Genomic DNA, 72,089 nt, shown 5'->3' on the forward strand with positions numbered 1-72,089 from the left:
GTACAGTAATTGCCATTGTTTTTTACATAGGAATATATTTTGCGATGTAAAACGGGGCTAAGTTAAAGCTTACCTGGCATAACCTCCAAGTTAAAAAGAAACACACATTTCACATCAATGTTTGATGTTGAATGCACATCCTTAAAATATATCGCTTCCTGTGAAAAATATTCTTTATCAATTAAATTAATTTTGGCCAATATTGTCCCTGAACCTGGAATGAATAATAAAAGGAGATAGTGATCTTTTTGAAAAACTTGGATTTCATGGCTATCAGAATTGCAGTCTATACAGACTAATGGCAAAATATTGCTCTGAAATGTAATGCTAGCATGTATCTCTGGTGACATCATGTTTCTGGTTTTTCCCTTTGCTTTGAGCACCTGCACCCAAATTCCCTATCGTAAAATCGGTTAAAGTTGGTATAATATAACAGATAATTATACTTAGGCTCAGAAGGAAAATACAGAGATTCAGATTACACGGCAGAAAATAAGAACTCCCATTAAACCTGAATCATTCAAAATAAAAGTTATCTTTTAAAGTCCTAAGGCATTCAGCTGCATTACCAAGAGACCCTTTTTGCATCTGAAAACACAACTTTAAATATGTAAGCTTTGCCTCACTGGAAAAAAATTCTGGGAAATGAATTACGATTTACACCCTGCAGCACTGCTATAAACAAGTAATTCAAGAAGCTTCACAGAAAAGTCAAACGCGTAATTCCAAAATAAATTGCACTGAAATGGAATTTAGCAAAATATGTTCCCTGACATGTAGCAGCAGACTGTAGGGCACGCACACACCCCAACACAGGTCTGCTGATAAATGTAAAGACTCCTAGTTCCCGGAGGGAGGATCTGCAACCTGTGACTATTAAAAAAAAGAGAAGAAATGAAAGCCAGTGTTAGGATGTGAAAAATTAAAATGTCCATGTTCAATCTCTAACCAAATCCTACATGGAAAATGCTGGCAAATTCCTGAAAACTTGAGTGCACTAGAAAAACAGGCTGTTAGACAGCTGTGGCATGGACATAGGAAGCTCTTAGGCAGACCTGCCATCTAGGGAACGCTCCCTGCCACTGACATCTGGCGCTACAGTTGGGGAAAGAGTAGTGCTCTTCCTAGGAGATATCTGTCTTGTATTTTTCCATAAAATGGCATACCTGTGAAAGTATTTATTTGCCAAACGATCCTAGAACAGCTGGGCAAATGAAATGGCAAATGAACTTCATCAAAGACCCCAGCATCTATTCTGGGGTAAGGAAGCCACTTTTTGACATTGTTTAGTCATTATGTCATTATGAGAAATTTTCCAAGTATTCCTTTGTAAAGCAACCTCCTGCTAAAGTCAGATCAGTTTAATGCTTTCCAGTAGTCATCTTTTCTGGAGGCCCCCTCCAACTTAAATGGAATGAAAGAAGAAAGCCAAGATATGCACAGGATGCCTCTATCTGAAAAAGTAGAAGCAGGTAGATAACTTTTATCTCGCTTCCAGAAACCGAGCCAAATTTTCAGTGCACATAAACAAACATAACTTCACTGAAGTCAGTGGAGGCTTGCCAGTAGAAAACCCACTAAGATGTCTGCTCCGCTGCAGTATCAAGCTGCTATCCTTGGATATAATTTGAATGTCTCAAGATTAAAAATAACAATAATAATAATAATGAAAGATGAAGGAATTGAATAAATGTCTGAGATAAAATCAGAACTCTGAAATTTTAAGTCTTCTCTGTTACCTTAATACAAACTATTTAATGAACATTGCATTTACCCTTAGAAGTTGCAGACAAGGTAACAAGTGATATTCTGTGCACACATGACTGTTACCAAAGCTACGATATTTCTCTGGATATTGCCCTGGATGAAGCTAAATGACTGATTCTCCAAAAGTAGGGATGAATTTCTCAGGATAGCATGGCTAATTTATCCCTAGTGAACTAAAATCACTGTGACATAGTTGAGCGTTACCTCAGATAAGTGAGGACTGATCCTGTGTCAAAGTAAAATCTATTACTCAGAGAAAATGCAGGCACATATATGAATCAAATTTAAATATCATTTATCAAGCATTCATATAAGTTGTCAAGATTACTACAGAGCAAACAGGTAAATATAAATACAGTCATAATATAAAGGAAAATTCTGTTGAGTTGTTTTTATATAATACTATTAGCATAAAAAGCTTAGAAACAAAGGGAAGAATTCATGCCAAGATTTTATATATAAAACATATGAGCACTAGTAGCTTTCAAATATTCAGGAGCCAAGTCCAGCAAGCTCTGAATCTCAGTAAAAAATGTCTACCCTAGACTTAAAGTAATAATATGCACTGGAAATCATGGTGGGAAAAAGAAATTTCAGGTTATATTACTATATATGCAGGACTCATGCATATATACTCATGCAAGACTCACAGCAGCTTCCATTAAAAAAAAAGTTGTTCTGATAGGACCATGAAAACAGCACAAGAAACAAAAAGTGTAATTACTCAGTCTGAATGGACTTGTAAGAATAGCAGTGCTTAACCTGAAATGTATTTTATATTATGGTACGTCCCGGTTTATCCAGGGCCTAGCACACTGAACTAATCATCTAAAGTAATAGTTATTGTAATTGCTGCCACTATTGCAATTTTAATAACTTTACTTAAAATAGAGTAAAACACTGTGGGAAAATACAAACCCATCTGTAATGGGCTAATATTGTCCACCATAATACTATCTGAGCAGCAATCGTTACAGTCCCTTTCATCTATTCGATATCTGCCTCTTTAAGATGCAGAAATAGATGCCTGGTGGTCTAGCTCACTAAGTCTCTCAATAACCTCCTCTGGCACAGGGAAGTTTGTGTGAGCAAATACTTGTGCCTTCAGGTTTTGAACACTTCCCCCCATACACATGGTTGATGGAGTCAAATTTCCAATGTATGCAAGAAGAGCTGGAGTGTGCAAGTTTGAGAAATGTGACCTGTTTTCTAGTTCTATCACAGTAGATTGCTGCTATTATTTTTCTATTAGCATGCAAGATTAATGCCCCTTTGATAATTTTAGAAGCATAGCCATTAAACTTTACACCTCCTTCAGCCTCTTCCTTGCAAAACAATCATCAGATTCAGGAATTAAACACTGAACCTTCCTCACTCTCCTTCCAGTTCAGTTTATACAAGATTCTTTTTATTAACATTTTTCACAGAACAAATTCTTCTCCGCTGAATAAAGATTTATATTGCGGTTTCCTAGAATAATCTTCAAGAAGGAAAAGGTATTTCCTCCCTCACAAATCCCCTCACTCCATGCTCACACACCAGCATGCTCTGAATAGGAAGAAGAAAAATTAGTGAGGATATGATTACTTTACTAGAGAAAGACTACTCTCCTCCCGCGCCAACAAGATATTATAGGTCAAGTCAAGTAAGGTCAAGTGAGTTCTTCTCATGTCCAGAATCCTTGATTTATTCTGTCAGCTGTTCACTGTCATGCAGCACGATGGGGTGAGCGTCAGTGCTGAGACAGTGCAAAGTGACTGGACATGTTGATTTAAACAAGGGTGGCTCATGTTCACTTGAAATGCACACTGAGTCCTGCTGGGTGATTATGGATGTCATGGGGAGTGTGGGATGAACAGTATATTAGCGCACATAATTTATGTACGGAGCTTCCTTTGCCTTTAAGAATCCAGCCCTTGTGATGGGGAAGTCCTTTGGGTTCCCCCGCACCCTATTAGTGGACAAGGAAAGGAAAGGAAAGGAACGCAAGGGAAGTGGCACCATAAAACCCACTGCTGCCCCTCTTAGTGAGCTCTTTGCTTTCCCCTTTGCTTCTCTGAGCATTCCATAAGAATATATTTGCCTTTGTAAATTTGATTTTGTTTCATAAAACACTCCCCCAAAATCAAAAAGTTTGCCCGCATAGGTTTATTGCTGCAAAGCGTGTAGATTCGCTAGGCATCTGGGAGAGAAAGTACTTCTCATATAGGCAAAATGAAATTTTCTCTCTTGTGCAAATACCAGCTAGTACTCAATATTAATCTCCTGAGCATGAAATTGGAGCCCCCAGCAGAAGACTTGCTCTCACAGATCTTTCAGAAGTAGCACATGTTCCCCAGGGCTCTGTGCAGCACAGGTTGAAAACCACTGTTTTAGACCTAAGTGCTATTTTAACAATTCACAAGATAAACTGTAAACATTATATTAGTAATATAGTGTAGTACTACTGTATTAGTGACACGTTGTTTGCATATTGTGACTTCAAAGAGGTTGAAACAACTGCATCAAGAGTGATGCAAATTCCCCTCATTCATCTTACTGGGCTCTATGCTTAGGCATTTAAAGCAAGTAAGCTGATCTGAGTAAATGCACTCCTACGGTGCAGCAACGTATACCCAGCATCTCTTGATCTGAGCAGATGCTTCTTAAGAAACTGCTACCTGAGCACAGAGAAATGCCAGCCATAGCAAAGACAGACAGACTACAGCTTGGGACAGCTGGGCACAGTTTTGACTTCAGGAAAAAGTTCAGCACCCTACCCAAGGTCATACAGCAAGACAGAAATACAGCGAGGCCCCGAAGTCATGAGTTCCTGTCTGGCAGCTACCTGCCAGCCCGTGAGGTATGGGTATTCCTAGCCCACACCAAATTATATTTCCAAGGGCTAGAGTTCAGCACTTCCATTGAAAAGGTAAAGTATATATGCAGATTTGTAACACTTTTATTATGCAAGCAAATGATGGCATCAGCCCTGCAACTATTTTTTTCTTTACTTTTATTGGCAGATTTTTATTTTTGGCAGTCCTTTTATTAGGAGTTAGGCGTATTTGTTTATGCTGATCTTTTTCACTCCTTTTTTATAAATACACATTTTCTGTGGGCAGAATGCACAGTAGAACAGTTGCTAAAAGAGAGCTGATGAATATCAGAACATCCTGCACTTTCTTAAAGCGCTGCTTTTTGATAGCCTCAGATTTTACAGGCAGGGTTTTCAACAGCTCAGGAGTCGAAGGCCTCACTTAGAGTGGTAGGTGCAGTCATTCATTGGATATGGAGTAGGAAGCACTACAGTTATATGCAATAATTGTAGCACTGCTCAAAGTTTCAATTTGTCATTGTAAGGGTATATGGGAACTAGGTGATGATATGTGCATGAATTTTTGTGCGTTACCTTATACAAAACCAGAATTTAATACAGAGTGCTTTAATAAGTCTGGTCACACTACAGTATAAAATACCTGGAAGCTAAGTTATCTAGAAGCCGCATAAAAAAACTTATATACAGTGGGCAAAATCGTGACTCTGATGAATTCAATGGCAAAACTTCCATTAACATCAGTGCAAACAGCTTTTCTCACTGTGAAAATACTATTAGGCAGAGTTTTAACGAAAGTGGAATGAAACAAACAACGTTTAGCTGTGGTATACTACTTTTTTTTTTCCAAATAAGACTGACCTGGGCCTGCTGAAAGCCTGTTATGTTTCCACTTTCCACAGAGTTCAGTGGCTCTGCAGCTAAACCGTTCAGCGCCTAAGTCTGCATGTTCACATGGCCTTCCCTGGGAGCCAAGGCGGAGTGCAAGGCTAGACTGACACTCCAATAAACACACCCAGCAAGCATCTGTTCTAGGAAGCAAAGGGAAGCGGAACAATGGCAAAATAATGGGAAACAGTGCTAAAAACTACTTTTTTTTAATGGACTTCGATACCACTGGAGCCAAAGGAGCAGAATACTGCCAGGTAGAGCAGATGGAACATCACTGCTGTGCTGCACCTCTGGAGCTCTGCAAGTACTTCCAGTGGTTTCTGTTCCTCACAGAATTCAACTTCAGATTCAGGGAAGAATTTTAGAGTTTCCTTTTACATTCAGGTCCTGAAAACTCCTACAATTCACTCTCTTTGGATATCAAAATTATTAAATAACACTATTGCAGCTTGGAACTTTGCCCAAGGCTTATCAAAAAGGTTGAGACTTTCCGCCAAGTCCTAATGTTGCCTTTCATGTGCGGCATGTGATTTCACTGCTGCTCTAATTTTTAGTTTTGATAGAGAAAATATTTGATGAGCAATATTTAGTGGCCTTCTCCATGGAAATTCCAGTTTCCAGACCTGCTTTTATTGGTTAGGCCTCCAAACAGCAAAACACTCAGGCACGCGCATAACTTTAAGCAACTGAGTAATCCCAGTGCTTTGGGCTGCAGTGCTGAAGCGAGTGGGAGTCTTGCCATTGAATTTTATAGGAGCATTATCGGACTGTAAGTGCTTTGCTGGTTCAAGGCCAATATTTTCTCAGACTTCAGAGGAAGCCAGATTGGGCCCGAACTCTACACAGCCTCTCCTAGAAAGACCAAAATAAAAACAAATGATACTAAGCAACAGGAATGCACATAGCATAGAGGGAAGTAATACTGAACACAAGACAGGCCGAGGAAGCCTTACTCATCGAAATACTGGTATTTGAGAGAACGATAGCAGGTTGTTTTCTTCACAGTATCCTTCATGCAGAGTTTTACAGGCAGATGGTTTGTTCAACTAGCAAACAAATCAGCACCCGCCTGCCTGAAATCCCAACAGTGAAAATAAACCAGCCGCAGAGCCAGGGCTGCAGGTTTTCTCCTGCTGAAGGGGGTTATGCCACACTGGTTAGAGAACAGGCTGTGTGAAATATTGTGTGCACTGACTAACCATTTCCCAAGTATTTCTCATGCCTACAGCAGCAGTGAGCAGGGTCAGCCCAGACAGAGGCAGAGCAGACACTGAGGTAGCAGACTGCCAGAGGTAGCAACATAACCAGGGCACTGCTGCTTCTTTGGTCTCTACCTGCATCCAGCCCAGGGTGAAGGTAGAGGTGAGAGCGTGAGGGACAGGATGTGCGGTGCTGGGCCCTCTTCCCAGGCACCAGCCACCCTCATTTCATTACCACAGCGACAGGAGCAGCAGTCCAGAAAAGTCCGCCCCTGCCCCGATAGGAACAACTTTTTTGGAGCAGCAGTGGTCAAGTCCTGCGCCAGCCTTGACCCAACACTTCCACAGTGTCATTTCAGGGAAGTCAATATATCCATACTACAGAACCATTTGGCTTAATATAGCTCTGTTCAAACTTTGCTTGGTGCTATAGTACTCCCCTCACACTACGGTATTCTCCCACATTAGAAACTAGGAAAACACCAATTTTGTCTCGTCTGTGCATCATACACACGCAGTCAGAGCTTGGTATATTCTGTGTATGACCCACTGTAACTTTTAATGTAGCAACTACCATGTGGAGGCATAACCCGTGGCCAGTGAGGTCAGCATAGCTCCTTTTAATTAGCTGAACCTTGTAAGAAAAGAGCCTCTGGGATCTGAAACCACTGACTGCTACACTTGTATCTTAATTTAGGAATAAAACAACCTTTTTTCAGGCTTTTTCTAAAGGGATGAGTTGTTCTTGGTGTGGCTGCTTTAGACAATGCCTCTTCAGGTAAAAAATGTGCAGGTAGACGCTCTGGGTCTGATTCTGTTACTCCTTTAAGACCAATCCAGTTACATATGTTGCTATTCGCATTGAGGTCAGTAAGATTACACTTTCTGGGTAAGATTTATCCCCCTAAAGCTGCAAAATCCAGGCCCATCATTTTCTGCTATATTTGCTTCAGTGGGATAGCCTCTGCTGGGAGAACATTTATTTATTCGTCTCATTCCATTCAGCTCCACAACTAGCCAACTCTTTCAAGCATGTGTATCTTTTTATGAAATAAAATATGACTACCAAATGCCCTGTTGCTTCAAACCAATTAAAATCATTGCTCTGCAGAGCTTATGAACAACTCAGGCCCATGAAAAGCACATACCTTGAATTGCTAACCAGCTCTGGATAGATCAGAGAATGCATTTTAAATGACAATGTCACATGCAGCTTGTGAGTGAGTAAGAAGCTATGCCACTATGATGTCTCTGGAAATAAGCACTACTGTTTTCCCTAGACATTTGATGACCTTGTGTGTTGATCTCTGTCCGTTTTCCAGGTCTGTAAATAAGAGCACTTGGAAAAGCTTTTCTGTTCACACATTTGTAGTTACGAGGGAGAAGTCCTGAATGGAAGCATGGCATCCATCAGGCAAGTGCAGCAGGTGGCACAGGACAGATTGCATTAACCAGATCCTGCAACTGGGACTTCTACTGCATTTCATTATGGCAACAACTGAATATATATTCATCAAACAACATAAAATAGAAAAAAGTTGTTCCCATGCACAGTAGTAGGCTGGCAAGTTTCCAGTCAGCAGTCTGTTGGTAACATAGAGAGCTCACTTGCTGGGGTCACAAACTGCTGGGAATTTGCAATTACTTTTATCAGAATTATCTAGAAGCACCTCACTGACCCAGTAAGGAACCTTTTCTGGACATTTATATTCTCCCAGAAAAAAATCAGATTTGGTAGAAATAAACTTAGGCTGCTTAAAATAAACTGCTTCAGTAAAAGTGTTGTGAAGACATTATAAAGCTGATTTTTCCCCCTTTTTCACTTTCACAAGTGGCAATATTTTCTCTTTCTCTACTAATTTATATTTGTATTGTTGTATTCAGGGCTATCCATGCTGAATGACTAAGAAGCAAGTCATATTAGAAAGGGTCTTTCAGCAATTACAGTTTTTTTCATAATGTCCATGCCACTGTGATAGAAAAAAGGCCGTCAGCGTCTTTTCTGAATGCTGATCATCTGATTTACAGTTTTTCCAATCCTAGAGGTAGAAAAGCAGCTTCAGGAAAGCACAGCCAGCCTGTACTCCCACTTTAAGAAAAAAGAACCCCTACATGGAAAATGACATCTACAAGATCACATACGTGCTAAGCATGCTGCCAAAATGAGGAAACACTAAGTCCTTGACACCTTTAAGTATCAAGAAGACTAATATAATTATAGTGAGTGCATCACTATTTAAAAAAAAAACCTCCATCATTCTAACTACTTCCCAGCATCACCTTTATTACTTTCAGACACACAGAAAAGAAGAAAAAATAGAAGCAGAAATAAGTAAATGGCAGACAGCCATGATTACTGGCAAAGTTTCTGCTGCATCCTTCCTGTAATCTTTATAGAGAACATCACCCTGGACATTGTTCTCCTCTATATAATCAGTTATAACTCCTCAATCACACTTTCAAGGCAAGTTGCTGCCTACCCCAGCCTGTCTTGCAGCTCCCATCCAATGTTGAGTAATCAGCCAAAATGCAATAGAAAGGTCGCCTTTTGATGACCTAATTTCAAAATTCCATAATCCATTGCTAAATTTTCAAACAAATACCTCCCTATTTTTCCGACATTGGACCTCACACTTGGGAGCTCTCTGCAAGCAATCACAAAGTCGCTTCATTGTCCTCCTTTGGATTCCTCCTTAAAATTTACTTTTATTGTGATGTTCACCGAGAGCTGAAGACAGCAAAGCACTGAAATTGTGGCCTAGCCAGGTTTTCTCTGTCCAGCCACACCCCGGTTTTCTCTCCCATACTTTTGTGATAACCTCCTTAAGACACGAGGGCTTACATATGATGGTACACTACATCTAGGAAGGCAATATGAATAAATAAATAAAGGAGAAAAGGAGCTTACCACTCTCAGTCAAACTGGAAAATAAGGATAGTTCTTTCCTTCACAGCATCCATTCCTTAATACAATAGTGAAAGGTTTAGGTATATCGCATCATAGCCTATCAATGGCGCCTAGGTTCACAGAAATCTCCCTGACTACAAAAGCCCTTCCAAACTCCACATTAGGGAAGGAGAACCCTCATACAGGGGTGAGGGGAATGAATCCGAAAACCCACAGCTCTCCTACGTGCTAAGCAGGATAGCAAAAAGTTGGCATACTAAATGCCCCAGAGTTTCAATTAGTCAAAAGATCTTTTGATACTGGAGAACTAACCCTTCTCACCAGGACATAAGAAACCTTCCGTGGCTTCAATAGGAATTATTTGCCCTCAGAAGTTGAAGAAGAGGATCTTTGTCAGGAGCAAAATGAGAAATTACGAAGATAACTGACCCAAAACCTTAAAAATAATTCAGAAGGAGTGATAAAGAGAGAGTGTTCAAAAGGATCCTTACACAGAAATGTACAATATACCTGGTCAAAGCAGAGATTTCAGTAGAGTGTTCACACTGCAGAACTAAAGATTTCATTTCTGTAAACATCTTCCTGTTATTCTTGTTTAAAGTCTTCACTGGCTAACAGCATAGATTCCAGTCCTGTAATACAGCATGGAAAGACGACATAGTTGTAAGACAGAAAAATAGCACTGAAGAAAGCACAGAAGTTCAAGTAGGAGTCTAAATAGAAGTGGTTTTGCTCTGAATTTCCAGGCTGATAGGTTTAAATTTTTATCATTCTGTGGCATTACTAACACTTAAGAAATGTGGCATTTTATCCCATACTCAATAACAGGGGAGGAAGGAGGAGATTGCCAGTAACAACACTGAAGAAAGAACGTGTCTTTTCTCAAAACATCTAGTGTTTAGAGTTCATGTAGAATCTCTGGCCAAAGTCACTTGTGATACTGAGAGCTTGTGCATCAATGCCATTAGGTTTCTCCCTTCTCTTTTGGAAAGGTAGAGACTGATAGTCATTTTTAATCCCAGCCAAAGATATATTTTCCTATACAGTCTTTTGAGCTGCCAAACCATGAGCCAGACCTTTCTATAGCAACAAAGCACAGTAGGAGTCATCCCTTCTGGAAGCTTGGAAGGGCAGGAAGAGAGATATGCCAGTGTCTCTCTATTTATACCTTTAAAGCCTATGAGGAGACTGGCGGGGCATGAGGACCATGGCCAGCTCGGAATTCCTTGCAGAGCTAGTATTGCTAGCTGCTCTCAACCTAGATTTCTATGTCTAAGATGACTGCTACTCAGTGGAAATTACAATTACAACTCTTGTGCTTTAGCAATATTTCAGGACAAATACATTAAAATATACTGGAAGTTAATAGCTCTTGTGTTTTGTTAATAAAGACAGGCTGCATGGTATTTTTAATGACTTAAGTCACATAGAAATATTCCAATAATTGCAATATTTCAAAAAAAATTCAAATGTTCCATCCTGGAACAAGTAGAAACCCATGGAAGAAGCTACCAAGACTGTCCACGGATCTGAGAAACTGAAGGAGGACCAGCTGCGTGCAATAAAGGTGCATATTTTATAATAATAAAACCAATTTATTAGTCAAGGAAAAAATATTTTGATCAAGATCTGCAGCACAGCTGATAAATATTTCTCGGTACACCAACTTTTTCCCAAGTTAATCGAACATTTATGTGTAATGTTAATAATGCACATAAATACCAAAAATCAGATTTGTTTCTGAAATCCAAGAGGTAAGGGGAAAAAAAAAAAGTTCTCTAAAGAGAAGAGTAACCAATTTAAAATATGGAGCAGCATACTAGAAAATGAAAAAAATATTTAATGGCCAGGCAAGTCTGCTTGCAATTTGTTGAGATAAAGCAGAATTTGCTTTTATACCTTCCGAAATAGGGAAGTCTGTTAGGTAAATCACTAGAAGCACTGAAAAGCTTTTTTAAATCTATGTTTAGAGCACTTTTTAATTGTTCCCGTGGAAAAAATGTCCTTTCAGTCTAGATTCTGAGAAACTTTCAGCAGATTATTTCATTTCTCTTTCTCTTCTGAGCCCTTTTTTTTTTTTTAACTGAAAGTACTAAATTCACCTCTGGTGTATATATATACTAACCGGTATACATCAGGAATGAATTTGCTCTGTTCAGTCCTTATCAGTTAAAGTTTTGCAGCTTTGACTGTAGCAATGCCCTCATTGATTGATTTCAATGGTTTAAAGTGTTGCTCAATCTCAGAGAATTTTCCGCATTTTAACTGCCTCATTTGACACTATAAGCTGGTACAGGAATGCCCAGTTTTTCCTTCCCTTCTTCTTCAGCTTTAGCTTCTCTCCATTTTTCAGGCTCATGGATACTGAAATTGCTTTATACTTGCAGCTTAGCAGTATTATTCTAGATTCAGCTGTATGTTCTTTACTGGTACAACTTGATAATGCAGCCCAGAGTATTCAAATCTAATTTTGCACTGCCCCAGTTATGGGAATTTGACTCAAAGGGCTGCCCAAGAACTACACAGCATCTCCGAACTGCTCTGTCTCCATGCCACAAAGCACTCCCTGCTCTGCCCCCCAGTCCATCCTTCTAGTCTGTCCTCCACAAAGAGGAAGGACAACGGAACACTAGTTAAAGCTGTTTTTATGTCTTTGCATTAGGAAACTTCAGAGGATTTTGAATCAAACCTTCAACTGAAATTTTCTTCTGATTATTCATTACCAACATGCATTCTTCCTCTATGTGCTCATTTTTAGATATTCTCTGGCAAAGGCTCAATATCTCTGGTCTGTTGATTCATAAAGTTAGATTTCACATTTCATACCTGGTTCAGCTCTGCAGAGGTTTACCCAGGAACAAAACAATACTTTTTCTAAAGAGGACCTAAAGAGGTTGCAACTGCATGACTAGCTTGTCTCAGCCCCACGAACAGTCATTTTCCTCGTGAATAACAACGTAGGAGAGAGAGAAACTACTCTTCAAGTTTGGTTCTAATCATCCAACTGTTCCATGATCTGCCTTTAACAAGGCCAGAACTCGTTGCTTGAAATGCAAGGGGAATAACCCAACAGTAGACAGATGGAAGAGTGATCTGCTTCTGGAGAGGTCTTATTCCAGTCCATAATTGTTAGTAGAAATAATAAATAAGATGCTATTTATTACATGATGCAGCATTTTGTCAACCTAAAGCTTTTTTCTCCTCTGCTTCCTCTTAATTAGTACCTGGCCTTTTCCATCTGCTGAAGAGAGATACGATAGCAAGCACTAGATTATCTTCACCAGTATCTGATCCAGCTAACTGTTTCATGTCAGAATTGCCTAAAATGTGTTTCTCTGAAGGAAATGATAAATCACAGTCCTCATTTTTCAGTACACATTCCAAGGCAATGGTTTCCAAACTGTTTTGGACCTTGCCCCCACTGTCAACTCTCAGCATTACTTACACACCATCAGTCACCATTACTGTCAAACACGTAGCCAGACTCCTAGGAAAGGAGCATGGCTCTGTGTGCCAGCTGTACACCATGCCCTGCTGGCCACCACTTGGGACACTCTTCTCAGGAAGAACGGGCTGCTAAGAAACAGGGTTATATACACAGAGTCCACAGTACAGTCAGAACCGAATGGCCCCCACCAGGTACAAGTAAGATATGGGGCAGAAGCAAATTTCCCTCTGCCTGTCAGTCCCAGACAATGGCCAGGGATAACTGACAGCCCTGTGCTCGGAAGAGCTCAATGACCGCACTTTTCTCTGCATGCAGCTGAAAGGTTAATGACAAAATGCTTTTGCCTCTGGAGAGCACACAACTAAATACTGGAAATCGACTGGAAGGAGTCCATTGAGAAACCAATACATAGACTGAGGTGCCTTGAAACGACATGAAGGGAACATGTCTATATACCCTCCTCATAACCTCCCACGTGCATACAGAGGGGCTCAGGCAGCATGTGTACTTGTTACTCACCAGAAAGCTCCTGGAGGTGCTGACTCTCCCGGACTGCCCCTGACTCCACAAAGTTGTATCATCCCCATCACAACACTGGCCCTAAATACTTCTGTGAGCCTGTGTCCTGTTGCTGCACGCTCTCCTTTACAGGCTAGTCTTTCCGTGCACACGGCCGCCCCAGCAGCTCCAAGGATGTGAATAATGAAACCTTTGATTCATTTTAGAGAATGATAAAAGTGACCATGAATTGCTGAATACTTTCAGTCCCTCTTCAAGCGCTTGGTCCAGACCCTGTTGTCATTGAAATCTAGGAGTTTTGCATTTGAATAAATCTAGGAGTTTTGCATTTGAATTCTATGAAAGCAGAATTGAAGCCTACAGCCAGCTCGAGGAATTCAAATCCCCTCCTGACTAGGCATTTGAGAGAGGGAGGGCTGCTTCTGTGTCTGCCTCGTTGCTGAAACCTCAAATTTTGATGCTTCCAAACATTCCCCAACGGGTCATTTTCCAAATTTGAAAATTATGCTTTAGGAGAGGAGATCCAGGGAGTTGCTTCCAGCTGGCTGAAGATTTTAACTTTTTGGCCTACAGTTAGCAGAACATCTACCAGTTCATATGAAGCTGTAAGTGTGTCATCAGGATACCACATGCTTTGATAATTACTCTAGTGGGTATTAAAGTTAATCCTGTGCTGTATAGGTCACTTACAAAACACAATAACTGAACCAGAAATCCTTATATGAGACAGTCATAAAATCAGTGGCTAAAAGTGCCAGTGCGTCTCTGACACGTCCGGCATAAATTGGAACCCGAAATTCCTGCCTGGTGCAGCCTGTCAGGAATCCAACTGTCCTGTGATTATGAAATCTGAGGCATGGCAGAGCAGCTTATGTCAGATCTACTGCGTATCCATGAGTCTTAAACCAAGACTTGTGAATATAACCCATGCCCTTCCTGGCTTGTGAGAAGGGTCATGAGCAACTGGTGAAATTTCTGACCAAAATAGCCAGTGCATCACTCAAAGGACCCAGCTCTTCTTTCTTTAAAGACCAGACACCCATCCCAGACACACTGGTCCTACCCAGCTACATTCCCCAATGTGAATTCTCCCATTCTGGAGAAAGCCTATAGAAAAACTAATCATCTACCTTCTAGGCTATCTCAGCTTTGGCTCTAGCCAGGACACAGAGCTAAAGTCACCTTAACTGGCATGATGGAAAGGGAAAGGTACCCATCCTCATCTGCCTGCTACTCTTCTTAGTTACCTCCCTGCAGCAGCTGACACGGCATTGTGGTTTCACCTTAAACAAGTGGCAAAAATCCTGAGAAATATGTTAAGATACTTTCAGTCTTTCCTACCTGAATAACAATGGGAAACAGCATGTCCTTACAATACCCCACTTGGATCAGTATTTTTTTTATGGCTTTTCCAACCTCTTTGTATCACATTGTATTGAATAATAAATTTGGTACAGTCCAGGAGACAAGCTGGACTCAAATGCTGGATACTATGCAGCACTGGATATAATTACCAAAGGTCACCACCCACTGCCACCATGACTGTCTAGTGCTTGGCCAAGATTGGCTTAAAGGTGAAAGATAGCTGTAACCCACCAGCGATGCTTGAAGGCAGTTTTCTCCATCTTGAACCATTCACAGGCATAAAGGTACCATCTTTGCCTGAAGATTCCCAAGCAGTTCCACTGCTCTGGATTCACTGTGTCCTCTGAAAGTAGCATCCATAAATAACACTTCATATGTCCCTGGTTAGGTACAGAACCTTCTCATACTTTCAAACGGGAGCTTCAGCTCTTAAGAAGCATCAACCAGTTTGAACACTGTGAAGTAGCAACGTGGGGTACAGTAGTAGTAGTAGTATGGATTTATTATGAGAATATCAAACCTACACACACTAGAAATTGGCTCAAATCAAATCCAAGGTCTTAATCATTGTCTTCAAGGCATTCTTTTTGCCTCGGTCCAGGATATATGAAAAGGCTATGAGTTAAGGATGAGTGGGGTAAATTTTCTCAAAGACAAAAACTATAACTTTGGGTACCTCACTACTCACCACTCCACACATAAGACTCTCTGATCTTGTCATCTCTAACTTAAACATACAGAAACATCCACAGTTTTTGTTTTTTTAAAAACCATCCTAGCTAAAGATTCTTGATAGTAGTCATTTCTCCTCAAGCAAAAGGGGAAAGGAAATAACAAAAACATAACAGAACCTACGAAGAAAAGAATTCAGGCAGATTTTGAGATTCACTGGGTACTACAACATGGAACAGACCTAATCTTATGATAAGCTCTCCTAGAGCAGCTGGAGGAGGAAAAGACAAAGCTTAGGCTTTTTAGCAGAGCAAGAAGATGGAGAGGAGGAAGCAGGTGGGTTGGCAGCGGCTGAGGAAAGCGAAGGACGCAGTGGATTTTGGGAGCAAGGGAGCTGACAGGAGAGGTGCATCTGAGCTCTAGAAACGCTGGGGCCCATTAGTACAACTTGCTTTGGCACTGGATTAAGCTAGTCTTCTGAAGGCATCAGTGCTCATGTAGGAGCTAGTAGGGAATTACATGTATGATTTCCATCCTGGATTATTTACAGTGGCTGCTCGTGTACACCCAACCCTACCTAGCAAGGAAGGGATGTGTCATTCCAAAAGAGATCCACACAATATGATCCTAGGAAGACAAAGCTTTGCTCTTAATATCAAAATAACCAGTTTTATATATGGCTTTAACAATCAACAGGTTTTTTTCCTTCTATTTCATATGCAAAAAGGGACTGGAACAGTGTCAGGATTTTCTATCAACCTTTGCTTCTTCCTAGCAGTCCTTTTAGCTGTACTCTTTGCCAATTGTTATTTCCACTGGTCTTAATTATTTTAATTAGCTCATTATCCTATTTATTAGTCTTACAGTAGAGGTAATTCTCAGTGAGCTATGAGTTACACTGCCATTAAGACTAAATGGCTATTAATACTATTAATCTAAATGAGGGTTAAAAAACAGTCAAACTGAGGTTAAAAGCACAGCAAATAGACAAATTAGCAGGAACATTGAAATTAAATGACCATTTTGGTCAGATTGTCAAACTGACCTGGCAGTGAATTAATCTTCATAAATCCTTATATAGAAAGTTAAGAGGTAGGTATTTAGTTAATTACAAATCATATGAGCAAATTTTGCCTGTGGCAGTAAAATCAAATTTTAGCTAGGTCTACATTTTAATGCTGGAACCAAATTACTGTTTATGTCTAGATTACAATCTCAAGGCTGGTGAAGGCTTCCTCCCTATATTTCATATTGCTAATCTGCTTCCTTATACCTCCCAACAGAAACTATGGATTTCAACAAGGCAGTCTTTGAGGGGAATGTCTAGCAGCTTGCTCTCCCAGATATATGTGTATGTCTGTGTGTATACACATATACACATACATATACACACACATACATATCCATATATATATATATAGCTGGCAGCTTAATTTATCTGAAACCCTTCACAAAATGAAAAACACAGATTTCAGTCTGAGATTTAGGCCATATAATTTTAAGAGATTTACTTTCATTCCCTGGTGAGGTTTTTACAGGAATTCATAGGCACGGGGCATCATCCAGCCAGTTAACCATATTAGAGTTCCTAAAATTACTTGCAGATCCAAAAGATAAGACCTTTATTCCACCCTTTGGCCCTCAGCTGGCCTCCCTGCAGCCTGTCTGCTGGAGTCTCTGGTCAGTGTGAATCAAGTCCCAACCCAAGCGTACAATCCATAGCCTAGCAGGCTGTGAGGTATATGCCACTGAGCTAGAAACTTTCTTACATAATACCCGTTATTACAACAAATGTAATAATAACAATAAAAAGGAATGTGTGAGGCCAGCTCTGAACCCTGCTCTCTGGAACCGGTGATCAGAGCGTGCTTTTGGTGTTATGAACATCTGCTAGAGAATCTAAAAAGCCATAAACAGCCCAAAAGACTTCCGAAAGTGAGCAGAGCACAGAGGCGGAGCAGTATGCCAGGATCAGAACAGAGCTGGGTCCTTGCAAGCCTGGCACTGTCTGCCTGGGTCTCGTCCAGCAGAGGACCCTTCACCTCTCTGGCACGAGGCAGCCAGGAACAGACAACTGCTTCAGCAAAACATGTTAACTGACATACATTTTCCCTTTTCCAAGCCTTCCAGGAAGGTTTTAAAGGTAAGTTCTCATCCTTGGCATATTTGTTGTCTCCTTTCAGTGGAATACATCTGAAAAATTGACTGTAGAATCATCAAGAGGCCTTAAATGTGAAGGTACACAAAACAACTTGGTGTCCAACCTCACATTTCATTCTTTTGCTCTTTTTATAACCCATCTGATAACCAAGTCTCAGAAAACATTCATGTCCAGGAAGGAACATAAGAAAGGAACCAGGGAAGTTATCAGATGATACCAGAAAGCCCACTTTGACCTTAGTGGAACTGTATAGCTCTGTACTAGTTAGAGAAACATGCCAGTGTTGTCCTTCCCTATATGACCCCTAGCTATATCAAGGAAAGGATCATTCCTCTCTTAGCTCGGCCTGCTCTCGCCATAGAGTGGCTATATATGTCCTATCCCATTCAAACTTCATCCCAAGAGTCATACCAAGCTGTGATTCACATCCCTTTCCCAGGGCCTCCTCTAACAATTCTTGGCCATGCTTACCATGGGAAGCCTTTCAGTCTTCAGAGAGTGAAGGAAGTTTAGCTATCCTGGTGCTTTTAAATGGTATCTCTGACTGACTTTCAGAAACAATAGCAATTGTGGAAAAGCTTTTAAGGCTGAATGTCTTTCACTTCATGGGGCTAGAAAAAAAAAACCATAGTTTGTCAGCAATAAACACCAAGTGGAAAACAGATACTAAAACTGGTTGATTTGTTCCTCAAACTGATCTATATTCCCACTGAAAGGTGCATGCAACCCTTACGTTCAGCACTCTGCTAGTGAAACTTGTAGCTGATATTGCTTGTAACACCTGGCTTCTACATCAGTCCCACACAGCCAAACCACACCAGGAATTTCTATCACTTCTCAAATCAGAAAGCAAGTCTACCATTCTCAAGGCAAAAAAGGCAGAATCCTGAATTAGACACACAGCAAATCCACAGAGGACTGAGATCTCTTTCTCCAGCTTGTTTACAAATTGTGAAGCTTCAACAAACTTTCCCCATTTCAAATGAATTTCAAATGAATCCCCTGCAGCACAGACACATTTAAGTATGACACTACGATCTTTTCACGTTTTTTTTTAGGCAGGTCTAGAATATCATTATTGTATGCAGATTATCTCAGAAAAGTGAAATCAGTTTTAAAAGATAATACTACCTACTAGTGTCCCTCTTCTCTAACTCTTGCTCCATTCAGTTGACTTTTGGGTACAGACAGAACTGAGTCAGAAAAGAATCATTTTCTGTGGTAACCTGTGCTGGAGAAGTAAAAATGAAAATTACTACCACATAAATCAACATTTACTGGCCCTTGCTCCACATCAACAACCTCAACAAAGCATATGCAGGCAGAGGAAAAGCATTCTGGTTTTGAAGAATTCATAGTATAGGACTTCATAGGAGGGCTAGAGCATTAATCCCACAGCATGAAACCATCTACTCTGGTCAACCTTAATTTTATCCACGTTATTGTTTGGAGGAAAGAGGAAAAATACACAGCTCATCTGTCAGTAGGCCAGAGAGAGGTGCATACGCAGGAAGGACTCTTTTATGAGGCCAAGCAGCACATACTTTCTTGGTAATTCTGCTTTACTTACCTCCTTCTGCTCAAATGAAATGAAATGCTATGCAAATACTTCCTACATTACTATATACATAGCCAAAATATAACCTACTATATGGAGATATAATTTTAGACCTTGCACTAAGCATATATTAGAACATAGAGTTCTGTATATTTATATCATTTTCTTGATTCATAAATGACAAACTTTGGAAATGCTATTTTTAGTGATAAGAGAAGCAGACAAGCAACTTCATAGTGATCTGTAGAAGACAAGAACTTCAGATTTTCATATCATTTTCAAGATTTATCAAAGAATTATCTTTGCTTTATGTTCATAGTTAAGAGTTTGGAGACAGAACTGCAGTTGGTACAAGCCGCCCGGTAGTCAGGAGGACTGGTTTTATGTCAGTAGAAGATCTTATTTTTCTTTACTACCAGACGTAAGGAAGGAGTGGATGCAGGCTTTACCTCCATGGAGGATCTGTGCAGTCATGCAGTCCCAAGAAATGACACGGTATTGTGAGTGTCAGCACCTAGACCAAATGAGATCACCATCTCTTCATCATCTGAGCAGATGAGTCTTCAGCAATGTCGTACTTAGAAACACATAGCACCCCAGGCAGGGAGAGCATGAACGGAGGACTTACCAAGCTCCCACCAGTCTTATGCATACCTTCACTTTCCAAGCTATACTGGGCTGTACTCTTGGCTGAAGGAATTCGTTTGTGTCATTGTGGAGAGCATGCAGTTGTCCTTTGCCTTCTATCTCAGTCCTTGGAATTCTTTCTTTAGTCTTCTTTATCTATCATCTGTTTCTTCTCCTTTTTCTTGTTGATCTGACTGATGTGGTTATTACTAGAAAACTTCTTCATTCCATGATGGGAATTTGCCCAATTGTCCACATTGTTTACTTAGTGAATTGCAGTAGCCCAGAATAAAAGGATCAGATTCTGATATTGGCTAAGCTTATATAAATCTGGAATGACTGTACTGATTTGAGGACAATTTGCCTGGATTTACATTGGTATGAGTAAGACAAAAATCTGGCCTGGAGTTTCTGTTTCTTCATTCACTTCAGATTTCACCACTTATACAATCCTAGCTGCCAATAATTTGACTAAGTAAAACTGGAGACAGGCCTTTCTAAGGCAGACTCGCATTCCACAGTCTGTTACAGCTATAGGGCATCAGCTGTCCATCCCAGGAAGCTTCTGTTTACTGAAAAAACTTAAACTTCCAGCCTTCCATTTAATAAGTTAAATCTTTTACTAAAATGCTGTTAGAATTTTTAACAAGTTCTAAATGCATGAAAAACTTCAAAAGCAGCAAACTGATTCTAGTTCGGGCTCTGAATCTCATTTGTAGACTAACGGTGCTGTACACTGGTTGTGAATTATTGTAGTAGCCTCCCCTGTGAGGACCACTTACATACTCTGGAGTGATATAAAGTGGCCTTACTGCAAATCAGAATTGGGCGCTTTGTGCATAGCATTTCTTTTGCTGTTCATTGTTAGTAATTCTCTGCAGTGCAGTGATTTCGTTCTGCTGATAAGATGCATGTGGTTGTTCATTAGCTGCTGCTATTGAGATTGTTGTCCTCTGTCGACTCCGTACATCGAGATCTCAGAACATCCCATATTGAAAGCACTGTCGGGTGCACGCCTCCAGAGCCTTCCCTGACAGTTTGTCGCTGTACAGAATCCCCTCACTAAGGCAGCAGGAATTTTGCTGCAGCGATGACTGCAGACTTCAGGCGCTTTGGTGTTACGCGTCACTATCCGCAGGGAACTCGGTAACGCTGCACAATCGAATGCCACTGAAGCCGGCAGGAGCGAGATCAGGCCTTACGTCAACAGCGTTTTGGTAGCAGTGCTTTCATTCATCCCATTGTAGTACTGGCTTCCTGGGTGATAATTTCTTATAAGAAATTGATTTTTCTCTCTTGTGATATATTCAAACCACTTTGAAATCAGTGGAAAAACTAGGAACCTCCTGCAATTTTTAAGTCAATGGCACAGTCATCTTTTGAGTTCATATCGAGAAACTTATTGTAGCTAGTTATCTAGACCCAGATCCATCAACAGGATAATATCATTTTTAGATTGCTGCCTGAAGGCACATAACTGACATTTTATATATATAAAGTATTGGCGTTCCTCATATGCCAAAGTTTAAACCACAGAAAGAATCTTCTGGCAGATTATAACAGAAGCTCCCTGGAGGCAGCTGAAATGGTCTATTATCTGTGCGTGCCTGTGTTGACTAAAAGTTACACATCGGCTGCACTCCACTCTCTAGCGAGGGGAGGCACAATGCAAGCCTTATCCCTGTGGCGCTCCGGGCTCCCTCCAGCCCAACGCAGCCTCCACTCCAGGAGCTCCCACAGCATTGGGGCAGCTTTTCACATCTCTAAAGGGAAGCGCTGCTCTCCGGAAAACTGACCGAAAGTTGCACGGGAGCTGCCCGTATCCCCACGGCGTTCTCCACGCACACCACAGCCCTGCAAGGCTGCCGCGCAGCGCTGGGGCACTCGGTAAAAAGAAAGACGAGCGTGCAGAAGCGGGACGACGCTACACGTGATCAGTGAGGGAATGATGTTAAATGCTTCCTGCCTAGCAAACAGCGGAAAGCCTGTGATGAGAAGGCCTGTCAAATGGTGTGTGCAGAGAATGCCGAGAAATCTCTTTCTAACCTCTCACACTGGCTTTTTTTTTCTGAAATAGCCAAAGGCTGAGGAGGAGGGGAGTTTTCATCTGCACTAGTTTCTTTGGGCTGTTTGAATGGGCTACTCTCGGGGATTTAGTGTTTGTTTTTCAAATCCTCACTTTCTTACTTGTAAATCTGGGATGTAAATAGGGAAAGCTACCAAGAGAGCAGTGTTTACCCTTGTGTTGTTTTTACAGAAAGAGATTGAATGCCCGTTTGCAGTAGGAAGTTTTGTGATTTTAATTATGCAAAAGGTATTCAAGGTATTGTGTCATTTTAGTTTTTCGTTTAGAATCTCAAGCGATGAAAAAGAGTAGAAATTGACTGTTTAACTAAGCCTTTCTACCTAAGTTAAAAGGGCAACATTTTAAAACTCATGAATCTGTGTTATCAAGACAAGAATCTTGTTTATATTAAGTTTTCTCTGAACAACTTAGAAAATACAAATTACATTTGAAATGGATCTAAGTTACAGTTACATTGAATTTAAGCCTTTTTTTATGCCACAAGAACAGGGGTAAGGGATTTGGCATAAACGGCAATTAGGCTCATCTAATTAATACTGTCAGCGAAGACTTGCCAACACATAACTCATTCTTCTGTCCCTGGCTAGTGATCACACTCTACCACTGCAAGTAAAGTAGTTAAGGGTGTACAAACGTTGCCATACTCAACAGGTCAAAAATAAGTCCTTTATTACAAAGGGTTGTGTTTTGCCCCCTTTCTGTAGCATTTACCAAGTTTATAATACTTTGGGCTTCTTTGTGAAGAACATTCTTATTTCCAATTTAATGAGAAATTGGTGCTATAAGAGATTCCTATCGCATCTATCAGATTTCCACATTTTGGTCAAACACTACAGGAGAGCATGTTAACTTTTTGTATAGGTTCATATATTCATATGCAATAATGTACCTAATTAAGACAGCCAGCATTTTTTCCTGTTGTTCAGAGTTATGGTTCTGTTTTCGCCTTGCACCAGTGTTACATAGCTGCTGCCTTTCCTCCGCAAACATTAAGGTCATTTTGAGGGTAAGCTCAAGTGGTTGACCTATAATAAAGTAAACACATGTAGCTCAATCACATGAACTCAACACGTGCTCGTGTGAGGTTGCTTGACAGTCCGGAGTCTGTGAAAGCAAATGTGTAGCTGCAGCAGTGCAGGCCGCTCTGGAGGGGAATAGTTTACATGAACGCAAAGCAGAGTTTAGATGAATGTCCTCTGGTAGGGAGATGTTGCAGCCTTGGCCAAGATAACTCACCTCATGGAGCTGTTTCACATCCTCCAGGGTGGTGATAACTGCCACATGCTCGCCAGGCCACTCGACTCTGCCCTTCACCAGTCCATTGCCAACCTCCACTGTGACAGATCCCTTTAGCCACTGTGTGATGATAAACATGTGGTTATCACTGCATTATTAGCTGATGCTCTACTTCTCTCTATTTCAGGGACCACCCTTCACTGTCATCGGCTGTAGCCACTCTCAGCAGCACTGAGGTTGGGCACTTCAGGCTGACAAGAGGAAGAAGGAAAAATTCAAGTGGCTGATTAAAGCATCATCCACCTCCATGCACAGTTGCTCCCAGGGCCCAGGAGGGAGCACTCATATAATTTTCTCTTTCTTTCCAAACATATTGCTTTAGGAGAAAAGAAAACCCATACAAAAATTAGGAACTATGTTAGGAAGGACTATGATCCCCAATAACATTTTCTATAACCAGACTGGACCTCCTCCGCCTTGTGCAGATTGGCCCATCACTCCAGCCCCATCGTTCGGTCCCCATATCCGTTCCAGCTGCACAGCCCATACCTCCCTCCAGTGTCTTCCCACCATCTACCCCCTCTCAGCCATCTCCCTTCTCTCTCCTTCCAGCTAACCCCTTCCTAACTAAACTTTCACCACAAGAAGATAGCCAAAAATAAAACCAACCAACCAAGCACGCAACATGGTATTGGCAGCCATGGGATGGTTCTCTCCATCTCCCCTCTGTCTGTGTCCATCTGCGGTATTTGGCCACATTATAAAACTCTCAGCAGCCATCTCTTTCATAACTTTTTGTGCTTTTGACTGAAGAAAGTGGAAAAAAAAATCTTCCCCCCCCCCCCCAGGAAAGTTTCAAAAAGACAAAAGTCAAGTTGTGTCTGCTTTTAATTAAGAGAGAAGTTTTCAGGAACCAACTTCCTCTTTCATGGAGAGCAAACCAAGGGCATAAGTCATTGCATGCACAAATGTCATGGGATCTAGGCACTCCAAGTTTTGGCTGCAGCCAAGGATTTACTCCTCAAGATAGCTGCAAACGAAGGTGCAAATTTCTCACTGCAAAACTGAGTCCAGAGATATCCGTGTGCCAAAAATGGAACAACTGATCGAGTGAGGTTGAAACTTTGGTCCCATAATTTAACATTAGCATATACAGAGTGATGAGTGGACTTCTGGTAAACTTGGAAAAGGTAAATCATTTAGATTAAATAAACCCTGTGTGCAGAAAACAGCTCTTTTTAGCATCTAGTGTCATCAAAACATGCAATTGGTCATCTACAGAAGGGTTCTTCCAAAGTATATGGAGCTGATCAAAATGCAGATGCAAACACCTCCAGTATCAAAGTGGAACCTTATTTTTACTTTTTGTTTCTCCTTCCCTTTTGCTCATTTTCACAGTACTGTAAAATGATTGGTTATGATATCATATGATGCTCATAATGTAATATCTCACATCCACCAAAAGCTCCTATTTCTGCTCATAAAAGAATCTTAGCTTACACTTATTTTTAAAATGACTTTTTCTGGTAGGAAAATCTGAGACTATGAACCAATGATTAATCAATGGTTAATCCTCATGGCCAATACTGAGGTCTCCACAGGTAGCAGCTTCTCCAGCATGCATCCATTTTTAAGTCCAAAATTTAAGGTCTGGCAAGTAACTTCTAAAAACTAGTGCTTTTAAACTCTTTTAAAACACTAAAGAGTTTGTTTTTATGCTAAATACATCCTAACACCAGCTAGATTGTCTAGCTCAGCTTTTTCCTCTGTCTTCACATAGCACCTAGTATAAGGGAAGCCTGGTCCATGACTCCTATGCACTTCCTGCATGAAGAAACAATAAGGAACCTGCCTTCCAAGGCAGACTTGGGTACATCACCTTATCTCACGCCCTTCAGGTGGTGGTTATTCCTGCCGTCAACAGCAGCAGTGTGCTGACAATATTACTAAAACTTCTTTGTTCTCATGGTCAAATGAATAAACCAACTCACTGGATTGGGACCAGCCATATACCTCTCCTCGTAACAAGATCCATGCTGTATCTCCCATTGCATTAGCCAGTCTCTCATCTGCACTTCTGTGCGCACGTGTGTATAGGAAAAAAAACTCATTCTGGTACTTAAATATAGAATATTCAGGCAGTTAATATTGTCCCTGGAAACTTAACTATTGCATTTTCTACTAGTTTGGATTGGGTGAGAACTATAAAGGTCAGTTTGCATCAGGTTTTAAATTTAATGAGTAAAGCTTAAGTGCTCAAAAATACATTTTGAGGTTCCAAATGAGTACACTTTGTTTCAAAGCAGCAATGCTTTGAAACATGTAAGCGTGATAGTTACTGCCCTACAATCAAGAAAAGCGGAACGCAAGTGCTACCCTGAAAAGTTTTCAGCATTTTACCGCCTGCATGAAAGACGACATTCTTCTCAAAGGAATTGCCCTTAAAAATAGAAAAGCTATTTTTATGAAGCTGCTGGACTGCTTTATCTTGTCACCTGTACCCAGCAATGAAACATTTTTTTCCTTTAATAGATATGTTTCTTAAAACATCCTGATCATAGGTGACCTTTAGTTTTTAAGCAGAACACAACAGAACAGTTTAGTCCCGCTCTTCTTTAGGTCAGTGGGAAACCTGCCAGTGCTTCCAAGGCAGGGAGTTGCAGCCTGTGGCTTGCACAGGGCTCTGCCCTGCAAAGTGATTTCACCTTGCACCAAAGTATGTGGATGAGGGGGGCTCTCCGCCCCTCTGAGGATCTTTGCCAGGAGATGCTTTCCAAACCATACACAATACAATAGCTCAGCATGCAGCATCCAGCTGACAGATGAGAGCACTGTGGGAAAGAAGCTTTCAGTTTTGATTTAAAGAGTGAAAAGGGCAGGAGTATCTCTGGCATCTTTGGGCAGGGACTTTCAGAGATGAAGTAGCAGCTGCCCAGCCTGTGTAAATTTATGAACTGGTGAGACAAGCAGGCTGCTATCAGCTGGCCCTTTGGGGGGGAGAAGGTGTGATCAGATCACACAGAGAGAAGAGCTCAGGTTCAAACCCTGACGGGCTTTATCGAGTCAGTGGAAAGCAAATTACCTCAAAGGAAATACTGAAACCAAGTATAAGCAAAGAACCAGAATAGCATTCACTAGCGGCTGGATGCATGTGTACAAGAAATTATAGTAAATTTTATATGCAGGAAATGAGCATGAGAGGCCTCACAGTCAGAACTGATTGGAAACATTTTAGTAAAACAGTTTGTTGTCAGAGAAAGGTGTACTGGCAAAATAAAGAGTTTTTCATTAATTCATTTCATTCTCAGGAAATTCCAATTAAAAAGTCTAAATATACTTTTTGTTGTCAACTGTGAGAACCCTTTTACTTCCACTTTGAGTTTTATTTTACTCGCTAGGATGCTTACCTTATATGATGATGCTTTTGTGCACAACTGCTACTTAAATATCCTAATGTGATAACTAGGAGATGCAGACAATATTTAACCTTTAAGAATTATCAGACACTGAATATAATTTAAAGACATCTTCTTATTCTAATCAAGGAACTTACTATTTATATGGTAAGGAAGGAGCTTCTGCCAGCTCAATTTATTACAACATATCCAGAAAAGACAAATACACAATTAATTGTTTCAACTGGGAAGAGGTGTGGGTCCAGGAGATATAGTGATGATATTTCTATAAAGGTTGAAACCAAGAGTTCCTACCAAGAAAAACTAATGACTCAAACATTAAATCTTACTCCTACTTGCTCTACTTCTATGATAAAGATGTAGAAGAAACAACATTGAACAGGTAGGACAGGAAAGAAGGACCACAAGTCCCCCAGGCAGTTGCTTGGGAATACGATCAAGGATAAGTTTCTAGGTTCTCTAGTGCTTGACACAGAGTGGAAAAAGAATAAGAATTTTAAACAAAGTGATGGCACAAAGGCTTAAGAATAACATTTAATACCACATAAGCATATGAAATTTTCTTGGGTGAAGTATGAACAGATCTAAGAGCAGAAACCAAAGAGAAGAGACGCTAGACTGAGGAGAGACCCTGCAGGAGACCCTCAGGGCTACCTAGGGTGGAGGAAGGGGCTCAGGTGAGTGAAGACCATCACTCAAGATGCTACGAGGCTATCAGAGATCCCCACAGGCAGAGCAGGACACAAACCACCATCCTGACACGTGGGAGGCCCTAGACCATGGGTAATAAATGCAACACTCACAGCACATAGCAAACAGCTCCTCTGCATGCTGCCCCAGACAGCTCAGGCTGCCAGGGTCCAAAACTAGCCCTCAGGGACTCTCATTTTCCACATCTCAAAGGCCTCACGACAGAGCAGCTCAAACTTGTAGAAGTTTGAGTTTAGGTCTCTTCCTAAGAGAAACAACACCAGGAATGCAGCTGCTTACCATGTTTTTTGCAGTAGGATTTAATATTATCATTAATGACTGCAGATGACAATAAAAATTTGTCCATGAACAAACCTTCCAGATCATCTCCAAAAACTAATTAGCAATTTCAGGCAGGTCATTGCCTTTGCAATTATTCTCCTCCTTCACATACTAGCAGTGGCAAGAAAACTCTTCCTTGTATTGTACTGAAGTTTGCTAAAATTTCACGTGCCAAGTTAACTTTAAGTCTTTCAGGAAAACTGATATAGCTGCGATGAAGCCAAGGGGGCGGGCTACTCCCATGTGTTTCCCATTTCCTAGTCAGCATAAGCTGCAGCAGATACACAGAGAGCAGACAGAGAAATTACACAGAGCTTGTTTCAGCTTTGATGGTTATACAGCCAGTTATCAGGACTGCAGCTGTTGAAGGCTGAAGGCTCTTCTCTTTCCCATAGTCAGTCAATCGGGAGCTGACAGCCTAGGGAATCTTACCTGAGAGAGAAACCAGTTTGTTAAGATAGCGACACTTGCAACACCACTGTTAGCATTTGTCTTTCAAAATATTATCAGCTTAGCAAGATTTTATTAAACCTGGTGATACTTCAGTATTTCCTGCTGTGCACAGTGCCTGTGCGCTTGCATTTTCCCCTACACCTGTGCTGCATTTCCCGTAGTGCTAGGGAGCAACCCATCAGGTCAAGAAACCTTTCTTCTTAGGCTATGTCTTATTCTGCAAGCAGCTACCTGCAAACTTTCTGCCAAGGAAAGCTGGCAGAATCCAGGCCAGAGGAAACAACACAATGAAGACCCTTCTGTCTGTTGTACTCCTGGAAATTATGGCAGAAGCGATGTCTGTATGTTGCATACCCGCGTGCAATGTATGTGCACAGCAAGGGCTGGACAAGAGGTGCACTTGTCCCAGGGCACTGCTTGCAGGCAGTGGAGGAGAAAGATTAGGGTAAAAATGCCTGAGGAACGCAGCAGGGTGGGCAGTGGCAGTGTGCAAGCAAGCCATCATGGCAGCAGTGGCTCAGGGAGGGAAGTTCATTTTGTGGAGATGCATGATTTTATGTGACTCGTCACATCTGGTTTCCTCTAATGTCAATGCGGAGACAAAGAGCTGCTCCTCAGATCTTAGGTGGGCTAAATTGCTCTCTGGAGAGGCTTGTCCCCTCCATGAACTATAGAAAAAGCCTGTGGGAAACTGGCTTCTCGCTTGGGCAGCTGAGCTGACAGCAGAAAGTTTGGTGGAGGGGAGCTAACCCCCAGTGCCACCTCTGAATCTCTTTCAGTGGGGTCTTCACAAGTAAGGAAGGTCAAAGAAGATGATCCAAAACCATCAATCTCAAGGGTTGTGTATCTACTCCTCACTTCTATTCCCCCCTAATTAAAAAAAAAAAAAAATTAGACAGCCTCATTAAAAATTGGACCCACCTTGGTACATACAGAGGAATGTGATAAGAAATGTTGTGATTTCCATGAAGAGAACAGAAATGAAATCAGGTCATCAGGGAATTTCATACTGAACTGATGGAGATCTTTCACAGGGCATAGCAAATAGCCTGAAGAGGAGAATCTAGAAAGGGGCAGGTAAAACCTGATGGCCAGTGACCCAGAGCAGCTGGGAAGTGTTGCTCACAGTACCTGGAAGACAGCAAAGTGGGGCGAGCTTCTGTACGGAAAGGCAGCGAGCGCTGTTGTGGCCGTCACATGGCTGCACGAATAGTTGGACATGCATGAAGGAGTATTGGAGGAGGCAAATGCCACTGACTGAGACCTGGGCCAGAACAGGGTCTGATCCCGTATCCTTGGATGTCGAAAAGTAAAAAACTCCTTGGTTTCAGGAACAGATATTTTGATGTCTTGGGAATGTCTGTGAATTAAGGAATCCAATGATGTTTTAGTAGAATTGACTTCATGTTAAAAACTACCTTGATTAAAGCCTCCTTGGATTTTTCTCCACGTGCTGTATTGTTCTGACATCTGACCTCAGCTGCTGCAGCAAAGAATGGTGGGGTTTTTTTCTGGACAAAGGAAATGTTCTCACAATATAGGTTCATCTCCCTCTAAAAATGTGAATTTGGCTTTAAACAAACCAAGAAAAAATAACGGCTTTGAGTCCTTAAAACAACAGCTTTTAACAGCTCCCATCATGATTTCTCATGCTCTTCCTGAGGAGACCTGCCAGTTTTTCCATGGCTTATTTCTAAGTGTCCCACAAGAAAAATGCCAAGGGAAACATAATGAAGGAACACTGTGAGGAAACTCCCCTTTTACCCATTTCAAGAAAAGTGAATTCCTTGAGATCTTAGCTAATAATGCTATAATCTTAACTCTAGCACAAGAGTGAATTTCTTCTTTCAAAAACCATTCTTATTTCTAATTCTCACTTCCGTCCCCCCAACAAAATAAAAAAAAAAACAAAATTTCTCAAAAATCTAAGTGGTTCAGAAGGATAGAAGGTGAGATATTGTATGGAAAAAATGATATTGAGAAAGAATCTGAAAAGGAAAGAAGGAATGAGGTTGACTTGGCCCATGGCAACAATAATTCTCCATGGGAAGTAGCTTTTGCATAATTCTGTTGAAACTGTCACTCATCTTGCAGCACCACACTGACAATAGGAAGTAGTCTTTTGGGAAATTGTCCCATTGAAGCCAATGGAAATACTTCTGGAGTAAGAGCAGTAGAGAAAGTTCCCAATATGTTTTGTACTGATTTTCACAGATCTAAGACAATTAACACCAGATGCTTGGACACCTTTACAGCAAATTTACCCACAGTTATCTGTGAAGCCTTGTAATGTCGTATCATCTCACGATATACAATCTGATTTTTTTTTTAGAAGCTGTGTTGTAAATTGAAAAGTATTTCTTTCCAGCCTAAAATGACTACAAGGAAATGACAGATCACATCACTCCTGTGAATTTGGGATCCTTTCACATATTCATTTGTTTGCTCACCTCTACAATGCATCCTAAATGGCTGCACTCTATTTCAGTTTGCTGATTAATACCATCTATTTTTGCCCACACAAAAGCACTGGAAATGTAACTCCGTGCTGAGACATTTAAAGATCCAGGGACCGATTCAGCAAGAAGCTTGCATGCGTCTAAGTATGCTAATCATCCCTGGCTCAAAGTCAACGTTTCAGCGCTTTGCTGAATTGAGATGCAAAACGTAATCTTCAGAGGAACTTCCTTGAAGATCACATACATCATTGCACTTCATAGTCTTACCAGCTATGCAGAGCTCAAAGATGTACGCAAAAGTATGTAACAATACCCCACGCTTTTCCTTGCTATAGGAGATAGAGGTCTATGCATGTTCCACAAGATTGCACAAAAATCAAAGCAGAAGTGACTGGCTCCTACTGAGTGACTTTAAAAGGAACCTGATATAAATAAAATGTGTCAGTTTGCATTTTTGTCCCAGATTACAGCCCTGAGTCTTCAGAACTTCTTTCATAACTGCTCATGATGATTTTCAGATGGGTAAGTTCATAGCCCAATTAATCATTGATACACCTATTTTGCATCTGAGCTATTTCCTCTGAATTTGGAACAAGTCTTAAGTCTTCTGCTCTGTAAATGTATATTCATGAATGCCTCTTCCTGAACATGGAAGCCAAAGAAAAGTTTCTATTTCCAGTAATACTGAAGTTTTCCAAATGTAAACTAGCATGTTTAAGCATTACAAGCCTGATGCACATATCATAACTGATCTTCTTTGTTGATTTTGTTTTACAAAAAAAAAGTTACCATAATTCCACTTTCATAAATACTTGCAAGCAGAAAATTAATATAATTTAATCATCTCCTACACAATTAAGAACATACAAGCAAGGAGCAGAAGACTTACAGCCTAGCTGTTCTTGTCACCATTCCCAATTACTATGTGTCTCTGATCACCCTGTCAGAAATATCTGCCTAACCACACTGGCTAGGGATAACTGTTGCTATCTGACATTCCAGTGGTTTGCAAAGACAATGCAATTACAGCTGCAAGTCTGGCATGAGCAAACAGCCAAATGCTCTACTGAATGTATTTGCAGTCATTCATGTTGTTGAGGTACTTCTTCCCAGCCTTAAGTAACAAGCTAAAAGGGATGTTCAGCGGAAAGAGCCAGGCTTCTGCTATGTATCTTGTAAAATTTGATGATTTTTGTTGACAAACTTGGCCTGGCAGAAGTTCAGTTTAACAAGCTAATGAACACTTCTGAATGACCTTCCTTATGTCTTACGCTGACATCTGGCAGTAGAATGCAAATTCAGAACTATGGAAAGAATCCTGGGGAGAGAAAATCAGGGAGAAAGGAAGAATCTCAATGGAAAATCCCACCGGTTTTGCAAAATGTTGCTACTCGTTCCAGTTGTCCCTCTGCATGGCTCGCTCTTCTTGGCTGCTTTCAGCTCAGATTAGTGACCTTCAACCCTGACAAATATGTTGCCCTCATGCTTTTATGATCTCCTAATCTCTGAGAAGGTGACACATTCTGAGATTAGAGCAAATGCACCAGGATCCCAATGGGTGCATAATACAGATGCAGTGGTGATGAATATCAGTTAAAACAGTAGCAGCATATGACAGCTGTTTACAATTACTTAAAATTAGCAAGTTTTAAACACTCTGTTATCAGGCTCCTCTTTGAGGTATGCAACTAGAATAGGCCCTGGATCTACAATCCCTTACTCCTTTGAGTAGGCTGCTGCCATAGAATTACCCCCACGAAAGGTGTTAGTAGAAAAGCTTTGCATGATCTGCTACTATGGCCCTGAAAAATACCTCCCAAAGGATAAAGAAACCTGAATTATGGGGGAATCTGGCCAAAGGACACTGCCTAGATGAATATTTAAAAACTGACAATTTGTCTATGGCGCTCCCCATCCCCAATAATAAAAGTTAAACCTTAGCTATGAATATACAAGTTAAACTCAACAAGCGATTATCTAGGATAAGGTTCTGCAAATATCTAGGGTAAGTGCTGCCAAAGAGAAGAAAAGCTAAGGTTGCTTTTAAGCCCCATTTGCCACATCTCAAAGTGATCCATTTCAAGAATCAGGGTATCATCCCCGTACCCCAGCAAGAGAGGAGCCCCTACTTAAGGCTCGTTTCCATTGCACTAGGAGGTCTGACTAAAGCACGTGGAGACACGCCAACTGCACCCATACTCGGAAAATAAACACTGCCAACGGGTGCTGCCAGGCACAGCCACCGATACTATCGCACTGGGAGAACGGTCCTGGCATGCTCTGGCTTGCGCCGTCCTGGGCAATACCGACACAGGCTCTGGAGCTGCAGGGACCGGGAGCCGTCCCCACAGGGCAGTGCACATGCAGCCACCCTCTTTGGGAAGGAGCCACAAGGATGTGGTCAAACAGTTATACTTAGCCTCCAGGCTAGAGAACAGACCTTGGCACGCTCTCATAGTGATTCGAAAGACACAGGAACAAGGGCTAGCTTAAGTGCAGTGCAGATAGTCTCAGCTCCAACACAGGCTGGGCACCCAAATAAATCCTTAGGGGCTCCAACAAACTTGCATTCCCCAGGCGGAAACCTGTGCCATATTTTCACTTGATTTCACTTTGATTTCACTTTAATTTCACTTTGATTCTTATCTAAACTAAAGTCTCACCCCTTGCCTACCGTTTGATCCACCTTGATACACATATCCTGGTATGCAGGCATGTCAAGTTCGGCATTGAATCCCAGTGGCAAAACATAATGACCACCCATCATACAAACCTCAATCATCTTAAGTGAAAGAAAGAAAATAAATTCTCAAAACTGAATTTCATCACGATGGCCCCATCCTGCAAGGAGCTCCTGCAGGGTCCGAGGATGATTAAGGGCACTCAACATCATACAGGATCAGCCAACCACCTCCCAAAGAACAGCTGTAGCCCGAAAAACAACTGCTTCCCAAAGTGCACAACCGCTCTGTGCATTTCCTGTTACTGAGATAACTTCCAAAGGAACTGGCTTCAGCAGCAGCACAATCTCATCTTTTACTAATACCAAAGGAACGATTGCTTATTGCACAAACAATCATACTGTGAATAGGAAATAATGTTTCATATTTCAAAGGTAACTTAGAAATTACAATTCGGAGCGCTTGACATCTTAAGAGTTCTATACATCATGTTGACACATATAAACAAAAATGAGACCATACTGCATAATGTCAAGCAGCTTTTTAGCTTGTTTTAAAAGAGGCAACCTTTACAATGTAAAGACACGCTTTATTTAGGTCTGAATGGGTCATTTTTCTTTTTCTGCTTTTTTCTGTAAGCCATTCTTTTTTTTCCTTCATCAAACAGAGAGTTTTATCTCAAGCAGCTCCTTAACACTTATGCTTAAAACTTTATGATCTCTACAGAAAAATGTAATCTGTTCTCAAGTTTTTGTATTTTTTTAGCTTTTGATACAACTATGGAACATTTCCAGCAGCTACTTTAGTTTCCACAAAGTAACAGTACATAAGGCTTTCAGCAATGCTCCTTAACCAAGAGATTTGCAATGGTGATGGAGGGAGAGGCAGGTACATTGTTTTTGTGATTAAGAAGTAACAGGTTTACTCTCATTTTATTTCTATCATGCTATTAGTGCAGCTAAGACATCTGCATTACATTTTCTTTTGTTATGGCTCATGCAAGCTAAACAATGCATATGTTAAAAACTGGGCTTTCAGCAGTTCTGAATACTAAAGAAAAATAAATTCCTGCAGTATTACAGACACAGAATCTCTGTCTCGGCTTCATCTCTTCATGTTATTGTAAGGAAATTAGTGGCTTTGTACTGACATAAAACCTGTGCAAAGGAAAAATGCACTGAGCTCACTTCATCCAATGTCTGCAGTAAAAGTTTAGTTAGGAAGGTCTTTTAGTTAAAATACCAGGACTCCTGTCTTTCTGCATGTTAACTGGGTAACCAAGACATTAGTGTCAATGTGTCTAAGTCCCTTACCCCTGATACAGGCATGACGTTTATATCCTTTCTTCTAGCCTTGTCTACTCTGTTCAGGTTGTGCACTGCGAATGGCTTTTTGTGCTTACGGACGGCACTTAAAACAATTGCTCGTCTCAGAACTCCACATAAATAACCTTCCTCACAGAGATAGCACAATGTGAACAATATCCCCGAGCCAAACCAATCACTGTTTTTTGTAATGCCTTCTCCGGTCCACTTTCTGGCATGCAGATATATATAAACAGATGCCTCTATCAGATGTCTGTGTCTTTACTGTAAGGATACCATATACACAATTTCTTGTTAACAGATCTTTGTCATTGTTCCACCAATTTGTTGTCGTCCATAATAAAGCTATACTTCAGAAACGTTTATTCCAGGTGCCTATCACTGAATTGTCCGTACTGAAAAAAGTTAAGATGATTTTTAGGTGAATACTGATATACACTTTTTTTCAAATTTACAATGGGAGATAACATATTATGGGAGTATTTTACTCTGCTGTTTTTCTGAGAAATCTCAATTTTGCAAATAGATCTTTCCCCAAATGGCACAATTATGAAAATATACAGTCTGAAATTTTAAAAAGTCTAATAAAGTAATCCATTCAGACATTATTTCTGAGCAGCGAATCTGTTGCTCCTGTGGAGTGGGTCACACATGCCCTAGGACTGCCATCCCTTTCATCACAAATCCCCCATTTAGTGGAAGATAGATAGTTTTGAAATTTTCACTTCAGCACGCTCACAACTGCAGCGATGGAAAAGCCATGTTGCCCAATGAGTTGCAGCGGGGGAGGTTTGTGTTTGTCTCTCGGTCTTGTCATCGGACGGAAATTTAGAAGATGCCTCCTGCAGAAAATATTTGTTCTGACAGTCCGTCCAGATGACATTAGCAGATCCTTCCAAATTTCAGTTGAAGACAAACATGTCCTAAAAACTTTCACCACTCTCACCATGGTGGCACGGTGGGTCCTGACGCAGGGAATGTCCCTCTGTCCCATTACACCCGGCAAGGTGCGTGACCTCAGACCTACGGCCTGAGATCTCTTCCAGATCTGGATATTGGGGTGCCTCTGCACGTTTTACACATGCAAAAAAAACCAAGTGAGACTCCTGGGTGTCCGCACACCAGGCTCTGGACCCCGCACACAGGGTGTGCTGTGCCCTTTCTGCTTTCCACACTTGCGAGCCCCTCAGCGCTGGCCGGGCACTGAAGGGGTGCCCAGGCTGGGCAGCACCAGGGTGGGCAGGGGGAGCGGGTCTCACCGCCTCCCCACATCCCTGCCCTGCAGGGGCCCCGGGGATGGGGCAGAGAGGAAAAGAGAGAGGGGGGCAGGAAAAGAGGAAGGGGAAGCGGAAGGAGAAGGTGAAGAGGAAAGGGGAAGGGGAAAGGAAACGAGGAAGGGGAAAGGAAAGGAGAAGGAAAGGGGAAAGGGGAAGGGGAAGAGGAAAGGAAAAGGGGGAAGGGAAGGGGAAGGACAGGGGAAGGGCCATGCGGCCCAAGGAGCTGGCTCAGGAGAAGCGAAGCGAGGGAAGCGCTGGCGGTGCCGGTGCCCGTGCGGTCGGGACGGGCCCGCAGCCGCCCCCGAGGGGGTGCCGGGGCCGGGCAGCGGTCACCGGCGGGGCTGCCCGGGCAGCCGGGGCTGCTCGTGTACGCAACCGCAACTACACACACACACATACAACCCCCACCCAGGGGGCTGGAGGAAATCCGCAGGCAGGTTGTAACTTTTAGTGGCAGCTCGGCCGCCGGCCCACTCGTGCCCCGAGGGCCGGGGCCTCGCCCTCCCCTGGCAGCGCTGCGTGCGGGGAGGGCCGCGGTGCTCGGCGCGGTGCGGCGCGCGGCCGGCTCCTTGCCGGCACGGCCATCTCCGGCAGCGAGCTGCTCTCCTCGGGATTCCGCGGCGAGATCCCGGATCCCTTACCACCCCCCCTTACCCCCCCCCAAGTAACCCCAAACAAAAAAAAAAAAAAAAGGCCAGAGAAGAGCGGTTTATTGGCCGCCGCACAAGCCCTGCGCTCTTCCCCAACCTCCTTCCCGGGCTGCGCTCGCGTTAATTTCATAGCACCGGCGACATGAAGACCTCATACCTCCGGACAACTGGGTGAGTCATAAATACAAGGAGCAGGGCTGTAAGCCGAGACTGTTTACAGCGACTTTGCCGCGGCCTCCAGCGAGTAAAGCCGTCGCCCTCCCGGGCGCGCAGAGGCCGGCGGCGCGGCGGGGCCGCCGCGCAGCGCAGCGCAGCGCAGCGCGGAGATGCCGGCCGTGCCCTCGCGTCCCCCCCGCGGCGGGGCCGGGCCGGCGGCAGGGGGATCCCACCGCTCCCGGGCAAACGGCACCTGCCAGCGGCGAGGAAGGGGCAGCCACCCGCGGCCGCGGGGTGCCGGCCCGGCGCGACGTGCCGAGCCCCCGGCGCGCCGCAGCGAGCCCCGCCGGCGTCCGTCGGTCCGCGGCGGCGGGCGGGCGGCCCGCGGTGCCCCGGCCGCGGTGCGAGCGCGGAGGAGTCGGGGCTGGGGAGGGACGTGCCGCCCCCGGGGCGCGGTGTCGGGTTACCCGGGCCGGCTCCGCCGCCGCGGGGGCCCGCGGGAGCCGCGGCGCGCTGCGCCGCCGGCCGCGCAGCGCACGGTATGTCGGGCCGGTGACTTCAGCCGGGAGATATTTGGAGGCTCCGCGGGGTCCGGTGCGGGGGGCCAGCGTGTGTTTGGGTCTGAAAGCGAATCAGCGGAGGGCGCGTCACTGCCAAAGGGCCCTATAAATCCATCTGCGGCGCAGCGGCGCCCTGGCAAAGCCCCTGCGTCCGCGCGTCCGGCTCCGCGCTCCCCCTCCGCCCGCGGGTGCGGCGCCCCCCGCGCCTCGCCCCGCGCCGCCCCCGCCCGCCCGCCCGCCCGCCCGCGGAGCCCCGGCGGCGCCCGGGGAGCCGGCGCGCCCACGCCGAGCCGGGGCAGCCGGAGCGGGCGCTGCCCGGCCCCGGCCTCCCGCCGCCTCTGCCACGCTGCCCGCTGGGATCTAAGCCTTCGCCGCGACGGGACCCCCGATCTGGAGGAGGAAGCCTTGCTGCCGCCGCCGCTCCCGGCCCTGCAAACCTCAGCGCCGGCCTCTGATTCTCCCAGCGGGCTGAGGCGGGGGTTATTTTATTTTATTTTTCCCTGCCCTCCTCAGTTGGGTTTTTTTCGCCCCGCTGTTGCGTGCGTGTCCGAGCGGTGCGCGGCTCCCCGCTCCGCCTGGACCAGCTGGCGTTACAGGAGCCCTGATGTCTTCATCTGACTCCCCGCAGTTGTTGATGGAGTGTCTTTCTCAGATTTCCAGGCAGGGTCCCAAGAGCAGCACCCAGAGCCAGCTCTCGCTGCCAGGCGGCGCTCCCCGCGGCTCGGGCTGCTCCCGCCGCTGCTGAGCGCGGCTCCGGGGCCGGAGCGGGGAGAGACCCCCGCGGCGTCGCTCCTGCCGCGGCCACAGCACCTGCGGCGGCGGCGGCGGCGGCGGCGGCGGGGGAGGCCGCGGGGTTTGTGCTGGCGGCTCCCCTCTGCCTCCATCGAGACTTGTGAACTTGCGCCCCCCCCCTTCCCGAGCCTCCCCCCGCGCAAAGAGGGTCCCGGCGGTCGGCCCCCGACCTGGCCCACATGCATCTCCCGTCCGGCCACTCGGCTTCCTGGCGTTAATGTCCATCTCGGGTCCGACGAGACCAGCTCGGAGGTGAGGGCAAGGTCTGCGCGCTGGGCGAGGGGCCGCGCTGGGGCGGGAGGGCCGAGGCGGGCGCTCTCCGCGGAGCCACGCGGCCGCCCCGCAGCCCCCTGCCCGGCGGGGCCGCGCCGTCGCCCCCCGACCCGGGCCGAGGGGCCGCCGGCGCCCGGACGTGCCCGCGGCCCCGCTGCCACCGCCGCCGCCCGCGACGGCACCGGCAGCCCCGGAGCCCCGCAGGGAGAGCCGAAGCCGTCGCGCGTCCCCCCCGCGGCGGGGCTGCGCCCCCTCCACGGCAACCCCCGGGGCTGGAGGCCCGTCTCCCCCGCCGGGCCGGGCCGGGCCGGGCCGGGCGGCGAGCGGCAGCCGCCGCGGGGCGGGAGGCGCAGGGGCCGCCGACACCGGACACTGCCCTCTGTCGCCGGCCGGGCCGGGCCGGACCGAGCCGGGCCGGGGAGAGCTGTCATCCCCCGGCGGCGGGCATCGGGGTGCCTGCGCTGGCCCAGCCGCGGGTGGATGGGGAACTCGGGAAGCAAGGAGAGGAGCGGGGAAAGGAGATGAAAGGAGAAGCGAAGGGGAAGGAAAAAGGAAAGGGAAAGGAGAGGAAAAGGGAAAGGGGAAAGGGAAGTGAAAGGAGAGAGAAAAGGAAAGGAAAGAAATGGGCAGAAAAGGAAAAGGGAAAAGAAAAGGAAAGGGAAAACGGGAGAGGAAAAGCAGAGGAAAGGAAAAGGGGAAAGGAAAGGAAAAAGGAAAGGAAAGAAAAGGGAAAAGGAAAGAGAAGGGGAAAGGGAGAGGAGAGAACAGGAAAGAGGAAAAGGACAAGGGAAAAGGAGAGGGGAAAGGAAAAGGAAAGAGAAAAGGAAAGGGAAACAGAATGGGAAGGGGAAGGGAGAAGGACAGGAAGGGGGAACAGAGAGGAGAGAAAAAGGCAAGGGGAAGGGAAAAAGGAGAGGGAAAGGGAAAAGGAGAGGAAGGGGAAAGGAGAGGGAAGGGGAAAGGAGAGGGAAATGAAAAGGGGAAGGGAAGGAAGGGGAGAATAGAGTGAAATGAAAAGGTAAAGGGAAAGTTTGCCTGGAGCACTGCAAAGCTGCCTGGCCCTGCGCCCCGGGCTAACCTGGCCCACCCTACCCTGGCCCAGCCCCGGTGCACCCACCCTGGCACCCTGCCTGGGTGCCTAGGGAGGACGTGCACAGCATGGCTTGGCTGCCCAGCGTGGGGACATGGTCAGTCCCTAACTGACCTGGGAGTCAGCCCCCCGGGACCTGCCTGCCTGCAGCTCTAGCCCCCGGAGTGGCAAGCCCCAGCACGGAGGGGCCAGTGGCCCTTCGCCAAACTGAGGAGGCTGCAGAGGGCATGGTCCTGTGCCTCGTCTCTCACTGGGAACATCCCAGCTCCATCCCCTATGGGAGGCAATGGGGGGGCGGTCAGAAGGCAGGGAGGGATAAGCTAAGGCCAGATTGTTTCCCCAGACCTGGCCTGGGTGTCTCAGGGCTAGCAGGCTGGGGACAGAACTGGGGGGAGCGCACCAGCTCCCCCAGTCAGCCGGGATCTAACCCTGCTTCTCCTCTCTGCCAGGGGCCCGTGTTGGAAGGAGATCTAAGATGAAGTTATGGGATGTTGTGGCTGTCTGCGTGGTGCTGCTCAACACGGTCTCCACCTCACCCCTGCCCACCGGTAAGACGCCTCCCAAGGGGCCCCCTTCAGTGGTAGAGGGGCCTGAAGACGATCTCTCCCCCATCAGCCTGCCGCCTCCCTATGCTGTGCACAGTGACTGTAAGAAACATTCCCCTTCATAGCCACTGCTGTCTTGTCTTGCTAAACCTGCTCTCCTTTGTCCAGGCCTCAGGGTGAGGAAAGGATCCCCACTTTCACTCCCACTTGTCCCCCAGCCAGGGCCACTGGCTCTGCTCTGGCTGCAGCAGCTCCAAGTCAAGTCATCCGCCAAAGCGTGGGGCTGGCAATCGCAGAGGCAGTGCCTCTGCCTACCCCCCACCCCCAGCCCTATCTTCCAGGCAGTCATAAGATCCCTTTGGTTGAAAAACCCTGGAAGATGGGAAAGTTAATTGTACGCTAAGCAGCTAACAGGAGGATCAGGTACATATACCTAACAACTCAGGCACAAAAACTTCCTTCCCCACCCCGCTAACCTGCTCTCCGTGCTCGGACTTACCAGTACAATTATTTACTGTCTGTAGAGGGCAGAAGTCCTGATCAAGATTGGGCTCCATGGTATGAGGTGCTGTGCACATCCTGGAGTGCTGCTGCCCTTCGTTAAACCCTTCTTGAATCCTTATTCTGAAATTAGTGTGTCCGCATGGAAATTTACAGAAGAATAACAGCAGAGGGGTTAGGAACTTGGTGCAGAGAAATCCACATGAGCCAACTCACAGTAAGACAGCTTACAATCCAAATGACAGATAATAATGCCTCTCTAATAATAGGTCTCCAATAATAGCAGATACAGCATTTTCACAGTGGAATGTGATTGTTACGTTAACACTGGTGGCTTTTTTAAGTAGGAGTTAATATGACTCAATAAGTGCCAAATACTCACGTAAATTGTAGGGGTGCTCACTTAGCAAAGGCAAAGGTGCAGTTCTGAGGTTGCTCCCTTCACCTTTGCTCAGCCCTCCCTGTTTAGGTGTTGTAGGATGCAGAGAACATCCAATAATTGGGATTCGTTTTTATCTCCTTACGTGCCTGGAGGCATGTTCTTTGTGTGGCTGCTACATCTCCAGCCATGGGTAGCACCGCTCTGGTTTGTCCAGAGCAGCAGGGCAACGATGCGGCTTAGCGGCGACATGTGGGAGAATCTCCATGCTGCAGTTCCTCTTTGCGTCAGCTCTCCAGAATCCGTCTCCTCCTCTGTCCCCGCACACAGAGGTGCACATCTGTGTCCTTCTGTATTTAGTCTTTTCTATTTCCTTTTCTCCCTCTGATTTTCCCCCGTTGGAATCTTTCCTGGGCTGTCATCTCCTCTATTTCCAGCTGAGTCTCTGCTGATCTGACCTCCCCTGTCATCCTTTCAGCCCCTTATCACGGGGAAGTTGGCCCAAAGAGCTTCCTTCCAGGTCTCCAGCCTGCAAGGACTGCAGAGCCTTTACGACTCTGTGATCTTCCTCTCCAGAACGTGCTGCAGGGAGGGGAAGGTACTCGGGCATTGGACGATCCTACAAGACCCAAAGATGTGGGTTGCTGTGCCGCTCACCTTCGCACAGACTTGTTGCAACGCCAATTCTGTGGGAAGAAGAGAGTGTTAGGAAGAAAGCAGCGCTAGTCGATTTGTAACTCAGGCAAAAGCTGCAGGGCGGGAGAATATTAGTGCTCCGTGTTTCCAGGGCTGAAGTATTTCTACAATGTCAACTTTTATCTTAAAACTTACTTTTGGAAATGTGATTCCTCATGAGCTGCTTTCTCTGCAGCAACTCTAGGAGGCAGGTAGCAGTAGCAGTCTTGTCTGTTCCTAGCATCAGAAACTTCTCGTTGTTTCCTCCTTTTTTGTGGACTGAGCAAACAAGAAGTGGGAAGAAAGACAACCTGTGTTTTGCTTGGGCTACAGACAGCCTCTTCCAGAAATCTCTACTTCCAATGTGTAAACGCAATCTCTGCCAAGCAGAGATAGGTCATAGGCTATCATCTGGCATAGTCATTTCAAGGAAGGCTGATAATTTGGTCTTTGTCTCTTTACCGGGCAGATCACAAACAGATGAGCCTGCCTGCAAGGGGAAAATAAGCAGGACTGTTCTTCACAATAGAAGTGCAAGGAAACCCATGGAGTTTCTGTGATCTTTACACAACAGCAGTACAGTATCCATGCCCAAAAGTTAGAAACTCCTCTGTTAGCTAGACTGCCAAGTCTGATGAGTCAGGGGAGACTTGCAGAAGGGCAGCTGTATGAAATCAGGGAAATACTTTGATTCACTTTTGCGCTGTTTTAGTTTATTTTAAAACGTGTGGTGCCTGGACTGCATTCTGAAGACCCAGAGCCGACACAGCCGATCATATCTAGCCATGTCGCTGCTTTCCTCGCTGTGGCAGCACTTTGTTCCACAGTAGCCGCAGTCGGTGTATCTGACATATCTGTTTCTCTCCGTTTGGTGGCACACACCTGTCAACACATGAAAGAGGTAGAACAACGTACACAGCAGGAGTCATGTCTACACCATGTAGACCTCCTTCTCCTCCTCAGGGCTTCTTTTACAAGGAGTGGGCAATGTGCCATGAGCACGCATGCACGCTTACAGCACAGTCAGCTGGTCTGCTGGTGGACCTGCCATGCATGTATTGATTTCTCTAGGTATACTGATGGTTGACAGCTTCACCAAGTGTCTTTACAGGTGACAGTTCCCAAAGTGGTGGAAGCTTCATCATAGTTGGCCTGCGTTAGCAAATCTGCGTAGGGCAGCACGTGAGTGCTGAGCAGTGCTGAGTACTGCATGCTTTCCAAGAGGAATGCAGTGCTGTCCCTAGAGCGACCCACACATGGGCGGGGTGCAGAGTAGCTAGTGCATGCTAAGGTATGCACTACAGCTCTTCCCATATAGCACAGTTTTCTAATACTCTACCAGGAACGGTGGTTAGTAGGGTTGCGAGACCGAGTCCAGCCATATATGCTGCTGGAACACAGATCTGTGTTCCCAGGTCTTGGACGCATTTGTGTGTTCTTGTTCGATGGGATTGCTTTCTCTCCAGAGTGCCCTGAGGTCATCTGATGCTACTCCTTCTCCTTCAAGTTGGCTTGAAACCTGTCCTTGTTCCAGATTATAGGCAAGGTCTTCACCTCCCAGGCTGATCAGGTGTAATGTGTTGACCTTTGTTGTTCAGGTCAGTAATCAGAGATAGAAGAGAGTATTGACAATTGCAAGCTTCTGCATTTTTTACTGGAATGGAAATGGGTGACAGTAGCCTCCATAAATGCTGTGCATTTGAGATGAATCCTCTGTTTGTAGGTGTTGCAGGTAACAATGTTCATGGGACAGCTTATTTCACAGGAAGAAGAGTAGCTGTAGGGGTTTGTAAAATCAGAAAATCTTTTCTCTGTTATACTCATGCTACAGTCTGCTGGGGGAAGGACGTACTTAGCTATAATAGGAACCGCAATCAGAACAGTTACAAATCACATTGCGTACAAACTAAGCCAGCAATTTTGAAAGTGTGACAGTACAGATGGAGCCAAACACTAGGTTTGGCTTATATGAGCCTCCCAGTAAATACATTTTGTAACTAACTGCCTGACCCTGTGTAACCACAATCAACAGGTATATGAGAACTAGAGTACCATAAGATGGCAGGACATGATGATACACAGTCTTATGATCAACAGTGGGCACCTTGAGTAAGAGCTAGCAGTATGCATGTAAAAATAAATGAAAAATCTCACCATAGGCATTTCCCTCCTAAAAGAAGGAAAAGATGTTCTTTTGCATTGTAATGATGGCTGAGGTACTCCACAGCCGCTGGATGGTGATTTGCAGCTGGCACCCCTTTGGTATGGTGTACCATAACACAACATGTTATACGTGCATTATACCTCTGTAAACATTTTTCATACCCCTGTTAAAGGCTTATTCAATGATAAGTTACTGCTTTTAGCTGGAACATTATCCTTTAGCATGGAAAGTATCTAGAATAAACAGTTATATTATAGTACTCTTTTAAGGCAAAGTCAGTATTAAAGTATACTTCCACATGAACAGATTTCCTTCTCTACAGAGTTTATTAGACACATTTGGTGTTAAGAACCAGAACTCTTATAATTCTGTCTAGGTTTTCCTCCTCAAAGTGCAGACTGCACAGCAGACGCATTTTAGCCTAAAACATCCACGAGCTACAGAGGTAACCTGCCCATGCACAGGATCCCTCTTAGAGATATCCGACGTAGTGAACAGGAGCCACATTGCATCATCTGATCTGTGTTATGTATACGGTAAAACTAACTGGTGCATCCAGCCACTGCCAGACTGCATGTGCGTATTTCACTGCGGCAGCCTTTATAAAGTCTGTGTGCATGGGCATGCCCAGGTTTTATAGGCATTCAGAAATCCCAAAATGCAAAGTCCTGCTTTTGTCCCTGTCCAGATGCTGTTCTCTCCACAGTCTCAAATATGTCTACTGAATATACTCCCATGAAGGGTGTTTGGAGACCTAAGGTTGAAATGATTGATATGCAGGAGAATATAGTTTTATTCTCATTTTAAAAGCTATCCTTTGTTTGAAGTTATGTGTTTGACTCCTCCTAAGTTTAGGAACCTCAACAATTTTCCAGTGGAAGCAGGGATCCTGTTAGATGTTTTTCAGATGTGGGATGCTAGATAATGTATCTGAACGTGCTTTTCTTAGTCACCTTTCAGAGGCCTCTTAATTATAATTCAGAAATTCCCCTGCTCAGGGTCTGCAGACCACAAGCTGAAAACCCCTTCTTGGAAGACTGAGTATTTCAGCTGAGTAAATGACTGTTGATGAATGGATGAGGGACGCACTATTTCTCTGCTGGAATGGGATCCTCAAATTGATAGGTTGCAATGTCTTTGCAAATTATACTGTTCCTAATTAGCACTGCATAGAGTAGGTTTAAAATACATAGAGTTACAGAAGTTGAGAGGAGCCATTGGGGTCACGGAGTCCCAATCCCTATAACTACAGATAATCAGGAAGAGATGTCTAGTGCGAATATCCTGTCTTTATCCCCAGCACACACTACCACTAACTGCAACTTAAAACTTTCGGTATATAGGCCAAACCCCACAAAACTGCAATTGTTGAGGAACCTCATACTTCTGAAGTAATAAGTTAATGACAAGTAATAAATGAGGAATATTAAATATTCCAGTCATAGCAGTCTTCAGCGTCATCAGACATCTAAATAGGCTACTGACATATTAGTGCTGGTAGAATGGTTGGCACTGGAGAATGATCATTTTTAGCCAAAAACAGCTGTACTTTTGGAAGAAGTAATATTTGGTAAGGGGAACCAAAGGAACAGTTTCAATGAATCGTGGCAGCTAGGTCCTACTTACAAAGAGAAGGAAAATAGAATAAAATAGGTTTACATTAGGCAGATACAAACAAAGCATTGAGATACAAAATATAGATTACAATATGCCTGTCTTTAAGATCAAAGACTGAAAATGAATTATGTTTTATCAAACATTTCAAATATCGGGATTTTTTAAAGGAATAAAGCCCCATTGTATGACTCTGCAGGTATTTAACGTTTTGCCTTGGTCTGTATCTGACAGTAAAACACTTAAACTGAAACCAACAAATACTCTTCTTTGAAGCCAATGGGTCTTATACAAATGGTTAATGATTGTTGAATAGGAACAAGCTTAGAAAGAAACAAGCACTGAAATCAAAATACTTGTTTTTGTGCCTCTGAGCCAGGCTATGTTACAGCAGGTATGCTGAAACTTCTCAGATGGCAATGTTTTTTCAAGCAAGCTCATCATACCCCCCCGCCCCATAACTGACAAACTGCGTAAGGATATCTGGACTACCTCTGCTCCCATCCAGGAGCAGATAAGATTTCTTTGGTAAAACCAGCAGTTACTCGCTTAGGAAATTTATGCCGGGGACGTATGGATCCAGCTTAGCATCTGGGAAAGACGCAGAGCTCTTCAGAGCCTGCCTGTCTCTGCACAGCCACTGAGTGCTATCTCCGCACATCGCGCTATGAGATATGCTGCAACATAGCACCTCCCCTACTGCCGGGGAGTGATTTTTATGAGAACGTTTTCAAAACCTTCATGTTAAAACTTTTCACGTTGTTCCTATTATAAAAAGGTTTAAATGCAGGAACCTGAAAGATGATAGAAGAACATTTATTATTTATAGGTCATATCAAAATCTGAGAGCAGCAGAGACTGTCACAGAAGGGTGTCAGTTGTGGCTTTGCCACAAGCTCTTTATATAGAGGAAAGCTCTGTTTTCTTGCCCGAAGGAACAGACTGTGATAGGGTTCCTTTCTGCTGCTTTGCTACCTGCGTTTGTTCCTTGGGGACCCCATAACATCCAAAGGGAGATCTAGTGTAGGAGCGTACTCAATAACGAATGCTTGCTTAGAGTCAGGTTGATCTTTTGTTGAGGTCACACTTCTGGTGTTATTTCTGTTGTACTGCTCATGTGAAGTGAGCTAGCACAGAAGCGGGGCTGTGTGACCAATGTGGGGTTTTACTGGTGTCATGTGCCGGCTGGGCTGGATCGCTTTTCCACCAGGAATCCTTAAGAGAATTTCTTTGTCGTACCAACACCGTTTCCTCCCTTACAAACTCAGTGCTGTGCCTGTTAGCTGGCCACATGGCTTGTTGTGAGTAGAGGACCCAGATTTTAGGTCCTAGTAATAGGTACTCATTGAGGGTTCTCGCAAAGACGTGACAGAACCGACCATTAAGCACAAACCCAGGTTGTATAAGGAAGCTGTAGATTTATCTCAGTGTGGTACGAGTTTGGAGCAGTACAAGGCCGCAGTGAGGGGATATGGTGGACAACAAGGCAGGGATATGCTTTACCCAGGTTTGACTCTTGCTCTTTCACTGGCTTCAGGCAGGCCACTTTATTTGTCCCCTTTTACATGGTTTATACTGTAAGTTTTTCAGATGCAGAGACAATCATCTCATGTATGTTTGAATATCCCATACGTGCCCTATACAATAAGGCCTTAGTGCAGATGGAGGCCTGGCAGCTACCGCAGTCACTGTAATAAGATCGCAATAGTGACCTCTGAAAAGCTGTCTGCTCCTCAGTGATTCAGAGCTGGTTTTTCAAAGCTCTGAATCATAGGAGAAAACATATTCACTTGCTGCTGCTTTGCTGCTTTGCTGCAAGATGAGACAGCCCTTTGCCCACCGCAGAGCCGGGGGAGGTCAGAAGAGGTGCCGAGCCCTTGGTGCCAGCCCTGCTCTCCTCAAGACAGGTGGGATTTTGTGAATGACTCCCGCTCGAACCAGATGGAGAACCAGAAACACTTGTCAACAGGTCAGCTTGCAAGGCAGCTTCCTTTACTTCACCCAATTCACCTGGCCTTGCTTTTTCTCCTGTTATCAGGCCATTTCCCCCAACTTCCCACAATTGCAACGGTCCTGTTGCTTCTCCTTTTCCTTCTTCTGGTGGGAACCAACAGAACGAGGTTTTTTGGGGAGACTCAAAGTTTCATACCTGTGAGAAAGCAGGCAGAGGATACAAGGGAAGACAGACACTGGAAACACTGAGCATAGCAATGAAAAATATGAAGTACCGTGCTGATTCGCCATTTTCACCAATGTATGGTAAATACCAGGGTTAGCTCATGGGCGGCAAACAGAAAACTAGGCTGCTCCATTAGGAATAAGCATACCAGGTGCATAACCTGTGCATTTTTCCAGTACTGGCTTATTGTACCTGACCTCATTGATGTGAATGGCTCAGGAGTCATACTCTAGGTTACTTAGCACTGTACCTTGATAAAAGAGGAGTGACACCAGGGAGAGGATCTGTTTCTAAGGGCCTTCTAAGACCAAGAGGAAGACACAGTGTTTCCTGGGATGCTGGCAAGTCAGGGAGTAAGGTAATGAACCAGATCTATATTAAACATTTAAAGATGAGTTGACCCTGGTGTCTTTGATACTCCCATTTCCTGATGAACACAGTCAACTGGTTTCTGTTTCACTCTTAGCCTCACAGGTTTTCATGCAACGCAAAGTCATTCCTCAGAAAGGTGTTACTTTAATTGTTAAAATCATGAAAACTCTTCAGTATAACTGGTTTTAACATTGACTGACTAGGCAAGTGTGTCTTCTAAGGATTTGGTTCAAAGCATGCATGAAAGGCTTATTAATGAAGGTATTTCATTTTCAATAAATTGTATGTTTTAGCCCCATCTAAGTTCACACTTCTTTGCTTTACAAAGCAGAATGATCAGAACATTAGTAATTTTAAGCTCACTATGGTCACACTTCCACAGACAGGTTACTCCAAGGATTTCCCAGAATATGTCTTTGTGGTGTGAGACAGAGAGATTCTGTGTTCGGATATGGCTTGTCCACTATAAGTATCTGAGGAAATTACTACTAAGCAAACTAAATATACAAATAAGCAATGAATAAATGGTATACTAGCGTCATGTTCATAAATAGCAAAAGATGAGGATGATTTATTGCAGTCATAATGATATGCATAATCAAATGTATATTTCCCACCAGTAAATGATGTAAGATAAAACATCTCGGGGGTTATAATTTTGAAGGAAACTTTAAAATCAACAGGAAAAGAAGAAATAAAAATGGTTTAGTTAAGAAGGGCCCTGCTTAAAACACTAGAACTGATTTTGCAGAAGGGGCCATTTGATCCTAACACAGATCTGGGTCTGAATTTTTTAAATAGTGCTTATCATTGTAATGAGCTGGATTAACCCCCTTGATCTTTGAAATCATACTTTAAACAAGAGTCTGAATGCTGTTGTTTGAACTTCTTTCTAATTGAAAGACAGCTGTGTTTAACTGAAATATTATCCTGGCAATTTTATTAAATGTTTGGTATGACATTTTAATGCAGTAGCTACACAGTCCCACAAATGCATGCATTTAAAGCTACAATATAAAACAAAAATCTCATTTTATCATTTGTAATATACTTTATGTGGGTTTTTTTGACATCATTGTAACTCAGGATATACAAAATTCAAGTTGGTACTGCAGTGACATAATTACATGTTTCCTATATCAGTATACAAAACTATTCTGTACCATGAAGTTTCTAATCACTTAAGACTTTATGCTTTATGAGATTAAGAAAAAAAATAACCTTATGTAAATCATTGTTTTGCAATTAATAGAATTTAAGCTTTTCTTGTAAACCATGATAGGCAGGATGGTCAGAAGACTCTTAGTTAGCCTTTTAAATCCGTAATCAGGCACCAAAATGAGGGACTGTGTTTTTTTTTTTTTTTTTCCAAAAGCTGAAGATCCATCTGTTCCCACTGAAATCAATTTGTGGTCAGGTTCAAACTGAGGGTTTCTTGCTCTACCATGCTGAGTTGCTGCCACTGCGGGGGAATATTTGGCCTTAAAAAAATCTGTTGCTAGTAACATCACAGGATTAGTTTTACAAAATGTAATTTTGATCCCATTTGAACAGACAGAAATTTGTCCTTAATGGAAACTGCCTTCTTGAGAACATGACAAATTTGGTTTCAATATTCCCTTAGACCTATGTTATGTAAAAGTTATGTATGAACACTGTATAATTTATTCTTCTAAAAGGCAGAGGCATCCTGCTGGCACATGGTGTCCCTAATTAATTGGAAACGCAAAGGCAGGCTCCAGAGAGTTTGCAGCAGAGAACAGAACGAGGCACGTTTCCCTGCACACCACGAAGCAGAGCTCTGGGTGGCTTTCTGCACAGGTTGGTGGCGAGCACCCAGAGTCATCTGGCTGCAGAAGTGTGCAGCCATACGTGTCGGTGGCTCTTGCAGTGCTCAGGGCACTGCACTCTGTGACGTGCATTTCAACGCTGCCAATTCCAGAGAGCAGTAAAGGCGTGGGAACCTTACCTTGTGTTTCAGAGGGAAGCTCCAAATTTTGGATGAAAAGTATGAGCTGAGCATGCCCTAAAGATTCAGAACAGCAAGCAGAAGATAGAAATATTCTGATTTTTTAAATGTCTCATGACCTTTTTTTGTTTGAGTTGTGAAGGTTTGGACATTTGGTGTTGATCAGCTCTGTTCCTAGCCTGGTCAGTATTCTGAATTCCTACCATGTTTTCACCAGTTCTGTGACGTTTCATTCTTTCCTTCTTTACGTTCTTACTCCTTTCGTGATCGTGCGAGAAACTCCTGGCAGATCACAAGCTGGTTCAGCTGCAAGTGGAAGGCAGAGAATATGCTAAGAGGCAGATTAGCACACAGGCGGCAGTCCTAGCCTCCGTCCTTAGATCCTGGTGTCGATACTCCCAGCACTAGCAAGTGAACTGATCCTCTGGTTGTCTCCAGAGGAAAATGCTCTGCCTGTTTTTAGCTGGTGCTAGAAATTTCACATGCTTAGCGTGGCACTAAAAGAGGGAGAGTAGAACAGAGGAGCGGGAGAGAGAGACAACCAGCAGCCCAGCATGTGCCCTTGCCACAGCTCCAGCCAGCACGTGTTGTGCCCCTTTGCCCTGCCCCAGGCTACTGCCAGAGGACTCTTGTTTTTGCAGAGGTAATGCAAAAACATGTGTACCCCTGGAAAGAGATAAAGGGAGAAGAGAGCAGGGCAAGGGGTTTAATGCCATGGGAAGAAGCCCAGCAGACCAGTATGCGGCATTAGCAAGGACAGGATCCAAGCGCAGAGGAGAGGTCTTCCCCAGGACACAAACAAGGCGGGAGTGAGAGGGACTGCTCTGGAGACATGGAAATGAGTCTTCTCCATCACAGGGAGGAACGGGTTGGTCAGCCCTAACCTGCTGCGAGCCTCCAGTGTGCTTTTTGATTTGAAACATGCATACACCCCCATGCAGGCTCCTCATATTTGGGCCCTCAGGAGATTTTTTTTTTTCCCCCCAGGGAGTTCTCAAATTAGGAAACAACTTTCAAAAATGTGATGTAAAACCCAAATAAAACCTTATGACTTCAGCCCAGTCTTGTGAGTGTTCATGGGACCATTTTTTAGCTGATGGGGTTGTCTCAAGGTTTCAGCCCCCCCTCACATGGTGGGGTCCATGAGTCCTTTTCCATGCTGGACCTGTCCTGGAAATCATGACCAAGACCCCCAGAAGCCCTGTGCTTCCTGAGGGAGGATGTTACATTTCCTGTACATATGCTCCCTTCCCTCAGGGACTGCATACTTTGAGGTATATTGCACTCATGTATGTGTGAGCCAACCTTCACTAACCTATACTGAGCGAGCGCTGTGGGCTATACTATACTATACTATACTATACTATACTATACTATACTATACTATATTATACTCTCCTTGGTAGCTCCAGATTTTTAATTTCTAATTCCTCCACACCCTGGAGCTTTGGACCAGGGACTATGGCTCAGTACAGGTTTTTTTTAATACTACTCTTATTGCTATAGTATCTGAGCAGTTTCTCCTAGCAGTTTGTACAACCTAACTGGAATCTGTCATGTGTTTGTTCTCTCAGCTTTTCCACCAGAAGAAGTGTTGTCAGTAAATTAATTTGTTTTGAAAAAATATATGTGTGTGTATAAATAAAAAATATGTATGTATGTATGCGTGTGTGTGTGTGTGTGTGTGTAGATATAACACATATACACACACACACACACACACACACACACACAAACCCTGTGTATTTTTATAGGCAGGGATAATAATATGTGCTTTTCACTAATATGTAAAAGCCCCAAAGAAAGCTGTTTGCTTTCCATTTGTCAAGTCAGTGTGGATTCATACAATGCTGTGTATTAGAGAAGCGAAGCTGCCAGCCTGCTGACCTTCGTTCTGAGACTATAAATGGTTTTTAAATGGTGTTTCAGACAGAGAGGAGCATGTGACTAAGTAAAACAGGTCATGGCTCTCAATCAATTGGCTTTATTCAGGTTACATACCAGGATTCGATGCCAAGGCAGCCCCTATCAGTGCACTGACGTTCCCTGGCCTGTAGCTTAGCGAACCACCCCCTTCACTCCCAGCAATTACTTATCACAAGCAAGTGCTCATCAGGTGGTGGCTGCGATGCGGAGCTGTCTCCCGGCGTCCTGGCAGCACATCTACCAACTGTCTGTCAGACTGGTGTGGTCCTGCTGTCAGTCTTCTCCACCTTCCCTGCTGTCTATTAGCTTTTCATGGTCTTTAGTCCATGGTCAGTGGTTATTGCTTATTCATGTATGATTTCTGTTGGTAGCTTTCTTAGCACTCACCTTTAATGTCTTGTTTCAACCCGTCACACCTTGCATTGCCTCTAGCATTTTTACTCATCCTTGGTTGCCCAGGGTCCTACCTCAGCAGTTTCTTTACAGCGTTTGTTTCAGTCCCTCAGGCTTTGAACCCATGCTTTTTGGACAACCAAATATCCCTGCTGAGTCATGACTGGCATGTTGTGCTTCCCTGAGCTGCAAGCCTGCTATAAGCTGCTAAGTCAACTCACACTTCAACCCTGGCTCTCAGGGTTTCCTTCAAAGCCCTGCAAGCCACTCTTAGAGGATGTGCTTGTAGTCACGCTGACAGTTGCACTTGGTTAAGCAGCAAGAGATTAGCACCAAGCTGCATCCCATCAGCAGCATTAGGCCCATTGCTTGAGTCCAGGATTCAGTGGTTGCCAGGTCTGGCCAACACTTGATGCTGCACCATAAGCACAGGCCACTATGTTGCGTGTGTGTTGAAACTCAGCTTTGTGGGGTTATGTAACAACTCAGAGTTGTACCAACCAGAGGCTGGTTGATTGCAGAGGCTGGAGGTTTCTCTCGTGTTGCTGAATTACAAAAGTGAATTTAGGGCCCATCTGCAGTCCAGTTGGAAGGTGCCAAAAAGTGAAGCATTGTGTTGATGATTACTAGCTTGGGACTCCACAGATAGAGGGTGCGATTGCTTACAACAAAATGCAAGGACTTGCTGGGTAGCCTAATAATGCAGCTGCCATTGTAGTTAACATCATGTACTTGCATAGTCCCCTAACAATGCGTGTGGTTGTAAGCGAGCAGACCTTGGCCAGGACCAGTAGGTCCAATACGTTTCATTGAAGGGAGGCTCTGTGCCCGGTGTTCCCACAGATTTCCTAATGTCACCCATGTGCCTTGTGTCTCCTGCAGTGATGTAGTCCACAAATACCAGGGGGGTCACTTCAGCAGTGCTTTTGACAGATATGGATTCCCATGTGGGATATTTTCCCCCCCCCCCAAAAAAAATGTTTTTTCTCTTTTCGGCTCTAGGGAATGAAAGTTGTCATTCATCATACTCATTGTGCTGGCACCCCTCCCAGTGAGCCTCCCAAGTGGCCTGATGCTGCCATAGGGGAGAGGCTGAGCACGGATGCCCAGCTCAATTAGACTTGTCAACCACTTACCCTCTTCAGGTCACACAATGTCTGTGTGAGGTATGAGGTTAGGATCACCTGAACTTGAGCACACACCTCATCCCAGATTACAGCTTGGCATGCTTCTTGCACAGGTTGTGTTAGAGCCCTAGTGAGATTAGTGGGGTCAGTTGTGCGCTGCCTATTACCCTGCCTTGGTTGCAGCAAGTCTGCTTGTGTAAGTAGGGCTCCTCTAGTTAACTACCCCCTTGGCTTCATTATTTGATCTATTTTTTTCCCCTACCGCTTCTGCCATATTCCATGTTGAGAGCCCTACACCTGCATTAGCACCATCACATAAGCCTTTTTTATGGCATTTCCTACCCCTTAAATATCATAGGCACTCACAGAGCAGAAGGCTTCCAGCAACTTTAGCTCCCTTGGTGCAGCTGGGGTAGCGCTTATACACAAACCAGGATAGATGTCCTCCTGGGCTCTGGGCAGGTGCACCTTCCACAACACAGGCCTCTCTCCCTCTTTACGTAGCCTCCTAGGTAAACTCAGATTCACTTGAGCAGAACAGCATTTGGACCCTGCAACTAATGTTAGTAACCAAGGTAGAGTCCTGTACATATCACTGTTTGGGGTGGGAGGTTGACATTTTTGCACCTGAATTGCAAACAATGTAAGCAGTATATGCCTAGTTGAGCTGTCATCTCTTAGGGTACCCCGCAATTTCATTTCTCTGTTCTTAGGTGGGGGAGGCTTGCTTCCCTCACTGCACTAGCACCGTAGCAGGCTTGGGATGAGTATGTGGCTGAAGGCTTCATACAAGAGCCTCCACGTATAGGTTCTGTTTCCCTGTAACAATCTCCCTTCCCCTTCCTGATGGTTGACTGTTGCATGGATTTCGTTAAATGCTAGCATGTTTCCCCAGTGGTTGTTTTGCTCTCCACAGCCAATATCTTTTTACATCACACTGTTTCCACAAGGTTCGTCCATGAGTGCATGACAAAGGCGTCCCACCTGTCTACCCCAGGTGGCTGGGGTAGTCAAGCAGGCAGGGCTCAGATGGGGTAATTTGAAAGGAAGAGGGGAGAATGGTACAGCTAGAACAATCTCTCTTAGGGCCACATCCTTCTCTTATTGGGTTATAAGCCAAGAAACCTAGGTTTCTACTTGAGAAATCTAAAAATTACCCAGTCCGACGACAACAACAAGAAGTACCGCCTCGCCAGTCCGCTCTCTGCCCATGCCTGTGCCAGGTCCAAGCTTGTACTTCAGTGATGGGGGCTGCGGCTGCTTCTCTTGGGTCATCTTGTTTGGTTGGGTCTAGTTCTTACTTTTTAGGACCATAGCCCACCCACCACCATGACCTGGATCTTGCACAATAGGGCAGTATTCATATGGTGTAGGCAGACTTGCCTGTCCACCCTGCTCTGCAGCAGAGCTGGACAGCACATCCAACGGACACATCTAGCCATGCTATCCCTCCCTTCACTAGATAAGGCTCATAGTGGCTATTTGGGTATGTGTTGTAGCGGTAATGACAGAGGAGTGGAAAAGGACTGCACTTATCACTGGTGTCACAGGAATATGGGAGTTAGTGCAGGGTCCTGCCTTGTTCCAGTCCCGCATAGGTAGCAGCTGACCCTCTATTGTATCTTTTCATAGTCACTGATCTGGGAGATTGCTGGCTTTAGCAGTTAGCTGTAAAACAAAGCAGAATTCATTTTTCCCTGGCCCAAATTCTACAGTTTATAGGATTCCTCTTCCCATGAATCACCCTTGTTAGGCAAAGGTATGACGTAGCTTGCCTTCATCACTCTTTTACCAGTATGTGTTTTGCTGGAGTCATCCATGAAACATTGTGTACTTCCGATCCACCTCTATTTTATCATGGAGAGGGGCCTCTAAGATGTGACTGCTTCAGGGAAGGCTTCTTGCTGCTCTTTAAGTACACGTACACTGTGTTTCAGAAAGTTTTTGCACTAACAGAGTTAACATCCTTCTGACCCTATCTATCTATCTATCTCCTGCATATTTGGGGCTTCTTTTGAGGGTATAAAGGTGCCCCTTCCCTAGGCAATGGGAGGCAAACTTGTATCTTCCTCTCTGCAGTTAACAGGGCCCGTGCCACCACAGTTGGGCTGCGGGTGTTCACTAGTCAGTCTCCTGTAAGGGATCCTGTCTGTTGTAGCACCCACATTGCAGTGAACACTGCTCTGGTGCAGGGTGTACACCTTGTTCACATTTGTCCAAAAAGGAGGAGTAAAACCCTAAGGGAGCACTTCTTCCCTTGCTTGGTGCACCATCGGTTTGTGGCTTTGCTGCCATCAGCCACCTGTCACCAGCCCGATCTGGCCACCCCCTGTTCTGCCAGTCAGAGCCCACAGACCTCTTTTATTGCCCTGAAAAACATCTGCTCAGAGGCCTCTATAAAACACAAATGCTCAAAGGCCATATTCTTAAACTCTTTGGGAAGGGTAGGGGGAGGAATCCAAACCTCCACGTATGTCCAGAGCACACTCAAGCCTTGATACTAAAATGACTGTATTTGGGAGCTCAGAGCAGAAACCGGAAGACCTTGGTTCAAACCTGTCTTCTTCAGCAGATCCTAAAAACCATGGCTTCTATGCTCCAAGTTGGTAACTTAACCGCAAAGTTGTTGGCCACCACAGACAGGTGGGATCTCTCAAACTGTCCCCTTGGCCTAGTTTTGCTTATCATAAAATACATGTAAATGTGTACCCGAGCAGTGGCTTGAGCTTGTATTTTTCACCTCCCTAAGTACCTCTGCTCACACTGAGGTTGAGGAGAAAGCTCCCAAGGGGCAGGCTGAGCTAGCAGCATAAGGCCAGCACTCACTTGGGCTTCCTGCTGTGGCTGCGAGGAAACCCAAAGGCACAACTGGGGAGCCTCCTACCCTGGGACTTTGGGTAGACAGTGGGGTTTTTTTTTCCCCTCTCTCCTGTTCTCACAAAGAGGATAGGAAAACCAGGCACTGAGTCGTTCCACGGGAAGCCGTTCCTATTTCATCACCTAACCTGATGAGCCTTCACTGATGGGTGGCTAGATGTAGGCGTCGGCCTCTGGCCCGGCGCACCGTGTTGGGCATCACCCCTTTCCTTGCAGTTCTGATGAATATTTGCAGTTCCTCAGGTCATTTGTAGGGGTCCTTCTAGAGATGGAGACTCTCTCAGCTGGATGCATGACACAGCCTATTATGCCAGTGGCACTGAGGAGTTAGGTACTGTGACGTAGAGTTGGAAAAGGCACATACACACAGGCTCCTGACAACCTGACCCTTCATTAAATTCACTGCATTCACTAAAGCGGATCACATGAGGAATTTAGTCTGTGGGAAGTTTTGAGATTTCAAAATGTGATTTTATTCCAAATCACAATGAAAAGTTGAAATCTCAGAACGTTTCAGAAAAATGTGCTCAATTTCATCCTCCTTGAAGAGTTTCATTATGTCAGTGTCAAAACATTTCATTGACTTTAACAGTTAATTTACTTGAATAATTTATCTCTGGTAGAATATATATCAAGTGCAAAATGAAATAGATATTTTAACTTTATAGAAAGAAAATGCATTAATAAATTTCCTGTGAATAACATTATACCTCTATTCTGATCTATTTCTATCCAATCTAAGCAGCATCTTTGTGACACAAAAGTTCTATGAGAAAATTTTCAAAAGCTCTAAGACTTGTCCCCGAAAAGCATTACAAAACAGGCATTCAGACAGGAATAATAACTCAGCCTGGCACCCCAGGAAACTCCTCCTTCTGTCCTGCCCAAGAAACGTATTGATAGGTGGCTTTAGCAATAGTAACCACTGCAGGTTTAGAGAGACAACAATTAACAATTAGAATCAGAGAAATGTATCAGAGAAACTTCATTCACTTGCTGCTTTGCTAGGAAGTGGCTGTATAACCTCTTTACAGGTGGTTCATCCGCCCATGGTTTTCTTTCCTTCAATTTTGACAGGGCTCATTCAGTGTTGAAAGATGTGCCAGAATGCCATCAGGTGTAAGCAAGAGACACCTACACAGATACAGCTCATTACTTTGTTCCTAAATAAGTTTCCATTATGATCCAAACCATTCTATTATCCCTGATTTTTGGGTGTGCTGTGTATACTCTCTGAAGTAACGGACAGGGTAGCTTGCATGTGTCTAATGTTTTTGAACCACAAATTGACAAATTTCCCTCGATGAAAATTGACATATGACAAAATATTTTCTGTTTTTCCCAAACAGCTAATATGCCAGAGGATTATCCAGATCAGTTTGATGAGGTAGTGGACTTTATTCAAGCCACTATTAAAAGACTGAGGAGGTCACCAGATAAACAAACTCCGATTTTTTCTAGGCGGGAGAGAAATCGGCAAAAAGCAGCCACAAACGTAGAGATTTCCAGCAAAAGGGAAAGGAGCCAAAGGGGTCAAAGGGGCAAAAATCGAGGATGTGTCTTAACAGAAATACATTTAAACGTGACTGACTTGGATTTGGGATATGAAACCAAAGAAGAGCTAATTTTCCGGTATTGCAGTGGATCTTGTGATGCAGCCGAGACCACGTACGACAAAATTTTAAAAAATTTAACCAGAAAGAAAAAGCTAGTCAATGACAAAGTGAGGCAAGCTTGTTGCAGACCCACAGCCTTTGATGATGACCTGTCATTTTTGGACGATAACTTGGTTTACCATATACTGAAAAAACATTCCGCAAAAAGGTGTGGATGCGTCTGACTGTTGTGCTTTGGAGATTGCTCCAGTATTGCATTCCTGCTACAATGCAAAGAGAGGGACCAAGGTTCCCAAGGAAACATCTGCTCAGAACGGAGAAAAGAGGACCAAGGACGCAGAACAAGTGGTCATGGGAGCCCAGTTGGGCATGAGGCAACGTAGAAAAACGGAGGCTCTTTAAGTCCGATGGGAAAGTAAATAAAAGCTCAGGTGGCGTTCTCGATGGCTGGATGGCGTGTGCGCTCTCTTTCCTGTTTGACACAGTCTGCCATCGGTGAGACTTGGATCCATGAGGAACGTGCTTAAAAACACAACCCTTCACTGCCATGTAGTGTTGTAGCTTTCACCATCCGTCCCAGGGAGCTTGCCTAAGGAGCAAGCTTACCCATCAGCTGTGCCATCAACTTTGCTATTGCTCATTGGAGGGCAGTTCCTAAGCACTTAGGACAACTTTTAAATTATAGTAAGATTAATCTCATAAGGAAGGTGGTATCAGGCAAATATCAAAATTCATAGGCTCTAGGTCTCTAGGGCCAGTATCAATATAAGGCAAAACAGTTCCACTTACTGGTTAAGTCTGGTTATTTCCATCTCATATTTCTTCAGAACAATCAAGTGCAGGATTTCGTTCTTCTGCTACCTACGAAAAGAAGTTGAGTTTTTAAGCACTTCTTCCTGCTAAAGTAAGAGAAATAGCAAGTCCTGGCCTATACAAAACATGTTTCTTTTGGTTTACAAAGGACTGATGTCACTTACATAACTACATTTATATTTGGTCATTGTGAGTGAGCAGAGACTACTTGATGCAATGCATCCGTTCAGAGACATAAATATACAGAAGATATTTATTGAGATTAAGTTATTGTTATTTATTACAGTCAGTAATGAGTCTCCTTTCCTTATTTATTAAAGTTTCTTTTCAAAGGTGCCAAAGTAGAAGGTGCTTGGAAGATACAGAGAGACAATTAAGTTGGGAACAACGGTCCATGCTTTTGAAAGTATTAACTTGAATGCAAAAAATCACTTACTTTACCTTTTTTTCTTTTAAACAAAACCCTGGTTATGTTCACAAAATGCAGTACCAAAGCCTGCAGCCCTTCCTCTTGTTCACTAATACTTTTAAAAATCACTGCAGTCCTATATGTGCAGGAGCAAAAAGGGCTCTGCCCAAGTGAGGGTTGCAGAACTTGGCTCATCATTAGCAATTTGTTAGAAAACTAAATCTAGCCATTTTAAATGTAGCCACATTCTTTTCACACTTTTTGCCAACTGACCTCATACAAGTTTTGACAAATGGAAATTAATCACATTTAGCCTTATAATTTCTTGTTATATTTATTTAAGCTTTTCCTTCCGTATTTCCATATAGGAAAGGTTAAATCCCTCTTATTAGTTAGTCCTGGATTTAATATAACCTGCAAGTAAACAGTTGTGTTAAATAACCAAAGTTTTGTATAATTTGCTGAAATGTTACAGGATCATACCCACACAGAAGAAGGAACAGTCTGAGCTTCTCTCTGGAGCATTTCTTTATGATGAGAGAGGTTATACAGCAAAGGCATAAATATCTAACCCTTAATGCAAGCTCTCATACTGGAGGTTTCTCTCCTGAAGGACAGCAGCAGTGCAGGTCACTAGACATATCTGACAACTGAAGTGAAGTGCAGTGAAGTTTCACTCCCGCAAAAAGAATAGGAAAAAAATTCCTACTGAAAAACAAAAATGATGGCCCCCACCTTTTATTTCATGCAATGTGCATGGCAGAGCTATGGCTCTTCATATTTCTTTAGTCCTGGTACCCTCTGGGCACTGTAGAAGAAGAGTCTAGTCATCAGAAAATTCACAACACACATAAAAAGACATACCATGTATTAGAAATGTAATTCAGCCCCAACCTCCGCCGCTTTCCGGGAGGGATGGGTGGCACCGAGCCAGCGTGAGAGCTGGCCTGCAGGCATGGCCCTGCCCGGAGCCTCCCCAATGTGCAGCGCATCCCTTCTCGCACTGCGGCTGTCCCGTGTAACCTCTGTGTGGGACAGGGCATGGCAGTCCTAGTATCACCATCAGCATCTGCATACTTTGCATATTTATTTGCATAAAACCCTATTAAGCCTGGACACAGCTGCACTGCTGGGCAGATTAGTTGAGTGCAGCAGTCAGAGATAAGCTTTCGCTTCCCCAAATATAGCACTGGTTGTTGAAAACTTGCTCCCAAGCATTTTTCTGTGCAGCTCAAAGAGGCTGCAATCATAGCAGATCACTATGTTCAAAACACAAAAGGGTAAAGTTTGTGATTTTTTTTTTTTTTTTAGACCTTATTGAAAACAGGAGTGTGCTTCTCTGGAGTTTTTTACTTCACCTACAGTTTATGTCTCAGTCATTTGTGTTAATCAACCAAAGTTCTCTACAGACTTTATTTTTGTACAATATTCATTTTATAACTTTTTACAAAATAAAATTCATTTCTATTGTTACCTGGCTGTTGTGCTTCTTCCCCATTCCACTGCTTTGGAGTTGTAACGTCACCTTGTTGCCAATCCACGTGGGACAATGCTGGAGGAGCAGCAGAGCTTTCCTCTTCTGTCTCCCGCCCCGCTTTCACATGCGTCAGAGATGCCTGTCGCCCCTTAGCAAAGCCCACGTTAATGGGCAACGTGACTGCAGAGAAGCGACTCTGTAGCAGAGAAGAGACTCGGTGGCAGGCTTGAACCCTGGTGTCACCCGAGCTGTCCCTTGCCCCTGCCGGGCTCAGCAGCGACGCAGTGGCCTTGACTAGGCACGGCTGCAATTCCACCACTCAGAGGTGATTTGCCTTTTGCTTTTCTAACAGACGTTACACCAGTTGAACTAAATTCCATTGGCTTTGGCAGTCATTTTTCCTTTTTCTTTAAATAGGAAAATACCATTTGAAGATTCTTCTTTTCCTCTACCATCATGGAAAAGATGAAGGTAGGTTTTGTGGCTGTAGCTAGTAATATTTTCTCAACTATTTTGTGTTAAATGTTGCAGTTCCCATCACAGAGTCAAAAAACACATGCAGTTACAGATTTTGATGCTGGGCTCTGTGCACTCCTAGAAACTAAGAAAAGGAAGGGTAAGCGTCTGAGCAGTGAGCTAGTGAGCTGGAGGCTTCAAGGGCTCATTCCAGATCAAACACTTTTTCTCTTAATGTACAGCATATGGATGCCTTGGTTTCATTTGCGACAAGCAAGGCCATGCACGCAGCTCTAGCCCAGCCATTCGAACTCAAAGCAAAGCTAGCGACTGCTGGGGCTCCCTTTTGAAGCTCACGGTATTCAAGGCATTGCTCCTTGCATGCCACCGCCTTTCCTCCTCACAGAAAAAGCCCATCCACCGTGCAGAAAGGCTGTTGATTGCAGTCTGGTTGAATATGGCTCACATTAAGTGTTTGGCACGAAAATGACCTGCAGTTTCACATTCAGCAGAGCTCACGCACTTTCCAAAGAGCTGCAGTGCATGTCTGTGTAAAACATAACTGTGAGATGCTCTGAAGATGAATTGCTGATCTTGCAGCCCAAATCCTTCTCAGCTCCTCTTATGTGGAGGGAGAAGCGCTAGCACAATGCTGAAGTTCTGCTTGGCTTTATCAGAGGCTCACAGCGGGCTGTGTGGGGTGGCAGGAGTAGGTTTGCTTACGTGAAGCTCTTTTGTCCTCCTTCCTCAATCTTTCTGGGGAGGCGAACATCAGATAGAGCAGTTAGGTATTGTCATTTTAAGCTCAGGCTCACCACCGCTGGGCTGGCACTTGCAGCCTTGTTTTCTGGTTAGAGTAAGGACTGCATCCTGAATGCACTAAAGCAGCTTGAAATGTTCAGCTGTCAGGTTGTATAAGTGTAAAAGATTACAGAAAGGACCTAACAAACTCCCTTTTGTCACTAGGTATTACTGACACCGAGAGAGACATTATGTCGCTGTGTGCGTAGCAGGGACAACATTATTACGGGTCCACTCTAGAAAGAGAAGACCAGTATCTAGTCTGAGCAAATGATTTGCAGTGGAGGGGTTGGACCAAAACCCCATAACTCTTTACACTTATTTGATCCTAAAATCAAGAGGACATAAGTTCAACTACTCAAGATCCTAATAAGGGCTTTTTTGTTGTTTTGCTTTGTTTTTTTTTTTTTTTTTTTTGTATTAGTTAGCATTGTGCTGTTAGGCAAGAGGGGGATGATTAGGGGCTCGGAATATATTATGAATGGCTGAAGGATAATGCAGCTATTTTGCAGGAGGGCATGTTTGTTGATGCAACCTGGAACTTTTACTGGCTCTCGGAGGGCACCATCCAGGAGAAAGGATTGCAGCTGCCTACACCACACAGGTAAGGTCGCAGCTAGGCAGAGGCACGGCTGGCTGAGGGAAGGGCAGTGAGAGGCAAGGAGGCTACAGTGAAATTTGTAATATCAGGTCCCCCTGCAAACTCTCAGTAAGCTCTGTCCCACAGCTGCCTAGTAGTATCGGTCTCATTGCAGAGCGGATGAAATAGGCAAAACTTTGTTTGAATTTGGGTTGTTTCACCTTTGCCCGCTAAAAGGAAGAAAGAACAAAGGCAGCCAGTGCTGGGGTCCTTAACAGAGCAGGAGGAAACCAGAAGCAGCCTTGCTCCTTGCAGTCTGCATGGCTAACCAGAAATACAGAGGAAAATATCAGGACGAAGAAAACAAATGGAGCTGACATACTGTATAAATAGGTCTTCAAATGTCATATGTGGCTGGAACAAAGATGTTTTGTTCCAGAGCAAGAGAGAGCTTGAAATGGCTCAGTAATACACATTGAGAGGTTTGCTTATTTGGAACAGTCCTCTTCTAATGAAAAGGTTAATTGTGTTGCAATGGAAAAGAAAAAAGGCTAAGTAGAGGCCAGGCCTGCACTCCTCACCCTAGCAAAATTTCCCACTGGCTTCAAGTGAAGACTTTCTCTAGCAAACATCACAGGACTGAATCACTAAAATTACAATAAATTTACAGTAGGTATATTCACGGGTCAATAAAAATGACTAAACAAACCATATATTCTAGCAGTATTAATCGCAGTAGCTTTCAGAAGAGCTACAGCAGCAGCCAGCAAGAGGACACAGTGCTGGGCTCAGCCTAATGCCGGGAAGTTTCCTTACACAGGCACGCTAGCAGACAGTGCCGGTACTCGAGGTCAGCACAAACACCTTTTAACTTGCCATTGGTTTTTTAACTCAGAAACTGTGGCATTTTATTCGCTTCTCCCAGAAACAATCTCTTGCCAGTGTACAAACCTTTCTGCTTTGCAGCTCCTTGCAAAATTGCAAAGAATACCATGGGCTTTTGAAGGCTGTGAAAGGGCTACCGTAAGAAGCAGAAGGCCTGAACTTCTGTGGGCAACTTTTCTGACTTTTCTGAAATGCCCCACGGTGATCGTGGCCCTGGCCTGCAGGTGTGGGTTTCCTCCCACTGCCCCCAAACCTTTGGCTTCCTGACTGCCAGAGCGCTGGATGGGTTAACGATCCCTTTGCTGCTGCTATAGGAAAAATACAAACATCAGTCCTTGGCCCAGGCCTGCAAGCCTCATCCTCCAAACAGTCCTAACAGATCTGAGCCACCTACATCTGCACCAGAGCTGCTCCATTGACTACCATGGAATTACTCCAGTTTTGCAGGAATGTAAATAAGTGCATCAGAGCCATTGATTTTTTTGGCAGTATTCACATAAGACTACAAAGATTGGATGCTTTCACAATCCTTTTAATCTTTTTCTTCCTGTTCCTCACGAGTTTCTGTTACTAATGTGCACTCAACTTGCTTCATGTGTCCTGGAAGCTCCAGATCTTCAAGGCCTTTCATTGTGATCTTCCCACGTCACTCCTTCCCCCTTCTTTTCTCCCTCTCCGTTGCTGCCCTCCCACAGTTTTCTCTTCCCTCACTGTCTCATCACTTCCCCATTAATCTCTGGCACCAAAGATGCTGTAAACATGTCCAAATATTCCCTTATTTCAGGTTAAAATCCTTTCTCTCTGAGATGCAAACAGGGGTCAACAGGCACTCTTTGTTAGAGTTTGGTATCATTTTTAAAAGCAGTTTTAATACAGCGATGAAACATTTCCTTAAACACACATAGACAATTTAGAGAGGATGCTGGGTGGGAGCAAATCCTGGCATTCACAGTGGCACAAGGTTATTTTCTTTTTTCTGTTCTTTTTCCGGTAATTCCTTTCAGGTCCTAAACTGAGAAGTTACCAGAGTCATTACTTTAGAGATAACTTGTTGTGACTTTGGGAAATCCCCTTCATTTAACGCTGAACTTTTTTTGGCAAATATCAGGTCTGAACCAGACTGATGCAAATTGTGTCAGCCTACCCAAAATAGCCTCAGGCAGGCAAAAGAAGATCTCATCTTCCTGAGGTAAAATCATTGTGGTTACATGCCTTTGAGCCATAGTTGTAGAGCCAGAATGGCATTGCCCCAGTGCCACGCCACTGTGCAGTACAAATAAATATACTCATGTCCCAGAGTTTTCAATATACAAAGACACCAACTCTCCAGGACTGAGAAATCCATTTGACTTAGGGACAGATCTTGTGCCTCGTTGCTCACATAGAGTTAATTAAAGGGATCCTGTCTCGAGGGAGCAACCCGTGGGGCTGCGCAGTATCATAAAGGACTGTAGACAACGTCTTGGCCCATCTCAAAAACAGCAATTAATGGAGGAAAGGGATACGGCAGTACTCAAGGAACCAGCAGCAGTGGATGAGTGTTGCTGCTGAGATGGACGAGGAGGTCCAGGGACCCAGAAACATGGCACAGGCCATCCACCCAGGCTGTGATGATCTGTAGAAAAGGTTTTCTGTCAGGTCAGGAAACAAGTGGGTATATGCAAAAATGTACCCAAAAGAGAAAGTTCTGTGAAGGCTCGCTCCCACGTGGACTGGGGGCCATGGTGAAGAAATAAAAATTACATAAGGAGCCGATGTTGGGAAAGAGCTGGAGAATATCACACAGTAATATTTGCTGAAGTTTATAAGACCTCAGATTCTGGTAGCAGCCAATCTTTTCCTAACAGGTTTCCTTTCAGCTACATGTGGGAATCTCACTTGAAAAAAAAAAAAAAAACAAAGCAAGTTAATGATAACAGGGCATTTTTGCCAGGAATACAAAAAACTCACTTTCTGATTCTGACAATTGATGGAACAAAATTTGGGTTGGTACTGGACTTGGGTAGTTAAGAGTTACTCCGGAAAACTTGCAATCTATTTCATTAATCTATTAAAAAAGGCTGGGTAATACATTAGGCTGATTTCTTAGCATCAGTAATATGTAATTATTATATGACAATGCAAGTAAGTCTCAAAAGTAGACTTGCATTTATATCTGACTGTAATTCTGTTTATTACAAGCTGTATGAACCAATGAAACATCTCTGCATCGTGATATCACTCCGGCTAGCTCTCTGGGGAGATGGTTTTATCTCATCTGATCCCATTACCTCGTGGCCTATTCTTTTGGCATAGATGTGATATTGGCTATACTTTACGTAAAAAAAAAAAAAAAAATCCTTCATAGATTTTCCTTACATAACACTGGCAATACTGTTTTTGCAGGGGGAAATAATGTACAGCCTCAAATTGTTTCAATGTCATCCACATTTGAAGGATAAACAAAATGGGAGTGCCCAGAATCAGGGGCCACAGTGATGCTATTGTATTTAGGACAAGAAAGTTCATTAGAAGTTATGTATATTGGCTTAATTTACCCAACTCATGATCAATCATAAATCCCCTCCATCTTCTTTGACATTGTCTAACTATAGACGCAGAAGTGTACTTTAGAATTACGCCGTGTGAAGATTTTTGAGCAAATATGGTAAAACCTCTCTTAAAAACAAAGGTAATCCCTTTGAGTCCGCATGGTCTCAGTCATGTTTATTCATCTCTTCCAGTGTCATAACTCAATAAATACTGCTATGGCTTAGCTAGGACAGCCACTAAATGTATAGTTTTATTGCTGAGTCTGCTCTCCGGCGCTCATTTAATCATGTGTTTTATTGTCAGCTCTTCTCAAACTGTCAAACGTTGTTCCTTATGAAGGAGAGACCTGCTTTCTGTAACATGCATCCCCCCCAGTCCCACTCATCATTTGGTACTATTACCTTTTTTTTCTCCAGGCTGTTGATGACATTTATGGCTGTTTTTCCCCCAAGAAATAGCACATTTTTAAAACAGGGCCTCTTTTTCACTTTTTAGTGCTTTGGCTCAATAATTTCTCACACGCTAGAAATGGCCCAGCTGATATGTTGATGTCTACATCCATCCTCATCCAAGGGCCGTAAGCAGCAGTGAAAGCTCACTGTATCTGCTGATTTTGCCTTACTTCAGGAGGCCCCGTGGAAAATCACTTTCCTGCTCTGCTCAGTAACATAAATGCAGAAGCCGCCCGTCCCACAGCGAGCGGCTGGCACGCCGCTCGCCACGGGAGCGCCGGGCACAGGGTGCTCCACTGGCTTCTGCCCTCCTCCCCGAGCACGGACACTGCGAGCACGGATAATATAGCCAACGCAATGGAAAAATACATACGCTTACTTGCATTCACATATGACAGAAAACTGCTTTTCACAGGAACACGACAGAAACTATTAGTAGCACTGCACTGTAAATTTGTATTTAAATGTATAGTGGCCCCCACTGTGCATGTGTCCTCTGAGCCTCGTCCAGAGGATAGTACAAGCATTAGGGGGGAGAGATACTGCTTCAGTAGCTGCCAGCCTCATTCAGACCTAAAGAGATTTACACAGACAATTGTTTAGCAGTGGGAACCAGGCATGTAAGCTGCTTCTGGGACACTTACAGGTTTCCACATACAAATATTTTGAAAAGAATAGAAAGGATTGCCTGTTTTTGCAACACTTTTTCAAACATGGCAGTTTGTTTCTCCATCAGAAAATGACAACTTAGCAAAACGGAAACCTTTCATGAGAACTCATCCATTCAGCCAACATTTTCTATGGCAACTGATAAAGGGAATTTCATCTCACCTCTCCCCGTGGATTTCACAGAGTGTGTCGGCCTAAACGACAAAGCTGAAACAAAATGCTCTGATGTTACAGACATGAAATATCTCACCAAGTTTTAGAAGCAATCTTCAGCTATTCCCTCCTGTCACATCGTTTTCTTGGCCTGCGCATCTCCGATTGCCCCATGTGACAGGCTGAGACTCTTCTCACCCCTGTGGGCTATCACAAAGCAGCAGCCCAGAGCCACCATCTCAAGCTCTGTGGGGCCCTTTTCCCACCAGACTATTATGACCAGCCTGGGACTCTCCAGCACAGAAAATCAATGGGATATCTCACTAATGACACCAATTTCATTTGGCAAGTCCAGACAGACCAGCCTCCTCTTTACCGCATGGACACCTTCAGACCCAAGCCCTCTTCCACCAAATTAATATTTAATAAAATTAGTAGCACACACAACCACCTTCAACTTCAGGTGAATAGAGAACAGCAAGATGTCTGGCCTTGTAGAGGCCACAGTGCTTCCTTTTCTGAAGAAATGTTTTAATACAAAAATTGTTTGTAATCACTTGTATTAATAAAGATGCAATTTTTAAGTCTAGCACTGGTCTGCAAGCAGGTTGTTTCCATCCTGACAAGTCCTGTGATCAATAAACTAATCAGACACTAATCGGGACATGCTTAATCACATTGTCTGGGACAAAGCAGAAACAAAAAAAAACCCAAAGTAGATAGCAAACCATTACAGAAGAGTCCTACTGAAGATCATAGAAGATAATAATTTATACATGGTCGGTTGAAGTGGAGCAATATAATCTGAAAATGGAGTGACAATACTATGTTAAGTTCCAGAGTCTTGATCTCATCCCCAGTGCACTTTGTAAGTGTTTACAAGGAAATGTGTAATTTGGTTCCCACTGAAACCTAACTCTCGCTCTAGCCTCTAACTCTCACTCTAGCCTCTCTTTGCTGCCAAGTATTGCAGCAGACGGCCCAGCAAATGAGACCAAGAAGAATGCAATGAGAAAGCAGAAAGGTGTCAGGCATGCTCAGGGGTAAGAACGTTGGGGTACAGTATTAGTATCTCAATCGAACTAAAGAAAACCGTGTTTTTGAAATCTAGGGTGTTACAGAGAGCAATAAATGTGTGTTTCCTGGCCTCAGCAGGGTTCTGGCTGAGGGGGGCCCGTTTCAGTTGCTGAAGCCATGCGCATCAGCCTTGCAGATCTGGCAGCTCCCTCTGCAAGATGTCCTGTAACATGTGTACACACAGTATCTGGCAACAATAATTCAGAGAAAATGAAAAATGCTTCTCATTCATTGCAAACAAATGGGCACAGTGCAATACCAGGCAAACTTGTGTGAAATAAACAGCCTTCCGGAGGAAAAAAGAACCAAGTGAAAAGAGTGCGGGGGCCTGGGGGACTCTCGGCAGGAAATGCATGGGAACTGTTACTTCAAAGAGGTGAGTAGACATCTAGGAAAAGAACAAGTTTCCAAATGCAGGCTTTACTTTTGCTTTGGAAGAGCAGAGTTAAAAGACCCCTGTGACCAGCGTGGCTGCTGCATGTGCCCTGTCAGGGCTGCGCCCTGCGAATGGGGGTGAGCAGCAATGTGCTGCTCCCTGCGTGGACCTTTGTGTCTCATTTCCAAGTTCTCCCCACAACAATTCCTTCTAGCGTACCACAAAGCTGAACAGCCCTGTGACTTTGTGCATTGCTGCAGGTTCTGAGAAATAAACAGGCTTTCCTTCCATTTTACTTCAGGTTTCCTCGTTTTTGAGACTGTGATTCTGCTACTCAAGGCCATTGGAAGAGCAATCCCATAGGAAAAGTTTAGATTAAAGCAGTATCCCTGTGGATATGCTCACACGGCAGCCCTGAAAGTTCGTCTAAACAGCAGTGTTCCAGATTAAAACATGAGAGCTGCGAAAGCAAGTAACTGGTGACAGTGTTCAGAGCCGTTTAGCCACACAAACTTTGAAGAAACCAATCTGGTTGTCTTTGCATCCAGGCCTTTACTTCAAGGTTCCCCCTAATCCCTTTCTGATATAAAATTGGCAGCCATTCAAGAAGAATCAATAAGATAGGTGGAGAAATGCATAGCCTATAAACCACCGCTAACTGTACAAAAGATACCCGCATAAAATATAACTGAACAAATAAAACCCTTTTCTGAAAAATTTGATAGGTCTTACTGTTTGGATTTGGATCATGTCTGGTGTGAAAGCTGAGACATATTATAATGTGTGGATAACATTTAATTCTCATTTTACCTTTGGCATATATTTATTTATTTATATACACCAACAGTGTATACAGCAGAAAGGAGTTCATAAATTATCTTAACGAGAGGACCTCAATGCAAATGTAATCACTTTCATCATCGACATACAAAATGCTAATATCAATAGCTAATGTGATCTCTTCAAGCAGTCACAAACTGATAGATTCATTGCATCATTTCTATCATTAATAGTTTAAAAATTATAAACATGGTTCTCTGAAACATTACATGGAATAACAGCAGCAGCGGCACCTGGATCTAGTCAGGATGGGAGAGCTTTGTTTGGGAGCTGTTCTGCTTTCCCTTGTAAAAGCTCTGTTTTTGTTTACTTCACTAAAGTTTAACTTGGCTATGATTTCATGACTACTGAATTCACACTGCCCCTGGCTAAGCCATAGAATAGCTAAAGACTCAATAAAGATGAGTGACATCATTAACCCAATACAGTAGCTATTCAGATGTACGCTGTGGTCTCCTTACATAATCACCTAATTTTAGATCCTGAGTGAACAACATACAGTAACGCAGTGTATTATGAGCTCTGAATAACTGTCAGATATCCAGATGCTTTTGTCAAGGTTACTTTATTTTCCTGGTTTAAAATTATTTCCCTACGCAAATCTCAAGGTGGTGTTTTCCCTTAAGCAAACGTTCTCTTCAAAACGCGTTAGAGGCTTTTGCTTCTCCTGATCATCTTCATACATCATTAGCTGGTCATGACAGTTTTAGTATTGCTCACGGTACTCATATACCGCACAGGCGCTTGTGATCTTATAACGTCTATCAAAAAGAATAGCGCTAAGAAAACAGTAAAGCGATGCAAGCCTTAGTTCAAGCACCAGACACGCACACGCTCAGCTGAAAGCACCTGGTTTGCTAAAAGTCACTGTTTCATAAAATGTCTGTAAGTATCCTTTTTAACTAGAAACTCTCTGGGGCAAGGACTTCTTTTTCCTACATGCTCCTACCAAAGCATCTGCAGGCCCTATTCCCTGCAATCAATTAACAACAGACACATGCATATTTGATGCGATTTATAGGTACAAACTCCAGATACAAATTCTATCACTTAAATATGCTAGCTGTAGTGCAGTGTTGGAAAACACCACTTTCGAAAAAGAAGTAAAAAAGCAGCGCTTTCATTTTAGGAAGTCTTATGTGTGATTTCACACAGGCACTAACACGCATTTCAAGTCATATAGTACACACATAGCGCGTACAAGCGCCACAGAACGCACCACGTACAAAAACAATTTAATGATCCCATTTGAGCTAATTAACTTTTCCTAAGCTTTCTGTCTAGTATTTTTACACGAGAATGCTCTAACAATAAGAAACTCAGCTTTAAATATCTTCTATTTCTGTTATGTCTTTTGTCTATATAAAGGCATTAAATCTCTGTATATTACTCAAAATTTCCTGTGCCCATAGAAACATGTTGAAAAAAAGGTTGATGGATTTCTTTGCACTACAGGAAAGAAAATACCCAATCTACACTGCTTCTACCAAGGGACTTCACTAAAGAGCATGTAAAAGCACTGATTACGTTTAAAAACCAACTTGTATTTTATGATCCCCAGCACCACAGTTCTGCTAACCCTCGTGATCCCCATCCTGTGTATTTGACTGCCTTTCCCTGCACACTCTTGCTTGCTGCTGCCCGGAGCTGTTCTCCAGCCGGAGAGCTGGCCATCCATCCCAGGCCCTTGTGTAATCAACTAGCTCACCTCGGAGATATGCTCACGCTGTGCTGGCGCAGGCTCAGTTCTTCCACTCCGCAGCACTACAAACTGCAGCCTGAACTCCGGCCCAGCTTTCCATCTACTTACAACAAAACCGGTGTCTTTGTGACAATTTCTGGAAAAACGAACATGCTAAAACCCAAGGCAACACCCTCCATTGGCTTAAGAAAATGTGGCTCCTTAGCACTCATTTCCATTAGCAGAGGTACTGGCTCCTGCACTCGCTTTCACTCTACACAACTAGCATGATATTTTTGATTGTATTGTTAGCAAAAGCCAAGCAAATCAAGTTAGTGTTGGGAGCTGAATTCTTGTGCTAAGGAGGGCAACTAGCTATCTAAAGCTTTTTCCCCTCAGCATCTACTGTACATCTATTGATAGCACGGTAATTAACAACAAAAATTCCCCTCATGGTTTCCCTGTAAAAATTCACTAATCACATTTAATCTACAGATCAAAAATGAGAATGAAGCCTATTAAAACTCATGCTTGTGCCAGCACTCCCTGACCCTGGCTACCTCCTTGCAGGTGGTAACGTTCTGACTCTGGATAAAATCAGGTAGTCTCCAAAAGAATTTCGCCCCTACCTTCAAAGCAGACTGTGGCAGGATCCTCATTCAGGATCACTGACTAAAACAAATGGGAATGCTGATCAGGCACTGGGTCGAGGAAGACAGTCTAGATATACCACTGAGGTCTTGTCTTCTTTCTAGGCATTTACGAAACAGTGAAAACCAAATTGCAAGATTTGATTCTGCACAGGACTCTGTAGGTGTGCATTCATTCTTGCAGGCAGAAGGCCCTACATTTTAGTACCAGCCATTTTTAATTAACAAAAAAAAAAGGCTCCCAAGCTATGCAGCGTCATTTACTTATAAAGAACGTCAACACTGAGACTGAGATGTGGAGAGCCAGAGCAGCACCTCCACAACTAAAGAAAATGATTTTTTTTCTAGGTTAGATGGAGGAAACTAAGTGCCAGAATGAACTAAAGAACATAATGAAGCTATGCCACAAAGCAGAATTAAGTGACATGTCATTCAGGGGAAATTTCCAAAGGAAGAATTTCAGCTTTACTCGCTGGTGTGGTATA

At 43.8% G+C, this 72,089-nt stretch overlaps 1 protein-coding gene across 1 annotated transcript; it reads left to right on the plus strand.

The window, feature by feature from the left end:
- The first annotated feature begins 37,616 nt into the window (after nucleotides 1–37,616).
- On the plus strand, nucleotides 37,617–58,544 carry LOC104147828 (glial cell line-derived neurotrophic factor). Its single transcript, XM_068928725.1, has 3 exons — nucleotides 37,617–38,305; nucleotides 39,866–40,063; nucleotides 57,487–58,544. The coding sequence occupies exons 2-3, from the start codon at nucleotides 39,892–39,894 to the stop codon at nucleotides 57,975–57,977; spliced, it is 663 nt and encodes a 220-aa protein (XP_068784826.1). The 5' UTR covers nucleotides 37,617–38,305; nucleotides 39,866–39,891; the 3' UTR covers nucleotides 57,978–58,544.
- The last annotated feature ends 13,545 nt before the right edge of the window (nucleotides 58,545–72,089 follow it).

The sequence above is a fragment of the Struthio camelus genome, chromosome Z, assembly GCF_040807025.1.
Source record: "Struthio camelus isolate bStrCam1 chromosome Z, bStrCam1.hap1, whole genome shotgun sequence".
In the NCBI taxonomy this organism is placed as follows: Eukaryota; Metazoa; Chordata; class Aves; order Struthioniformes; family Struthionidae; genus Struthio; species Struthio camelus.

Excerpts from the sequence above, each read along its gene's own strand:
- LOC104147828 (XM_068928725.1), top strand. The coding sequence starts at position 39,892 with ATGAAGTTATGGGATGTTGTGGCTGTCTGCGTGGTGCTGCTCAACACG. Across the intron at positions 40,064-57,486 it reads CTATGCTGTGCACAGTGACT|CTAATATGCCAGAGGATTAT; the intron begins GTAAGAAACATT and ends TTTCCCAAACAG.